This window comes from Telmatherina bonti, assembly GCF_933228915.1.
Source record: "Telmatherina bonti genome assembly, chromosome: 3".
NCBI classification, from domain to species: Eukaryota; Metazoa; Chordata; class Actinopteri; order Atheriniformes; family Telmatherinidae; genus Telmatherina; species Telmatherina bonti.
In genome coordinates this window covers 7,704,029-7,776,117 of record NC_136621.1, presented here as the reverse complement: position 1 = coordinate 7,776,117, position 72,089 = coordinate 7,704,029, and the positions used below count along the sequence as shown (strand labels likewise).

General features: G+C 42.3%; 2 protein-coding genes across 2 annotated transcripts in view; one reads left to right on the top strand and one right to left on the bottom strand.

Moving 5' to 3' along the window:
* Positions 1–17,195: 17,195 nt before the first annotated feature.
* Positions 17,196–45,041, top strand: LOC306774890 (adipose-secreted signaling protein-like; the record flags this gene model as incomplete). Its single annotated transcript, XM_079265077.1, has 5 exons — positions 17,196–17,214; positions 17,612–17,748; positions 29,525–29,678; positions 39,574–39,699; positions 44,941–45,041. 5 exons carry the CDS (start codon positions 17,196–17,198, stop codon positions 45,039–45,041), a joined length of 537 nt encoding a protein of 178 aa, XP_079121203.1.
* Positions 45,042–57,474: 12,433 nt separating this feature from the next.
* The window catches only part of LOC306774889 (E3 ubiquitin-protein ligase TRIM39-like), a gene marked incomplete at both ends in the record, with an annotated part of 23,984 nt that continues 9,369 nt past the window's right edge, over positions 57,475–72,089 (bottom strand). Inside the window, 11 exons of the mRNA XM_079265076.1 lie at positions 57,475–57,837; positions 60,257–60,432; positions 60,508–60,534; positions 60,632–60,676; positions 60,775–60,922; positions 62,034–62,177; positions 62,262–62,351; positions 63,286–63,349; positions 70,653–70,723; positions 70,768–70,917; positions 71,143–71,238. Coding sequence (XP_079121202.1) covers positions 57,475–57,837; positions 60,257–60,432; positions 60,508–60,534; positions 60,632–60,676; positions 60,775–60,922; positions 62,034–62,177; positions 62,262–62,351; positions 63,286–63,349; positions 70,653–70,723; positions 70,768–70,917; positions 71,143–71,238 — 1,374 coding nt within the window. The remainder of the gene's footprint in view (positions 57,838–60,256; positions 60,433–60,507; positions 60,535–60,631; positions 60,677–60,774; positions 60,923–62,033; positions 62,178–62,261; positions 62,352–63,285; positions 63,350–70,652; positions 70,724–70,767; positions 70,918–71,142; positions 71,239–72,089) is intronic.

The following is a 72,089-nucleotide window of genomic DNA, read 5'->3' as shown; positions in this document are numbered from 1 at the left end:
ACGACCAGAGGGAGGAGGAGGAGACTAACAGAGATGATCCATGCATGCTGTGTCATGCTTATTGATGGAGAAGAGAAGACCAGTCACCAAATCTGGTCCTACTACCTGTGTCAGGAGCCAAGGAGGATAACCAGGAGCATTGCTTCAATGACCCTTGGCTGAGTCGGGCTGTCGAGGAAGTATCGAATGGGTGAGAAACCACCCATGTGTTGTGTTACGAGGTCATGGTGAAATCGGAGCACCTGAGCTGCGACAAGGAGGGAAGGTTCCGAATGAGTTAACTTGGTGGGCTGTTACTTCCAGCCGATCACAGTTAAAAGAGTCAGAGACAGAAGTTGTACCTTGCTGCAAGGAGCCTATGAACTAAAAGTGTGCCAAAGCTGGCATGTTGCCAGCCATATCCTCTTTTGCTGCCTGTTGAGAAAAGAGTCTATCTGGGCTGGGGCTTGAAGACAAACACCTGGAAAAGAATACGGTTGTCTCTCAGAGAGAGAGAGACAAAGGGGGAGAAAGACTTAAGGAGCCACAAGGAGCATCACACCTGAAACTATGGTCATAATTGCATGCAGTAATGAGAATTATATGTAAGAAATTGAATTAAATTAAATGAAAAATACTTTATTAATCCCTAAAGGGAAATTCAATATTGTAGTATATAATAATAATTGATTTGAGGAGGTCTTGTTCCGGAGGCTGGTGGCTGCTGGCAGGAATGATCTTCTGTATCTTTCAGTCTTGCATTGGACCTGAAGAAGCCTCTCACTGAACACACTTTGTTGTTTCATCACTGTGTTGTGGAGAGGGTGTGAAGAATCCTCCATCATCTTCATCAGCTTGTGCAGCATTCTTCTTTGGACAATCAGCTCCAGCGGCTCCAGAGTTACTCCAAGCACAGAAGCAACTTTCTTGATCAGTTTGTTTATTCTCTTCAAGTCTCTGGTTCTGATGCTACTACCCCAGCAGATGCTGCAAAGCTGACTGCACTCTCCACAACAGACTTATAGAAGATATGCAACATCTTGGTGCAGACGTTAAACCATCTCAGCTTGATATAAATAATATAATCATCCACAGCACCTGTAGTTCACTTGATATTCTTAATATAAACATCCACAGCACATGTAATGTCCTGCATCCTATACACAAAGGCCCTTTCACAATTGCTCAAGCCTATGTGCATGCACACATTTGTGGACATTTTATTATAACCTGGGCATGAAAACACTAAACTTTGGAACGTGGAATGTACATGGAGCTGGTTCCAGAGAAAAGAGGTTGAAAATCTTTAGTCAATTGAAAGACTTACAGGCTGACATCATTTTATTACAAGAGATTCATATGGCTAAATCTACAATTGATGTACTCAGAACACCTCAATTTCCTCATGTATTTGCAGCTTGTTATAACTCTAGACAGAGAGGTGTTGCAATCCTCTTAAATAGAAAAATTAATTTTACTCTAAACAGCACAGTGGCAGACCCTGAAGGTAGATTTATTATAGTTAACTTGTCTATTCAGAATCTTAAAATATGCATAGCTAATGTTTACAGTTCAAATGTTGATGACTCCTCCTTCTTTCCTTCTTTGCGGCACTCTCAAACCACCTAGATGATATTATCATTGTGGGAGGAGACCTCAACCTCTTGAATTCGGGTATGGACAGGGTCAACGCGACAGGAAATAGATTGATCATTACTTAAAGATATTGACTTCTTTAGATTCATTAAAAAAGAGTGGAATATGTATTTGCAAAATAATGAGCTCCCAGGAACATCAGCATGCATGTTGTGGGAAGCAGGAAAAGCTGTAATGCGAGGACAAATAATCAGTTTTTCATCTTATAATAAAAAGAACGAGAATGCAAGAAAATCACAGTTAGAACTTGAAATTAAAACCCTAGCGGATGCCAATGGTACCTTCCTAAGTGATAACATCTTGAAGAAAATAAGGAAGGCCAAACTAGAGCTAAATGAAATACTAGAGAAGAAAACACAGTTTCTTGCACAAAGACTACGCTTGAAGAACTTTAAACTTGCCAACCGGTCTAAGAAATATTTAGCCAATCAGATGAAAATGAATCGGGAAAAAAATACCAGAGCCTCTATTAAAGACTCAGCAGGGAATATCACCCATGATCATAAGAAATAAATTTAGTATTCAGAGACTTTTACCAAAACTTATACACACCACAAATTGATCCATCAGATGACAATATTAATCAATTTCTCAGAAACATCAACCTTCCTAAATTAAATCATAAACAGGCTAGGGGTTTGGATTCACCTCTCTCAGTAGAAGAACTCCACAAAGCCCTCCAGCACATGCCTAGCAATAAAGCTCCAGGTCCAGATGGTTTTCCTGCTGAATTTTACAGATAGTTTTGGGATGTATTGGCACCTACATTTCATAAAATGACATCAGAAATTAAGGAAAATAATAGATTATCTCTAAATATGAATTCTGCTAAAATTAATCTCTTGCTAAAACCAGATAAAGACCATACACTACCATCCAGTTATCGACCTATATCACTCATAAAAGTTGATCTTAAAATAATTTGCAAAGCCCTTGCTACCCGGCTAGAAAAGGTAACTCCATCTATTATACATCATGACCAAACAGGTTTCATTAAAGGTAGACAATCCTCTATTAATACACGGAGACTTGTCAATATTATAGACCACTCTACCATTAAGAACTTAGAAACAATAATAATTTCTTTAGATGTAAAGAAAGCTTTTGACAGAGTAAACTGGAAATTTTTTCTAGCAACTTTACATAAATTAGGATTTGGACCCTCTTTTATTGACTGGATAAAAATATTATATAACTCACCCAAGGCCTGTGTGAAGACAAATGATCAAATTTCACCAAGGTTCAGTTTACAGAGAGGCACCAGACAAGGCTGTCCACTTTCGTCCTCACTATTTGCTATCTTTATTGAACCCTTAGCAGTCGCTATCAGGCAAAATAAGGACATCAAAGGCATCCAGGGAAAAAACATAGAACACAAAATAAGTCTTTATGTTGATGATATATTACTTTTTCTTCAGAATTCAAAATTATTTCCAGAATATACCCACTATTACATTACAGCCAGGAAATATAAAACACTTGGGTATAAACATTTCTTCCAGGCTTTCAGAGTTAACAAAACTGAATTATGTTCAGCTTTTAAAAACCATACAGGATGATCTCAAACGCTGGAGCTCTCTACCGATTTCTCTCATCGGCGGAGTTGCCCCAATTAAAATGACGGTTTTTACCAAAAATCAACTACCTCTTCTCTATGACACCCTTTAAACCATCCCCTAAGTGATTTAAGTCACTGGACTCTCACATCTCTAAATTTCTTTGGAAGAACAAACCACCATGTATTAGCTTAAAAACTCTACAGAAAATGAGAAGATCTGGGGGTTTGGACCTGCCCAATTTCCATTACTACTTCTCAGTCAACAGGTTACAGTATATCTCAAAATGGTACAAGTCTCACCCATTAGATGAGCCATGGTTAGATGTTGAAGAAGCATTCTGTGAAAATCTAGAAATAAAAAACTTGCCTTTTATTAGCCAAGTTATCAAACATCATAATAGTATAAAAGCAATAATAGCATCAATATTAGTTAATCTCTGACAGCCTGGTGGGAATTCCTTAAAAGAACGAAGTCACCACTCTTCCCATATAAATATACACCCATCTGGAACAATCCTGACATCCTACAAAATAAAAAAAATGCGGAACTTCTCTCAATGGAGCAACCAAAGAATAAAGCACTTGGAGGATATAATTGTAAACAAAACATTTAGATCATTTGACATTTTTGACTTCACAATATGGAATCAGTAGCAACAAATTTCTAGAATATCAACAACTTAGATCTTTAATAAACAAAAAGTATAACCTGAATCTCATAAACTTGCAACTTCCTATCAGTGTAGCAAAGTTCTTTAATCTTAGCAATCTCAAACTAATAGAAAAAATTTACACATTGATGTATGAAATGGATGAGACACTCTCTCCCAACCTTAAAATGGGAATCTGATTTGTCCATTAACCTTAGTCAAACCTTCTGGTCAGAAATGTGCTTAAACACCTTTACAATGATTAAACACCCAAACTTACAACTTATACAATATAAAATTCTTCACAGAACACATTACACAGGAAAAAGAATGTTCCTGATGGGTCTTGCATCATCTAACCTGTGTTCACAGTGCACAGATAACAGACCAGATGACTACATGCATGCTGTATGGTCCTCTTCACCAGTGCAAAACTTTTGGCTTGAGGTGTGCAGAGATTTATCAACATGACTCAAATGTACAATCCCAGCTTCTGCCTCTCTTTGCATACTTGAATATGCAAATAGAAAACTATTCTCATGAATTGGAAGACAAAAAAAGAATTTAAGCATTATTCAGTTTGGAAACCTCCTTTCAGACCACATCAGTAATGAGATGATGTCTGCCTCCTCAAAAGATCAGTTGGACAAATTTTGTTTTCTCTTGTCCCCTGTAATCAGCTTCATCACTTAGTGTGGGGGGGAGAATGTGACCTTGTTTCACTCCAAGGTTGGGATATGGTGGGGGATCTCTGATGTCTGTGGGTCTGTGGTAGCCTCCTGGGTGGGAATCTTGGCTGCCTTGCTGCTGGGGTGGCTGCGTCTCCTGTCCTGGGGGGGCTTGGGTGGATCAGTGGTTGAAGTTGCTTCGCGGCGGTGGGATGAGGTTGCTGACAGGGGGGGATTGGCGGGCCTTGGCTCCGTGGCGGGTTGCCGTGCCGCTGCAGGGTGGACTGGGTGGGGGTCCCGGGCTCCGGTGCCCGGGGCTGTCCCCTCTCTCCCGTGGGGGGGAGGGTCGGCCTGCACCAGGAGGGCTGGGCTGGCCTGGACTTGCTGCTGTTGTGGTGGGTAGGTGTGTGTGTGTGTGTGTGTGGGGGGGGGGGCCTCATCTTCTGGAGGACAAACCCACTTTCCTCTTGACAAAAATCCCCGGTCCCTTCTCCTTCCCCACTCTCCATCACACACAGGTAGGGCGTTGAGAGGTGGGCACGTTGTGCTGGGTGGTGAGAAAGGCCATCAAGGTGGTCTTGATCACTGCACCCAGTATCTGCTCACTTCTCAGTTTTAATCACATTTAGTCACCACAACACAAAACACTGACAACTCATGGTCAAGTTTTGGGGGGCGTGACATGCAGTGTACGGTGGGTGGGGCTGCTTAGGCAGTTCCTCTCCCGACACGGTGCGGTTACCCCCCTCAATTTTAGTTGCAATTAACCGATACTTCACAATCATTCGGGGAGGGAGGCAGGGGCATCGGGGTCCTATCATGCCCCCATTTCCGGGGCCTTGCTGGAGGGTTTCAGGCGGGGGAGAGGGCGCTGCTGGCCCTGAGGGGGTGCTGGTCGGTTGCATCTGTGGGGGATGGGGGGTGCTGGGGGTGGTGGGCGGTGGTCAAGGGGGGCTTTGTCAGGGCCTGCCTGCCCTCTGTCCCCATGGGGCGTTGCACTCAGGGCATGTTGGGAAGGAGAGAGGAGGGTGACTTTGAGTGAACGGGTGAAGTTGTAAATGGAAGGTCAGAGTGTTATGTGTGTATGTTTGTCGGTGGTGGGGGGGAAGCGAAGAAATAAGGCGGAAATAATTCAGTTAAGTGGATGGGCAATGGGACATGGATGAGGATGGCTGGGGTATGGGAAGGGGCATGTTAGGGGGGATACAATGAGATGGATGCGTGTATGATGTAGTGTGCTTTTGTATAAGGAATATGAGGCCGGATGGAAGGGAGGTTAGGGGTTATGTATGTGTGTAGAGTGGAGGATGTGATGGGGTGTGTGTGGGTATATAGAGGTGGAGTGAGGTGAAGGGATGGGGTCGGAGTTGGGCATGTATAGGGGGACAGTGTATAAGGGGAATTGGGGTGTATTGAGTGTAAAGCAGAAGTGTGTGCGGATGGGGACTGAGTAGGGGGTGTGTGATGAGTGTGAGGGTGTGTCGAGGGGAGCGTGTGAGGCGGGATGTTATGGGGTGTGAGTGTGAATAGCGTGGGGGGCAGAGGGGTGGGGGAGTGCGAGATGGGGTGTCTGTCAGCGACAGGATAGATAGTGTGTGTGTGTGTGTGTGTAAGAAGGGAATGTGCGCATGTATGTGTGTGAGTGCGGGTGTGTGTGTGAGTGCGTGAGTGTGCGTGTGTATGAGAGTGTGTGGGAGGGGTGAAAGGGCCTTGGTGCCCAGGGAGCACGGCCGGTGCACTGGGGCATGGCCTGGCTGCCATTCGGTGGCAGTCTAGGTGTCCTGGCTCTCCATTGGCGTGGGCTGTACCTCCTGCCTGTGGAGGTGAGGGGTTGCCTTCGGACTCCTGGGGTCCTGGGGTCCTGGGGCCCGCACTCTGTCTGCCCTGGGTGGCCAGTGCCCAGCGGAGCCGGGCTTTGCTGGTCCGGGCCTGCTGGGGCCTGTTTCCCCTGACCGTGGGGGGCTCTGCTTGGGCCCCCTCTCTGCCATCTCCTGGGTGGATGCATGGCTGGCTCCGGAGCGGGGTGGCTGGGATCTGTGATTGGGAACAGCCGTCAGCTGATCGAGCCTCGGGGTTCTCCAGGCCTTCCTCTTGCCTGCATGTGGGCAGGGCCACATTGGCATAATCACTCTTCTCCGAGCACGTTCCACTCTGTATGTTCTGCATGTGACACAGTCACTGAGTCGCCTGCAGGTTCATTTACTAACAATGGCTGGCTTTCTTCCTGCGTGTCTAATTTAGCTTGTGAGCTCTGGGTTTTCCTGATAGTTGATGGCTTCATCCTCCTGCAGGGGGGACATGACTCCAGTGTATAGGTGTATGGATGTGTGTATATATAGTGGGTGTGTATGTGTGCTTATATACAGGCAAATGTATGTAGGTTGTTCTCTTTTTCAATCTTTTTTTTTTCTTTCTCTCTCTCTTTTTCTCTCTACAAGGTGTTTTCTGTTTTCTCATCTTTTCGATTCTCTTTCTGTCCCTCTTCGGTCCAGCAGTACAAACTTTGTAATACAAACAATTATGCAAAATAAATAGAAAAAATAAATTTAAAATCTAGAATATCAAATCTAGAACATCACATTAGAGTCAGGGATGTGTTCATGCAGCCATGTCTCAGTGAAACACATAATACTGCACTCTCTGTATTCTTTCTGAGACTTTGTTCGCATCTCGAGCTCGTCCGTTTTGTTAGCTAGCGATCTCACATTATCCATGTCGACGGTCGGAAGAAATGGTTTAAATCTCCATTGCTTTCTTCGCTTCCCCCTCTGCATCCTCTTCTCTTTCTTTTCAACTCCATCGGGATTTGATGTGTTGTTTTGCTGATAATCCTGATTTGGGAGAGGTTAAGCAGTTGATCCCGATTGTAAACAAGTCTTTTGTTGCCATGGAGACTCATCATAACAAGCCTTGAAAGAGCAAAAATATGCAGAAAAATCTTCCTTGCAACACACCCTCCGAACCGGCATGAAATCCTCAGAAAAAAATACCTAATTTGAGGTAATATCTATGCGAGAAGACTTTGTACTTAAAAAAAAAATCAAGATAGCAAGTCAGAGCTACTACAATCTGCTGCCAACAGACATCTTGAATGGGTTATAAATGATACAATGATAATCGTTATGCAATGTGAATGTGGAACAGAAATTATCCAAAAGCTTGAGGTCAAATGATTTGGCACTTTTTTTTTTTTTTTTTTACTCTGAAAGGGTTAATAACTGATGATATTACTGCACATACTGTCTGCCAATATGAAATATATATTTATGATCATAACAAACCTTGAATAGATGGGTGTGAGGTCATAACTTTTGTTTTACAGGATTAACAATGGACTAAGAACCAGTTGGAGTGAATGAAGCATGAGGAAAGTGAATTGTTATAAAAAGATAATACTATAGGTTGATTGATTTTTGATGCCGTTTTGGTTGATTTTTTTATGCCATGATATTTTTTACCCACACACTCTTTATCATGTATGCTCATTTTAGTTTACAGTCAGCCCAAACAGAAATGAGTTAATTACAAGAGCTAGGTGTGAGAGCTTAATCAGCTCTCAAAGGGGGAATATGTTGTTATTTAATAATTATAACTCCCATTGGAGTATTTGAGGTCACATAGCATTAGATTACAGTTTGTGATAAACTTTTGGGATAAAACACATTCCAGCAGAGTCCAGAATTGAGTGTGTGCGTTCAGTGCTGAGTTTATATGTGTGTGGGATGGGAAGTACAAGAGAGGAGGACGGAGAGCTGGTCGGGGCTTTTTGTCTGGGTCTGCGCCATCCCATCGGAGTAATGGTAAAATGGTATGTAATATGTAAAATAAATAGTTTTTTCTATATGCAAGAGTTGTGGTCAGTCTGTGCTTTGGTACCTGCGTGAACATGACGGGAAACGAGTCGCTCCAGGTCTGTAAGTGCGGGGTAATTCTTCCACTCTTAAAACCCCTTCTGATGAGAGGAATAATCTATTCTTCTACAATGACAAAAATGTATGTACATGGATACATGTACATACACCTGTTGGTGATCACCTTTATCTGATTGGTTGGGCGATCAGACAGAGATTATTTGAGCATGCGCATCACCTGGTGTTTTTCAGTCTAAGGAAGGGCTGTAGCCCGAAAATTTGGTCCAAAACATCCCATTGTGGAAACCAGGTTGTCTTATGCATTACTCCATCATTCTATTTCTTGGTCAAACATTCCCTACACCAGTGTTTTTCAACCTTTTTTGAGCCAAGGCACACTTTCTTTTTCACTCAAAAATCACAAGGCACACCACAAACCAAAAAAAAATTTTTTAAAGACCATATTATTATTATTATTATAAAGTCCATCCCATCAAAGCCTCATGAATGGAAATCAGATAAACACAAGGAGAAGAAATTTTATTATCGTTTACCGGGGCCTGTTTGGATGAACACAAAGCTGCTTTTTAGACCAATGAGGTGAAATTGGGTCATTTCTCAGGGCACACCTGATAATCTCTCACGGCACACTAGTGGGCAATGGCACAGTGGTTGAAAAACACTACACAGTCTGGAGGTGTGTTTGGGATCATTGCCCTCTTAAAATACAAATGATGGTCCCACTAAGTGCAAACCAGATGGGATGGCATGTTGCTGAAGAATGCTGTGGAAGCCATGCTGGTTAAGTGTTCTTTGAATTTTGACTAATTTATCAAGTGTTTCACTTGCAAAGAACCCCCATACCATACCACGTCTCCTCCGGCGTGCTTCACCGTGGGAACCACACACATAGGAACCATCTGCCCACCTTTACTGCATCTCACAAAAACATGGCGAGTGGAACTAAAAATCTCATATTTGAATTCATCAGACCAGAGCACAGATTTTCACTGTTATGAGATCATTCCTGATGTTTCTTGGCCCAAATTAGCCTCATATTCTTGTTTTCTTTCTCAGCAGTGGCTTCTTTACAGCAATTTGACCATGGAGGCCCAATTTAGGCAGTCTTCTCTGAACAGCTGATGTTGAAATGCATCACTTTCTTAAATTCTGTGAAGCATTTCTGTAGGCTTTTATCTGAGGTGTTGTTTATTTGTGGTTTCTGAGATTGGTGATGCACTGTCTTTTCTCTTCACTTACTTGAGTGGTTCTTGCCATAATATGGATTATAACAGAGATCAAACAGAGTGAAACCACTGCATAGACCTTTGCAGCAACCATGCCTCTACACATTACAACCAATGGTGTCAAACACAGAAGGAAATAAGTCCCAGAAATGAGCTCTTGACAAGGTAATCCTGTTATTGACAAACCATTCCAGCCTTATGAAGCTGATTGAGAAAATGTCATGAGTGTGGCAAGCTGTCGCCAAAGCAAAAGGTGGTTACTTTGAAGAATCTAAAATATAAAACATATTCTGGTTTATTTACCACTTTTATTGTTTACATAATTCCACATATGTTCCTTCATAGTGTGGATGTATTTAGTTGTACTCTGCAATTAAGAAAATGAAAAAATGAAGAAAAAACACTGAGTGAGGAGGTGTGTCCAAACTTTTGGACACACCCAGGAGGTGGCAGAGGGGGCCCCAGCCAGAGCCTTAAATATATATATGTATATATATATATATATATATGTATATATATATATATATATATATATATATATATATATATATGTATATATATATATATATATATAGGCCTGGGCACCCAAAGAACAAGGACATTTCCATGGCCCCCCAGACCAACCCTCCCTTCCACCCACTTGTCTTGACAAACACTCCTTACCTAGCCAGAAACACCCCTGTGCTCACCCAGAATCTACCGCATACCCACTGAATCCTCCACATCCACCCAGAACCGACCTCTACATTCACTCACCTGTATAAACATACACATCCAACCAAAAGTACTGACAGCCCCCATGTGCAATGCAAAGGACCCCCTCAAGGTGAGGGTTTATTGGCAGCACCCCACCCACAACGCCAGGCCAGACACCGACTCCAACCACAAGCACCTCCTAAAATCGGAGGCATAGGAAGACCTCTGTGTGAGTTGTGTGTGCATGAGCTATATTTATACTGCAATTAAAAAGAGGAGCTGCCATGAAGTGCTGCTGCCAGACAGCTGGACCGCTCAGAGCTACCTCAGTTGCGTGTGTGTTATGTGTGAGCACTGTAGTGTAACTGTAAAAGTTCTACACTGTAAAATTATTAAAAGTGAGGCACATATGAAACATGCGCCATGATTATAAAACAAAGGCTTTACAAAAGATTAAAGAGAAGGAATGCAACTAAACAAAATATTGTAGCATGTTGAGCATTGGTGGGTGGAGTTTTCCCAGCATGCCTTGCTGACTTTGTTCAGGTTGCACCGTGAGTAGGTAGGTAGGTAAATGTTAATAAAAGGCACAACTTGTAAGAGAGAAATCTTGTCTGCATTTAACTTCATGTCCTTAACATTGCTACATTGGTGTCGGATGTGGGGTTAAGATGACATCCATTTTGGGAGAAGTTGAAGACCTGATCACACAGCTGCCTTTTCTGGAGGGAACTTATCCCAAGAAAATGGACAGAATGACGATGAAGACTCCCCTGGGAGGACCCTAGGAGGAAGTCCAGCTGAAAGAACCGATGAGTACGTGGAAATAGTGGGTAGTAGACCCTGCAAGTCCACGGAAGAAATGACTGGCAGCAGCTCACCTATCATGCACAGTCCTGCTTCTTCCTTCCAGCTAGCACTGAGCATGACCTCACCCATGGCCTCAGCATGTGGCCACACCCCTTTCAATGCCACTGGACAGAAAACAATGAAGCTGACTCGTTATAATGGAGAGGAGCCCCTGGAAACCTATCTCATCCAAGTGCAGCTGGCAGCACAGTTAAACAACTGGTCTGCAGAAGAGACAGCGGTTCACGTTGCCCTTGCCCTGGAAGGTAAAGCCCTGCAGATTCTTGTTGACCTCCAGCCACAGGAACAGCTCAATTGGCAGGCTGTAGAGAGAGCACTACAACAACGTTTTGGCCGCCAGACTTATGCTGATGATGCCTGGAGTAAGCTGTTTAACCGTCGGAGGAGAGGAGGTGAGAGCCTGGGTGCATTCACTGCAGATCTTCGGCTTCATGCACGACAGGGGTACCCCACCTTTAGTGCTGCTGCTCAAGAAGAGCTGGCCCTCCAAGCTTTTATCCAGGGCCTCCACCCGGACAGGCTCCAAGAGCATATTTGCCTCTGTGCTCCAAAGACTTTGACTGATGCCTTGAGTGAAGCTGAACGTGTTGAACATGTTTTGGGTGCAACTGAGCACACTCCCAATGACAGGCATAGAGTTCGACAAGCGGGTTATGAAGATGGTGATGATGAAGAAATAATTTGTCAAGTTATGCAAACACCTCTGCAGTCATCAAGATGGGGAGCAAGGAGAGGTGGACGGCGGTCCAGAGAGGGGTGTTATCGGTGTGGAGAACTGGGCCACATTGCACGTTACTGCCCAGCACCAGCTCCAAGAAACCTAGTTCCACAGGCCCCTTTAAACTAGACTGGGGTAGTACAGTGGGAGAACTGCTACCCATGACTGCACCCACCTCCCAATCCTTACCATTAAGGCTTGGCCGCGTGGGCCAAGCACATGGACTGTATGTGGACTGCAACATCAATGGTACGCAATGCAAAGCCTTGGTGGACACTGGGTCCACCATCTCATTAATCCGCCCTGGTACTCTGCCTGGAACCACTGGCCCAAAGCCCCAAGGTTGGGGGTACACCAAACTGCGCATCATCACTGTTACTGGGGCATGAGCAAAACTGCTTGCAGAAAGGACCCTCCCAGTGACTGTTGCTGGCCACAGTATTGACCACAAATTCTGGCTGGCCAACATACAAGATCCCTGCATTATTGGGCTGGATTTATTAGTCAGGTTGAGAGCAGTAGCTGATGTACCTGGGGCTATACTCCGTCTCGGTTCAGACATCATTGCCCTATACCCTTCAGGAGAAGATGCACTACGACTCACCTCATTACCTGCTCAGGGCTCCTCCACTCCTTCACTAGCGACTGAGGTGTTCACCACAATGATGCCCCCTGCTGATGAGAATCCCTCACCTTCCCAATCAGTAGACGCCCGGGGTTCTACAGTGCTTCAGTCAACCGAAGGGCCCTCCACGCTGACACATTCTGCCAAAGAGGGTGAGTTCTCTGAACCATTACAACCATCTCAACGCCCTTCTGCTGAAACTAGGCAAGCCATCAATGACCTATACCAACGAAGCTGTGAGGGTCTGGAGACAGATCAGAAATACCAGCTACGAGAGCTGCTGGACCTGTTTTCTGACATCTTTGCAGCAAGAGATGAAGACTGCGTCCACACCAGTTTGGTCCAACATGAAATTGACACGGGTAAGGCCCATCCCATTCGCCTCCACCCCTGTCGTCTGCCATTTGCCAAACGGGCTACAGCAGAGCAGAAAATCAAAGAGATGCTGGAAGCAGGAATTATTGAGCCTTTGACAAGCCCCTGGGCAGCCCCAGTGGTCCTGGTCAGGAAGAAGGACGGAACCTTCCATCTATGGAAAAAAGTTCCTCTTATGCACTGACCATGCTTCTCTCACCTGGCTTCTCAACTTTAAAGAACCTGAAGGGCAGCTGGCTCGGTGGCTGGTGACACTTCAGGATTATGATTTTGAAATCCACCACGGAGCTGGTCACCATCATCTCAATGCAGATGCATTGTCTCGACGACCCTGTGGGCGGAGTGTCGAGACAATGCAGATGCATTGGTGGGTGGAGTTTTCCCAGCATGCCTTGCTGACTTTGTTCAGGTTGCGCGTGAGTGAGACTGTTAATGCCGTTAATGAGACTGTTCAATGGATGTAGGTGGTCCTGTAAATGTTAATAAAGGGCACAGTTCGTAAGAAAGAAATCTTATCTGCATTCAACTTAATTCCCTTAACATTGCTACAATATTCAGCTCAATTACTAACTCAAAGAAGATCTCAACCTGTGCATACTTGTGCTCTCTCTGTGTCTGTGCGCGCGCGTGGGTGTGAACGCATACACTAAAAGAAAAAAACAAATTACATTTCAGGTGAGCTTTGCTTCAGTCTAGGGCTGATTCAGCACCACCAAAAATGGGCTAAAATCGCCTGATCAAGATAATTGTCATCCCTGAACCTGAACAATGAAACCTCATAAACACTTCATTAGGTCCATCTAGGTAGGCTACAGTCAAAACAAATCCTGCTAAAAAGAAAAACCGCACAGACAGGTAGATTATTCAGTTTAATCACATGTAATAAATACATAGGTGAATGCAGATATTTATTTTGTAATTTCCAGTAGCCTATTTATGTTTAGGGGACAGTTCGGACATCTTTTGTTGTGTTGCGGTGTGTTTCTGTATTTACTGAGGTTTTCCTTCATCCAGACCAGCAGTTGTATATCTGAGTTTCTGCAACCTGAACGTCGTTTCTATATCCGTACTGAGACACACAGGTGGAAATTAATCTGCACATCCTGCCTGTACGGAAATCGGCAAATAATATCTGGATCGCAACTCTTTCATAGCGGGAATGTTTTTCTGCATCAGTCCCGCTCCACATTCCACCAAAACTACAGGAAACCAGGCTGCAAGACATCTGGGTCCTGAGTTAAATAAGAACCGGGTAGGACAAGCTGTACCCGGGATGCTGCTGCTGACGCCACGCGCATGCCTGCGTGAACGGGACAGCGCGGCGGCATCTCCTCCTCATCAGGACGGAGAGCTCACAGCGAAGAACGGATCGGACACCCCTGGTCAGGATTCAGCTCTGAGAGGTAGGACTGGTTCCGTTCATCATTGGATCATTCTCGTTTTCTCGTAAACATGCTGGCTTAGAATGCTAACGTGATGGGCGTGTATGCGTGCGCGTGCGCGAGTGTGCTGGCCTCAGAGAGGAAAACAAACAGAACCAGATCCCCCTAACCCGACCTATAAACCCGCAATGTGAAAATCCTGTCCACAACATCACAGGACGAGACAGTAAAACTCATCTGTTCACCACAATGATGTTCATTTAGGTTCCCTAAATCAGAACCACATGGACACACACACCATTAACCCGAATCAGAACCAAGACCAGGAGGCCAAATCTTCATCGGAAGCAGGACCAGGAAGGAAAACCTCCAACACAGCCACCAAGAATTTTAAGTCGGACCCAGCAGCCTCGGCCTGTAACAACAGGACTAAAGGGGTGGATCAGGGCCACAAAACCAGACCCGATGAGAAAAATTTCAGAAAAGAATATTTGAACATGATCTGAGGATAGATGGGAGGTCTGCTTCTTGAAGCCAGACTGGGATATGATTCTGCTTCCTGAAGCCAGACTGGGATATGGTTCTGCTTCCTGAAGCCAGACTGGGAAATGGTTCTGCTTCCTGAAGCCAGACTGAGAAATGGTTCTGCTTCCTGAAGCCAGACTGGGATATGGTTCTGCTTCCTGAAGCCAGACTGGGAAATGGTTCTGCTTCCTGAAGCCAGACTGAGAAATGGTTCTGCTTCCTGAAGCCAGACTGGGATATGGTTCTGCTTCCTGAAGCCAGACTGGGAAATGGTTCTGCTTCCTGAAGCCAGACTGGGATATGGTTCAGCTTTCTGAAGCCAGACTGGGATATGGTTCTGCTTCCTGAAGCCAGACTGGGATATGGTTCAGCTTTCTGAAGCCAGACTGGGAAATGGTTCTGCTTCCTGAAGCCAGACTGGGATATGGTTCTGCTTCCTGAAGCCAGACTGGGATATGGTTCAGCTTTCTGAAGCCAGACTGGGATATGGTTCTGCTTCCTGAAGCCAGACTGGGAAATGGTTCTGCTTCCTGAAGCCAGACTGGGATATGGTTCTGCTTCCTGAAGCCAGACTGGGATATGGTTCAGCTTTCTGAAGCCAGACTGGGATATGGTTCTGCTTCCTGAAGCCAGACTGGGATATGGTTCTGCTTCCTGAAGCCAGACTGGGATATGGTTCTGCTTCTTGAAGCCAGACTGAGAAATGGTTCTGCTTCCTGAAGCCAGACTGGGATATGGTTCTGCTTCCTGAAGCCAGACTGAGAAATGGTTCTGCTTCCTGAAGCCAGACTGGGATATGGTTCTGTTTCCTGAAGCCAGACTGGGAAATGGTTCTGCTTCCTGAAGCCAGACTGGGATATGGTTCTGCTTCTTGAAGCCAGACTGAGAAATGGTTCTGCTTCCTGAAGCCAGACTGGGATATGGTTCTGCTTCCTGAAGCCAGACTGGGAAATGGTTCTGCTTCCTGAAGCCAGACTGGGAAATGGTTCTGCTTCCTGAAGCCAGACTGGGATATGGTTCTGCTTCCTGAAGCCAGACTGAGAAATGGTTCTGCTTCCTGAAGCCAGACTGGGAAATGGTTCTGCTTCCTGAAGCCAGACTGGGATATGGTTCTGCTTCCTGAAGCCAGACTGAGAAATGGTTCTGCTTCCTGAAGCCAGACTGGGATATGGTTCTGCTTCCTGAAGCCAGACTGGGAAATGGTTCTGCTTCCTGAAGCCAGACTGGGATATGGTTCTGCTTCCTGAAGCCAGACTGGGATATGGTTCTGTTTCCTGAAGCCAGACTGGGATATGGTTCAGCTTCCTGAAGCCAGACTGGGAAATGGTTCTGCTTCCTGAAGCCAGACTGGGAAATGGTTCTGCTTCCTGAAGCCAGACTGGGAAATGGTTCTGCTTCCTGAAGCCAGACTGGGATATGGTTCTGCTTCCTGAAGCCAGACTGGGATATGGTTCTGCTTCCTGAAGCCAGACTGGGATATGGTTCTGTTTCCTGAAGCCAGACTGGGATATGGTTCTGCTTCCTGAAGCCAGACTGGGATATGGTTCTGCTTCCTGAAGCCAGACTGGGATATGGTTCTGCTTCCTGAAGCCAGACTGGGATATGGTTCTGCTTCCTGAAGCCAGACTGGGATATGGTTCTGCTTCCTGAAGCCAGACTGGGATATGGTTCTGTTTGCTGAAGCCAGACTGGGATATGGTTCTGCTTCCTGAAGCCAGACTGGGAAATGGTTCTGCTTCCTGAAGCCAGACTGGGAAATGGTTCTGCTTCCTGAAGCCAGACTGGGAAATGGTTCTGCTTCCTGAAGCCAGACTGGGATATGGTTCTGCTTCCTGAAGCCAGACTGGGATATGGTTCTGCTTCCTGAATGCCAGACTGGGATATGGTTCTGCTTCCTGAAGCCAGACTGGGATATGGTTCTGCTTCCTGAAGCCAGACTGGGATATGGTTCTGCTTCCTGAATGCCAGACTGGGATATGGTTCTGCTTCCTGAAGCCAGACTGGGATATGGTTCTGCTTCCTGAAGCCAGACTGGGATATGGTTCTACAGAGTGTGATAACTGAAATTAACTGAAAGTTGAAAAGTTACAAAGTTGAGAACATGAGAAACAATAAAAATGAATTTAAAAAATATTAAATAAATAGTAATTACAACATTAGCAATAACAGTATATTCAACAATATTAATCATGAAATTACATGTTTACATAATAACACCTTGTCAGTGTAGAAACAAATAAAAAAACAATCTGTGTAGACTCTCAAGTAAAGTAATAAATATTAAAGTGGACCTGCTAGAATATCTTAAACCAAGTTGTTTCTCTCTTACCTCAGGTCAGTGTTGACATCAGCAAAGCACTGTCCCAGACTTTCCACCCCCCCTAACTGTATCGCCATGGCAACAGGAAGAAAGGGTAAGTGTGATGCAGTGTGCATGAATCCTACTTCCTGGTTCCTCTGCTTGTACCAGCCTATCCTCTAAAACCAACATGTACTTTGATTTGACTTAAAATACTAGTAAAAGTTTTAGTGTTTAAAAAATCAAAAGACGGTCAGCAAATATCTGATGACAAATAATTTCTCAGTAAGAAGCAACAAATTTAATTGAATTTTAAATAAGTTGAATAGAGAAAACTGGTATAAAAATACCAGTTTTAATGGAGTTTAAAAATTTTAATGAGGTTTTAAAAGGTTTTAATTGTGTTTAAACTTGTTTAATGGAGTTTTAAACGAGTTAAACCGTTTAGCAACCAACATGAAACCATCATGTGATTCTGGAAACCTTTTCTGAATGATGCTCTTCATTATCAGGGTCTACCTCCAAAGCTGGGGGGGTTCGCTTCCCGGATGATGACGAGCCTCCTGGCTCTCCAACACGGAGAGATGACCAGTCCAACCTCTCTTCTCTTATTGCCGTCCAGGAGAAGGATGGCAGTTACCTGGTCAAGGTGCGTCTGAGTTTTCATAAGCAATGACTGTCACATGGTTTCATTCTGTTGGTAGTGGTTGTCTTCTCATTAGTTATCACTAGTAATAATCTTTGGTTATAATTAGTTATAATCAGTTATAAATAATTCTCATTATCTTTTTTTACCCTACTCTTGTTACCTTGTCCTGTCCAGCATCGAAGCATACAGAACAGTGTTCTATGTGTTAAATTGGGCTGGACAGAGTTGGTTTGCCAAGGAAGGCAGGGCTGCCCTTGATAATTTAAATATTTTTTTATTTTTTTTATTTTTTTTTATTCATTGGTTCTGATATAATAACACTGAACCTTATAGGGGGAAGAAGAAAAGAAAAGTAAAACAAAAATGCCATTGCAGATTATGTCATTGCAGAAAAGTGTCTACTTATTTAAGGTGTATTAACACAAGAGCAATTCTCCTACTTTGCACCGACCTTAAGAACTCTGGCTTGAATCTCCCCTCACTAACACCAGCCACCGTCAAGGAAAGGATGAATCAGCCAGAGCCATCTGTTCTCAGTCTACAGTATTCATTTATCAGATATAGTCAAATAGATGGTATAATTCTCAAATAAGCTGATACAGATTCTAGCTTTCAAGAATGTTAGACAAGAACTGATACTTGCAAGTCAGTCTGTGTTTTTTTTAATCTTTCCATGCATCACTGTTCCCTAATTTCTCATTCACACAAACTCACCAGCACACATACTCTATATTACACAATGAATGGAAGTAAATCCCTCTGAGCAATGTTTTTCCCTTTAATTATCAGCTTGTCTCTGCGCTGTTAAACTTTTACTAAATCCTCCCTGCATGAACTTATAATTCCACAAAGGTAAAATGAGAGGGGCTAAGAGACAAAAGCACAGAAAGGAAACATGGAAGGGAAAGTTGACTAGGCTGCCGAAATCACAACTGTTTTATCAAAAACAGAATCAGTTATTGCAATTGACAAAAATACCTTCGGAGAAATGTACAGACAAAAAACATCAGTTTCAACCAGTCTGAAGCAAGTGGAAACAGGAGCACCTTAGTGTGCACACGTGAACGTGTGACCATGCAACTGGGATGAACAATGTGCGTTCAAGTGGACTGTGACCACACCACACCCTGAAACATCAGAGGAAGGTAGGGAGGAACGCTAGATTGAAGGATTTGGCAGGCCCACAGACCCCAGAGCAGTGAGATATACACCCACCCACCCACCCATCCACCCCAGCCCAAAAGTGTGGAGAAAATGTAAGGAGCCGATTGGCTGAAAGCAAATACACCTGGTTAACTGATGAATCTGTCAATCAGAGTTGTCAATTTGATTGACAGATTTTTCAACCAATGGTGACATTCATTAACCTGCGACGTCAGGGGAGTCTCAAAATCCACCGTACAGATTTCTCTCACAAATGCAGAGTTGTTCGAAAATGAGAAGCAGGTTGTAGAAAGCATGTTCAACAATTTGTACTGTCTGTGAATATATATTACAAGTGTACCTCAAAATTATATTTTTGAAACAGAGTGTGTACATTTCTAAATTTATAATAAAAGTGTTCATCAAAATTATATTTGTGAATTAGAGCATGTTCATTTGTGAAACAGAAAGTGTGTTTCTGAGTAATGAGACTGATCTGGCCTCATAGTTTCCATCAAATGGACACGTCTTGAAGATCTTTGCTCTGTGTAATATGTTCTGTGAAGGATTTTGTATTGTATAAGTTGTAGATTTGGGCTGCCAGTCATATTGAAGGCATGTAGAGGACAGTCACACCAGGATAGACCAGGTGACTGTGTGTGATTGGGCGGGGATTTCTAAAAAGTCTCACGCCTTTACATTCACAATTTTAAGTTGGTTTGTGGTCAAACTGCATTTAACTCAAGCTGCCTGGATGTTGCATGGTTAAAAGTGCTTGCTAAGGGGCGAGACTCCCATAAAAACACAGCAAAAGGGGTGTACTTGAAAACCAATCATACACGCGAAAACTGAGCGCATGCACAGAGTGTACATGATACAAGGGAGCAAACTAGCACCCACGAGTGAAACCACACATCATGAGGTGACAAGCAGAGCACTACCCTCACTCAGGCCTGCTCGTTCGACTGCTGAGGTTTTGAGATTCCGGAGGCAGAGACTGTGCCTCATTGGTCAGTTTCCAGCGACAATAGAATTCAATAGTAATTCCCTAATGAAAGGAATTACCTGTAGTTGCCTTACAGACAATAAATTTATCCTGAATGAATTATAAGGCATCCAGAAACAAACTTTTTTATTTGATTTTTTTTATTTGATTTTTTTTTTATTATATGAAGATTCTATTAATAGGCTACAATGCTTAGTACAAGTAAAACAACCATAGAGCATCAAATTTAGAGAGGTACATGCAAACAAAAGAAACTAATATTGAATTGGAGTGAAGAGGGTCTGGTCTGAACACTGATGGAAGGTCAGGGATGAGCAGGATATGATAAGTAGTGTCTGAAGTAGTAGAATACATTAATGTAAAGATAAGACAGATGACAGAAACAAACCAATAAATATGGTGATGCAGATGACGTAAGGTCAAAAACATCTCTATTGTGTTCTGGAGAATTACAGAACTGCCAGATGTGGAACTGTAACGTGAGTCAACTTCCACTGTAACAAGTTGTGTTGCAGACAGGCAGACCATGGGAGAGGAAAAACATACTATAATTTCCGGGCTATAAACTCTCACTTTTTTCACATAAACTACGGCTTAAATAATTTTCTTTTACACAGTGATAGTTTATGGATTTTAAGTTGCTAACTAGTCAGTCTGTGCTTCATGCACACACCCTCACCTTGGAAAACGCATGAACAAATGCATATGATGCAGCCTTCGAGTTAAAAGGCCTGTTGAAGAAGGAAACAGACCTGATGCATACTGCATGAAGGTGCGCTCCGTACCCTGGAAGTTACAGTAGAAAGAGATGGCAGCTACAGGAAAACCTGTAGATGCTAACAAAACATGTGCCCGAAGTACAGTTTGTACATTTTTCAGATTCAAACTAAGCAATATGCGTGAACCGCTGAACCCCGAGGCACCACCATGTAAGCAATGCGACAGTGTGTTTTGAAAAAGAAAGCAACACTTCAAATTTATCCTAACATCTGAAGATATTGTTCACCAGTTCACTGCACTGTTATGTGGAATAAAATAGCAAAAAGCCTCTCCCTAGCCAGCTGTGATACTACTGTAAATCCTTGAGCAAGAGGCAGGGTACACCCTGGACAAGTCGCCAGTCCATTGCAATTAATTATTCTCTGTCCATCTGAAACAATTGTTTTGAGACTTTATTAACTATTTACATGGGTTATAACTGAAATGATCTACGGGATCTTGCCTAAAATAAAGACAAAAACAAAGACGATTCCAAACTGTACTAATCTCCAGCATTACCCTTAGCAATGTGGAATATTGTTAATTGAACATCACATAGTATGTACAATCATATTTAAAAAAGAAAACAACTCATGACATTTATTTGAAATTATGATTGTACATTACCTTGTTTGATGACAATTTCACTTGAGTACAGTTAAAAAATGGCATGTTCATCCCACCTTTTCTCATCCTACTCCTACTACTTCTCCTTCACCTCCTCCCACTACTACAACTAATCTAACAGCAGCCTAATAAGTCTCTAGTTTAATGTAATACCCCTGAGAATATAAGAATATAGGCATGTTATACATTTCCTAAATCTTTCTGCCCCTGGTAATATTCAAAATAACACATGGCTAAAAGATTGTATATAATTCAGGTGAAACTTGTGTAATTGTTGTTTAATGTTTAAAGGGCTATAGTGGCCTTTATACTGGGCAGAGAGATTCACATCTAAGCTTGAAAGAAAATTTTAAAAAAAAGCTCCCCTTTAAAATGATACCAGAGACAACATTGATAAACATTGCCAGTGTTTAACAATTTAACAACAATGTAGTTTTTAAAGGGCAGGCTGTCATGGTTTAGTGTTTTTGTCTGGTCTTTAGTACTGGTTTCCTTTCTTATTTTGTTTGTTGTTTCTTTGTTGTTTTTTCCCTTGTGTATATGGTTTAGCTTCCCCTCCCAGTTACTTTGTTCACCTGGTTTCAGTTAGTTCATGTGATCCACCTGTGTCTTGTTGTGTTGTCCATGTATATTTACTACGTTTTTTCTGTTTTCATTTGCTGGTTCATTGTTTGTTTGTTTGTAGTTATCCCCCCCATTTGTATAATTTATTAAAATATAAGTCTTGGCACTTCCTATACCTTCCTGCCTCTCCATTCTGCAATTGGGTCCACACAGCTCTGTAACAGAGGCAGGTAACTTCATGAGCTGAAAAATATTGTACAGCTCACAGTCGGAAAGGGTTATCATATCCATATAACATATACAGAGATTGATTTTTTCAAAAATCCTAAGTAAGTTTTGTCGCCTTAAATGGTACCAACTTCTAAAATTTTGGGCTGTGGCCCACAGACTACTTACTTTTTTTCACAGGATTTGAATCATGCGACTTAAACGGTGACACAGCTGGATGGACAATGTATGGATTTTTACTGACTAACAAGTCCTTTTTAACTACGGTGCCTTGCAAAAGTATTCACCCCCTTGACATTTTTCGTGTTTCGTTACCTCACAGCCTGGAATCAAAATGGATGGTCGGCTCATCCGGGGCTTTCATCGGTCCCGCTCTGGTGGCTGGCCTGGGGACCGATGAAAGCCCCGGATGAGCCGACCATCCAGGAAAAAGGAACGGGGAACCCAGGAGCGCTCCTCAGGGCCATACCCCGCCCAGTCCACCAGGTACTGCAGACCCCGATGGACAGCCAACAAATGGCAGGATGACCATCAACAACCCGGGGGGGTGGAAGGGGCCTGGAAGGAGGGACCAAGGGACTGAGGGAGACTGGCTTCAGCTGGGAAACATGGATCTTCATAGAAGATGGCAACCGCAGCTTCACCACCATGGGATTGATGACTTCCAAAACCTCAAAGGGTCCGAAAAACCTGTGAGACAGTTTCCGAGATTCAGTCCATAACGGAATGTTTTTAGACTTTCTGACCTGGAGTGTATGTGGGAGCTGGGGTCCTGCGCCGGTCTGCCATGAGCTTGTTTCAGTCGCTTGAACAAGTGCTGCCTTAGCGGATCTCCAGACCCTGCGGCATTGCCTCAGATGATGAAGTATGGAGGGGACAGCAATCTCATTTTTGTGAATGAGGAAAAGTGGCAGTGAATATTCTAGAGAAGCCTCGAATGGAGAGAGACCTGTGGCTGAAGAAAGGTGAGAGTTATGAGCATATTCCATCTATCATAGATTGTTGCTCCAGGTAGAGGGATTCTCAGTTGCAATGCATCGCACGGCTGACTCCAGTTCCTGATTCATCCGCTCAGCCTGGCCGTTGGTCTGTGGGTGGTAACCAGAATTGAGACTGACAGGTGCACCCAAAGCATTGCAGAAAGCCTTCCATACACGTGACATGCATTGAGGACCACGGTCAGAGACAATGTCTGTGGGGATTCCATGGAGACGGAAAACATGCTGAGAAATAAGTTCAGCCGTCTCTAAAGCAGTGGGCAACTTAGGAATAGCGACAAAATGAGCTGCCTTAGAGAACCAGTAGACAATGGTAAGGATTGTTGAGTTACCTTGGGAAGGGGGCAGGCCAGTGACAAAGTCCAATGCAATGTGGGACCAAGGCCTTCCAGGCACAGGGAGTGGACCAAGAAGTCCGGCTGCGATAGATTAGATGCCTGATTAGATGTTTTACTTTGAGCACAGGTGTGACAGGCAGCCACGTATTCTCTTACATCCCTGTCCATAGTGGGCCACCAAAAATTTCTCCGGATGAGTGACATGGTCCATGTTGCACCAGGGTGACAGGCAGTTCGAGAGGCTTGGCCCCACTGGATTACCCGGAAGCGAACATCATCAGGTACATACAATAGATTTGGTGGGCCAGTACCTGGATCCGGGTTGTTTTGAAGGGCATCTCTGACAGCTTCTTCCACCTCCCAGGTCACAGCAGCCACCAGACATGAAGCAGGCAGTATAGAGTCAGGGTCATCAGAAGTGTCATCAGGGCTAAACTGCTGGGACAGGGCATCCGGTTTGATAATCTTGGTACCTGGCCTGAAGGTGATACAGAAGTTAAAACGTCCAAAAAACAGAGACCATCTGGCCTGTCGGGGGTTCAATCTCTTGGCTGACTGAAGATATTCCAGATTCCTATGGTCTGTCTAGACAATGAAAGTTAATTCCGTCCCCTCCAACCAATGTCTCCATTCCTCAAGAGCTAACTTGACTGCCAACAATTCACAGTCATCCACATCATAATTCCTCTCTGCTGGAGAGAGACGACGAGAAAAGAAGGCACATTGATGAAGCTGACCTGACCTTGGTGATCTCTGGCTCCAACATCATTGTCCGAAGCATCCACCTCGACCACAAATTGACGTGAAGGATCTGGTTGTTGGAGCACAGGAGCTGAGGCAAACCGGATCTTGAGTTCCTGAAAGGCCATTTCTGCTTCCACAGTCCACTGAAAAGGAGACTTGGGTGTAGTGAGTTTTGTTAGGGGGTGATACAACTTGACTAAAGTTCAGAATAAATCTACGATAGAAGTTAGCAAATCCAATGAAGCATTGCAACTGCTTCACAGACTCGGGCCTTGGCCAATCCAGGACTGCTCTTATCTTTTCTGGGTCAGTCTTCATCTGCCCACTCCTGAAAATGTATCCCAAAAAGTCGATGGAGCTTGAATGGAATTCGCATTTCTCCGCCTTTACGTAGAGTTTATTCCCCAATAGTCTCTGAAGTACTAGCCAGACATGGAAAATGTGTCCTGCCAGATCTTTTGAGAAAATGAGGATATCATCTAGGTACACGAAGACGAACCAGTTAAGAAAATTTCAGAGAACGTCATTTATCAAGGCTTGGAAAACTGCAGGGGCACTGGTGAGGCCAAAGGGCATCACAAGATATTCAAAGTGACCCAGGGGAGTGTTAAAAACTGTTTTCCACTCATCCCCTTCCTTAACTCGAACCAGGTGGTAAGCATTCCGAAGATCAAGTTTGGTGAAGATGGTAGAACCTGAGAGGGCATCAAGGCGTAATCAATCAGAGGCAGCAGGTATTTATTTTGGACAGTGATTTTATTCAAATCCCGACAATCAATACATGAAGTGTCTTGTCCTTTTTTTGACACAAAGAAGAAACCTGCTCCCAGTGGTGATGAAGACGGTCTTATTATGCCAGAGTAAAGCGAATTATTGATGTATTTCTCCATGGCCTGTCTCTCAGGTCTGGAAATGTTGTACAAACGGCAACTGGGTAAAGGAGTCCCAGGTAAGATGTCAATGGTACAATCATATGGCCTATGTGGAGGCAAAGACAGAGCTTTGGTTTTGCTGAAAACCTCAGCCAAATCATGGTACTCAGCAGGGACAGCGGATAAGTTAAAAAAATCTCACTCTTACTGCATGCAGTCGAGGTAGATGGCACAGCCGCCCTCAAGCAAGACTGGTGACATTTTGAACTCCAGCTGTAAATGGATCCGTTCTCCCAGTTAATGTGTGGGTTGTGCATCAGTCCTTAATAGTCATCATTAATTGTCATTAGTTAGCACTGGTTATAATTAATTCTTGTCATGATGTGACGTTTCATGTGTTTATCTTTGTTCTGGTTTCCTGTTTAAGTTTGTAGTTTTCCTTGTTTAGTTCCCTCATGTCTGGCTTCCGGTTATTAGTTCACCTGGTCTCGTTTAGTTCATTCACTTCACCTGTGTCTCGTTTTGTTCCTGTGTATATTTACACCTTGGTTTCCGTTCTTGATTGCTGGCTCATGTTCAGTTTTTTTTTTGGGATTAAAAAAAAACAAAAAAAAACAGCATTTCTGCATTTCTGGCTCCCATCTCCTGCATTCGGGTCTTCACCTCCACACAGACGAGACAAATTCTTATTAGTTATCATCAGTTATGTGGGCTCACTACCAAGTGGCTGTGGTCAACTGGCTGATGTCTGTGTGTGTATTTTCATGTATAAACAACACTTATATATTATTCCAGCTTCCAGCAGTGTGCTAGTTAGACTGTTTCTGATTGGTCAGATTTCCTCCTGAAATGAAGGATGAAAGCCTCCTCTCCAATCGAAGTGGTGAAAGAGAAACAGGGGAAGCAGGAGAAGCGAAAAAGATGCAAGAGAACCAGGAGGAGAAGAAGCAAGAGAAAGTGGAGACAGGGGGAAGAAGATGAGCATGAGGAGATGCAGGAGGAGCATGTTGACCGGGAGCTTGAGAATGAAAAGGAGCAGAAGGAGAAGAGTTATTAAAGAAGTCATCACCTGGAAATTGCACTTTTTCGAGTTAAAACGTGCGTTTTAGTGTTGGGCGGAAGTGGTAGCCTTTCTTTTGAAGACGGCCGGGTTTTTCTGATCGGGTTCTTTGTTCGTAGCAAAACTGTCTGCAACACTGAACTCTCGCAAACGCAATTTTTTTATTTTCTCCCCGGGATTTCGACATCCTGGGGAGCTATTTGCATTAACCAGCCCCTTTTCCACCCTAAATACACCTGCTGGTCCTGCGTCAGTTGCTATTAGCAACAAGGTGTGTGAAGATGTGCGAGCAGCGATCATGTCCACTGCTCGGTTGTCTGTTACCAAAACCAACATCGGAAGGTTTTTTTCTCTCCCTTCATCAGTGGACCAAACTACCAGGATTGAATTACATTATTTTTTGCTGATAATGCACCTGCATCTCTGCAGGTGCATGTGTCAAACCTTTTGCTAACATTTGGGAAAATACCAAGGGAAGACGGCATCAACCCGGTTGGAAAGAGGGGGAATTGCAACTTTAAGAGGTTTAGCATCAATGCAGGCGGTAAGTGTCACTACGTCTATAAAGTTCTGCTTTGTCGTGATAATGCTAATGCTAATGGCAATGCTAACGGGACGAGCCGGAAGGTTTAACGTCCTGTGGCGTACAAATGAGCCCCAGGTTTTATTTTCTTATATCTATCCTATGCTCTGCCTCGTAAATGTTTGTAAATGACTTCTCTTTTTATCATTTTTCACGCCTGCTACCACACAGTAAGTACAGTATTTATGATGGATGCAGCTTTGCTCACCATGACATGGCAGCTGTAATAATCATAATGATTATTTAACAAGGAGACCATCATGTAGTCTGATATTGGCATCTATTGGATATTGGCAGGGAGGATATTTTATTTCCAATCCTCGTATTTATTCACCCAACCAGAATGCAAACTTTTTATTTCTGACATCTTCACGTCATGTTTGTAAAACGGGAGCTGTGCAGAATTAATATCTGCAGCTGCAGCCTCTGTGGATGTGGAGGTCTGACTCCTGGTATGATGGATCTGAAAGATAGGTTTTATTTTATCTACATGCAGTGAAGACACAGAGGTTAGGGAAAATTGTGTCTGCGTATAACTGTGTGAAATAAAATGAGTGTGTTTTTAATATTCTATGTTAATATTTCAGTGTGTGAAAACCTGATTTATTTAATAAGTTTTTAAAAAAAAAAGTATGCAAAGCACTGTGTTTTTTGGCATAAAAATGCTTTATAAAGTTTGATTTGATCTATTTGTATTACAATATTTGATTACTCTTAAAGTGCAGCTATTTACACCTACAATCTATTTATGTGATGATTTGATATTTTTATAACTTGTATTTGCAGATTTTAGTCCAGCACATCTCATGCCATGCACAGCACCAGCGGTCTACTGATATCTAAAAGTCGGGGTTGGAGCAGACTGACCCTACAATGCAGGCAGCAACTGGAGCACAGCTGTCATCAAGGACTATCCACCCTCTCTTCAGAAATACAGGTTTGTCATTTGTTTGATTAATTTTACATACAGAAAATGATAATAAATCAAACACATATACATTCTTAATGGAAGCTAAGAGGCACTTTTATTGCTTGTTCTGATGTCAGTATCTGGCTCCGTGCAGAAAAGGAACCCAGATGACAGCAGAGAAGGTAACATCTCAGCCAGTCCAGAGGAAGATGATGATGAAGACAGTTCTGTTGAGGCTTGCTCATCCGGCTCCAGAACCACGAGAGTCCACATAAAACCCAGAAAACTCAGCTACTGTGTTAACAGAATCAATAACTAAGAGTGAAAATGATCATTTTATTTTATTACATTGAAAATGAGCATTGATTTTATTTCTGTACACTAATAAAGATATTGTCTTTTAAAAAGCTGTATTTTTTTTACTTCAGCTTCACATTTTACATTCAGAAGTCAGATGCATAAATGTGTATATGGTAAAGTTGTGTATTTACTTTAAATCAATTGCTATCGTCCTGAGTGCAGCAAAGTTAGTATTTGTTATATGTGATATGAAATGGCAAGAACATATATAATCACCTTTTACAGTTATTTGCCATTTGATTAGCTATATTTCTGAATTTTTGGGTATTGAAGAGAAACTTGCCTCTCATTCCCTCCGACAGGTAAATGTACATAATCCTGCTTATGTTTCCTGCATTTTGTAATGAAAAAGCATTGAAGCAGACTGGTTTCACGCCAGGATGTTGGGTCAGACACGGAGGAGTTTGGACCTGCTTTATCCTTCTCAGCACCTAAGGAAATGAAAAAAGAAATTTTATTTTCTAAGCACTGTAATATCTTGCTGTCTATTTCTGTTGGCATGTGCAGCTTAACAGAAACAATTAGACCAACATAATAGATGGTAAGTGATGCTGGAATATATAAAACACGAGTCTACATTAGTCAGCAGGAAGTCTGATCAATGATACAAGATATCTGACTTCATGTTATTTATCTGTACAGTAACACAGCAGCCCACATCAGTGGTTGCATCAACCAGAGATCTGTCACGTTGACATAACATTTTTCACACTCCTGGCTAAAACGGAAAATCTAAATAAGCTAATTAGTTCAGAAAAACACTTGACGGTAAATAAAACCTCAATAAAAAGCGCAGCTCCGTGAAACTCTGTGTGGTTAAAATGTGTGTGTGCTTATCTGGGTGCAGACCGGCCGGAAGCTGAACACTGAACGTACCGACCGGTTCAGTCAACACCCGTTTCATTTTTTACATCTGTAACTTCGGATTGTGTTAAAAAGTACATTTACTGTTTAAAAAACGGTCCAACGCGGAATAAAACTGAGACGTATTAACATGGACGGCATGCCTCGTTGTCAACATGCTATCTGAACAGGCAAGGCGAGCAGACACTAAAATGATGACTTTACCATTCAGAGACAGTTTGTTGTAAACATGCTCCTTCCACCATCTCAGTATCTTCTCTCTCAGGCTCAGAGTCTGGTTCAAACATCAATACTGAATTCAGAAAGTTGCTGCTGTCGGGTTAGCTGCTATCACTATGTTTTTAGCATGGAGACTACTGGCCTCGCCCCCCTTCCGACTCCAGACTTCCAGCAATCAATCAGCAGGCACCTCATTAATCGATATCCAGGTTGGTGAAAATCTCGCGTGAATTCTCGCGAGAAAAGGTTTATTATGAATAAAGTGTCAGAAAAAGCACTTTTGAAATTTTTTTTGTTTAATAAGTTTTTAAACAATTATTTAAAAACCGTTAGAGGACAGTGGGCACATAAAAAAAGACCAGGTCATGACACCTTTAAGTATATTTGCAGATAATGATGTTGTAAAAAACTTAGATCATTATGAATAAAACTAACCCAGTTCTGTTGGTTTTGTCGGTTCATCTGATAACCCGCCCTCCAACCATCTATTTTCTCTTGAAGGCTGGTTTCCTGAAGAGCCATCACTGTTATGAGATTGTCTTTACCGTCCCAGATGTCACTTCACTGGGTAAAGACCTGTCCTGTCTTCCCTCTTGCTCTCCGTCCAGGAAACCCCAGAGCCTTCGGGTGATGCGGATCAGTTCCACGTTGGAGGGTGAGTTCAGGACCAGGCCTGGTCCACACACACAAATATAGCTCGTCTTTTAGGTTTGAGGAAAATAGTTATGTTTTTCTCCACCTTCTAATGGCTAACATGGCTTCAGAGATTTGGAGATTTTCTTAACAGTGTCGTGGATTTTGAGGACAAAAATCTATCTACCATCAGGTAAGATTCAGACTAGTGATGTTAAGCTTGAGCACGTCTTCTCGAGTAAGTGTCGACAATGACACGGAAGTGTTGTGAGCATGGCTCAGATACGTTGATTCAACATGCCACAAGTGAAGTGAGTGATGTTTGAAATTAGTCCACATTTTAATGTAGATTAAATTGCACTACTGACGGTCTTTGACAGGAGAGTTGGGAGTAGCTTTTGAGAATCATACTTTTGCGCGAGAAACCTTTTCCAGGGAAACTAATCAATGAGTTTAGAGTGTGAGCCACAAAGGCTTAGGTACTGATTAGTTTATGGTAAAGCAATGATTAACTACTCATTTTTAATTCTCATTCTACTTGAGTTTGTTTGCTGATCAATAGCAAAAATTATTGTAAAAGGAGTTGTTACAGATTTGGTTCTGTTATTCACTTGGTACATCTGAACCAGTGACCAGAAAAGTGGTAAAATACTGAAGAAACTCAGTGAACATTTAATTATTATTGAAACAGTTGTCTTTAAAAGTGTTTTATAGGTCTCTTATGGCTAACTAAAGACATAGTCATGACTATGACTATTATACTCATTCAGTCATCTATTACTTAATCCGACGTGACGAGAATACAAAGCAGAGGTAATTATAAATGAATCATAAATCCCTGATCAAGGTTTTGTCTTTTTATGATGATTAACTGATCATTATGTAATCAATAGCTAATCAATCTGATTTGATGGGAGTATAAAGTTTAGGAAATAATTAATCATTATTCCTGTACTATTCTGCCCTTTTGTGAGTGGTGAGTAACGAGAGCCACATCGGTCTGTCTTCAAGCTAACTTTTTTTTCTGTCTGGTTTTTTTCATCTTCAACCATGTGGGCAGACTGCCATCTACTGGACATGATAAATTTAAGAGTATGCTACATATCCTTTCCTTAAAAACCAAACAGTAACAACAGCAATAGGAAGAAATGGCTCCACACAGGTGAGGTAGCTGGGCTTCACTGAAACACAAGTAACTCCAGTTGACTATAATGTGCTCACAGGGTTTAGGTAGCACAAAAACATTTGGACTTTATGGAGCATATTCCTTGGATAAGTGCGATGAAAAACTTAATCTGAAAACTTTGCTTGAATGTCAAAAAAGGGCAAAAATACTGTGTGCAGATGAATGAAACTGTTACCAATTGTAAAACCGATGCTGCGAAACTCAATCACAGAGTGAAAAACAATTTTCCATTAGGGCAGCGATCCGCCAACACTCTTTACAATGGTTACAGGTCAAAGAGCTGCCTTGGCTTGACAAAACCTGATCGAGTCGTGTAGCCATGTGATATAATGCATAAGTGTGGAGGCTTCAGAAGATGAGGCTCAAGAGCAGGTGTTGCAGGGCTCCACCAATAGGATGTCCTCTTCCCTTGCAGATAGATAGTTTACTTTATTAGTCTCAACTTGGGAAATTTAGATGTTGCGGCATCCATGTACATTTGTGTTTATAACACAAACTAACAGAATCCTCCTTGCAAGACCAATCATTCTTTCCCAGGCTCCACCATGATGGGAAGCATGTGGTGGATTAAAGGTCCATGTGCAACCTTGATCTGACAGGTAAGTCTTCACAGCTGTGTTGTCAATGTTTGATGGTATCCGCAAGTCATTACATGCACCAACAAAGTTGGTGCCACGATCAGAACGAATGTGCTTGACTGGGCCTCGCACAGCAACGAAACGCCTGAAAGCATTGATAAAGCTGGACTTGTGAAGGGATTCGATAACCTCAATATGAACCGCTCTTACACTTAGACACGTAAAGATTACTGCCCAACGTTTACTGTTTGAAAGGCTTCCTCTGGTCCGCGTGAGGTGATGCTCCAGGGGCCAAATACATCCAAGCCAACATTTGTAAACGGAGGATCTGTGGAAAGACGATCTGCGGGAAGATTAGCCATTTTCTGAGTATTCGATGGAGCTCTCAGCCTTCAGCAAGTTTGGCTTTTCCCATCACAAACCCAACACAACTATTCCCAACCTCATCAATCACTTTTAGGTATGCTACTGCAGCACTTGCTTTTGTTGATGCGTCACAAAAAACATGAAGTTCTCTTCTGGCAGCAGCTGATGGTGACATTTCAGTATAGGCTCTGGAGATTGCAAGAGTTGATAGCTCTGACAAAGAGGCTCTCCATGAAATCCAGGTGTCTTCCATTTCTCGAGGTAATGGAGCATCCCAGTCCCCATTGTCAGTAGCAAGTTCTCTAAGAATGGCTTTGCCTTGAATCGTTACTGGTGCTACAAACCCCAAAGGGTCATAGAGGCTGTTGACTGTGGATAAGACACCACGCTTAGTATAGGGTTTTGTGTCATCTGAGACTTTAAAGAGAAAACAGTCTGACTGGAGATTCCAGTTGAGTCCAAGACTGCGTTGTGTTGGCAGCACATCTGCATCCAGGTCTAGGTCTTTAATGTCACTTGCATGATCCGAGGGTGGAAAGGCTTCCATGACCTTTTTGTTGTTTGCTGCTATCTTGTGCAGCCTCAGATTTGATTTGGAGAGGATTTCCTGTGTCTTTTTCAGCAAATCGACAGCTGCTTCGACTGTAGGCAGAGACTTAAGACCATTATCTACGTAGAAGTCACGCATTACGAAGTCTTTGACCTCAGGGCTGATGTGAAAGTTATTGGTCTGCACAGACTGGTGTAGGCCATAGATAGCCACAGCTGGTGAGGGCCTGTTTCCAAAGACATGAACCCTCATGCGGTAATCCACAATGTTCTTGGAGAGATCATTGTCTCTGAACCACAGAAAGCGCAAGAAGTTCCTGTCTTCCTCTCTGACCAGAAAACAATAGAACATTTGCTCTATGTCTGCAGTAATAGCAATTGCTTCTTTTCTGAAGCGGATCAGTACACCAAGGAGTGAATTGTTCATATCAGGTCCAGTTAGCAACACATCATTTAGTGAAATGCCGTCATATTGAGCACTGAAATCAAACACTACTCGAATTTGCTTAAGTTTCTTCGGATGATACACACCAAACAGAGGCAAGTACCATTGCTTCACATCTTCACAGGAGGGGCTAACTCAGCATGGCCATTTTTCAACATCTTGTCCATGAAGCTAAGGAAATGATCTTTCATTTCTGGTTTTCTGCTGAAGTTTTGTTTGAGAGACATGAGGCGTTTCAGTGCTTGAGGCCTGTTGTTAGGAAGTCGTCGACGTGGACTCTTAAAGGGTAAAGGCGCTACCCAGCTGTTGTGTGAGTCTCTTTGCAGTCCTTCTTTCATTATCCTCAAGAAAGAGGCATCCTGAATTGATGGAGCAACTTGATTGTCCTCTTTGGTCTGTGTAAACACAGCGCATCCCAAGTGATCAGCGTGGCAGTTCAGTTTCTCCTCACAACAAGTTGGAGGGTAAGTAGTTGTGGGGATGTCACTGAATTTCTCCTTTACGCAGAACATGTTTGGGCATGGATCAAAGAGTGTGGGACGTGTCAGTTCTGAGGTCCTGGTATAGAAGGCATTGATTGTTTGAGGCTTGTGGGTGTTCCCTAAACACACATTTCCAACAATAACCCACCCCAGGTCCAGCTTCTGCGCTTAAGGTAGGTTGTGTGGGCCATTTATTTGTTTCCGGACTTTGTGAACCCTGATAAGGTCTCGGCGTAGAAGAAGCATGATCTCTGCTTGTTGGTTGATTTCAGGGATTTCAGGTGTGCAACTGACTTCAGATGTGGATGATGACAGGTCACTTCTGGGGTTGGAATCTCATCTCTGTTATTGGGAATGTCATTACACTCTATTAGACTCGGTAAAGGGATCCGCACATTTCCCTCAAGAGATTCCACTTCATAGCCACTAGCCCTTCTTCCAAAAGCTTCTTTTACTCCTGCACATGTGTATGGAGCACTTGGACTTTGATTCTGAAACATTTCAAAGAACTGAGAACGCACCAGTGATCTGTTACTTTGCTCATCTATGATGGCATACAGTTTTACAGCTTTGTCTCTGTGGCCAGCTGGATATACATTCACAAGACATATCTTAGAGCAGGATCGATTCATCAGCTCTCCGCTACAGACCTCTGTACATTCAGTGGTGACATGTGGCTGAGATTTTTCCTTTTCCTCCCTGCCATGCTCAGGAGAAGGGTCCACCTCCCTTGTCCATGGTGATGGTCCGGGGTGAAGAGCTGAGTGATGTCTTTCACTTTTACATTCAGCACATTGCACCTCCACATTACAGTTTCTGGCAGTGTCCGATGAAGATGAACAGCACTTAAAGCAAACATCATGCTCTTTCAAAAATGCCATACAATCTCTAATGGGTTTTTCACAGAATGCACGGCATTTATGAAGAGGGTGTGTTTTTTTGTGAAGAGGGCAGATCTTGTTGAAGTCGTTGGATTTGACTGGGGTTTCACTAGAGTTGTATCTGGCTATGGGGAGTATCTCTGTTTTGTGAACAGAAATTTCCCTAAATTCTTTTGACTTCCAAGGTGTCTTCTCCATCTTGGGCACCACATCTGTGCGAGTGATGAAGTTAAAGCTTGGGTCACTTGCAATCCTAGCTTCTTGACAGACAAAGTCAACAAAATAGGAAAAGGGGGGGTAGTGGACATGTCTTTCTTGTTTGTAGGATGCAACAACTGATGCCCATCTTTCTTGTAGGCGAAAGGGAAGCTTCTGAACTATTGGATTAACACCTCTTGCAGTGTCGAGGAAGGATAGACTAGGTAAATCACCTTCTGATTTGGCTGACTGAAGCTCCATTAGTAAATCACCTAGCTGAGTTAGTTTGGAAAAGTCTCTGTTATTTTTGGAAAGTTATCAATCCGTTTGAACAGGGCATCCTCAATAGCCTCTGTTGATCCATAAATCTGTTCGAGTCTGTCCCATATCATTTTTAAACCTGCATCTGGGTGGTTGATGTAAATTGCTCTTAACTGTTCTACATGTTGTGCTGACTCTTTCCCAAGCCACTTGAGCAGAAGATCCATTTCTTCACTCGCTGACAGGTTTAGATCACTTGTTGCTGTTAGGAATGAACGTTTTCAGGATCTGTAGTTTTGAGGTTTGTCATTAAACTGCAACAAACCTGTAGACACAAGTTCACGACGGGCAAGGAATCTTACAAAGTCATTCATGTTTGAGCTTCCATGGACGTCGACTGGTGTGTAATTTGATGGAGGAGTGGGGTTTTGACTTTGAAGTCTGGAATATTGACCACTAGTAGCATAATCATTCTCAAACTTGACATGTGGCTCATAATTGTAGGTGTCTGGCTGATGTGAGGTGAGACGAAATGATCGTGACGTAGTGTTTATTTGGCCTGGAAAGAACGACCTGGCTTCTAGTTTGAGATGTGCTGGTGAAGTATTGTAACCAGGGCCTAGCTCTGACTTAGCCGCGTTGTCTTCAGCACATGCCTGTGCTTCTTCCTCTTGTAGTCTGGTTTGTTCCAAGACATACTATTCTGTACGTTGTGTGGCTTCTATGGGGCCAGAATCCAAGATCAAATTGCAGCTCTGTTTCTCAGCATTAACATCCACAGCAGCTTCAAGTACTTCTGCCTCAGCAATCGCTGCAGCCATTTCTTTCTTATAATTAAGCATCGTTATTGATGCTGGGGGGGGGGGGGGGGGGGTGGCCTCTGGTTGTGGTGGTTGGCCTTGGTTTGAGGCAGGCATAAGCAGTTGGTGAAGTTGGCTGAGGAAAAGGATCTTGATCCAGGAGGATGTCTGTAATGGTCTTGACGTGCTGAGGAGGCAAAGAAACACAAAATGAAATCTCTAGCGATGAGCGATGAGGTAAGCACTAGAACTGGCCTGATTACCACGCGGTAAAGAGAGACAATCTGGCGAAGACTGGAGCTCCAGCTTGTCCTTAAATAGCAGGATAAATCAGGAAGATGAGTTCCAGGTGGTTGTAATTGAAGTTCCAGACTCCGCCTTGAGTCCCCATGGCAACCTGCACAGACTCAAACAGCAAACCATGACACTTGCTCTGGCTGCAGCAGACCCTGTAGATGAGGCACTGGATCGTACTGAGGAGCATGAGACACGAGACCGTGTTTTCAATAAAGGTGTTTCCTCTTCCATGTCAGAGGTCTGTTGTGTCTCTGTCTGGATTATGCTCTCATGGTCGTCCATTGGTTGCGTGTGACGACGTTGCTCTGTTCTCTAGCAGCTTGCACCTTGCGATCTCTCCAATTAGAAAGCTGTAGTTTCACTGTGCTACCCTCAATATACGTCAATATATATCTTGGCAGTCAGATAAACACCTTCCCGACATCAAGACTCTGAAGACACTCACTCCTTGTCCACAGGTTTAATGACGTTTCAAGGAAGGGTGAAACTGAAACATACAAAGCACAATCAACTCTGTGCTAACACACAAAATGAAAAATTTACAGTAAGCAGTTAAACATCTTGCCTTTTTTGTCATAGCAAATTACAAACACTCTAACTTCAGGTGTCAATTTAGACTCGTATCTACATTGCATAAATTCCTTTTATCTATTCCTGTTAAACATTCTTATATGAATTGTGAAATATGGAGAAAGAAGATTCAAAACTGTTAAGGTAATTTAGCAAAGTCATCACAAGAAATGTCAGAATTTTTACAAAAACATTATACAATCATCATCAAAAATAAACATCTGTCAATGTAGATACTACGATGCTATCAAAAGGCATGAGATGTATGAGGATGCCAATGGATTGCTTTGCAGAACAGACATTCTTCCATGTGTCAAGCACTTACTTCCTGGTCAATGCAACAACGTCCTGTGTGAACACTTCCTGTTACTGTCAACCGCAGTTCTTAAAGGGGCCATGCAAAAATACAGGAAAGGAACTTAAACAGAATAAAAATGTTGCGCAAACTACTGTAACAAGACAGTTAATATGGCCGGGATTGCACCACTACTCACTCACATAAATTATAATCCCACCTCCCTTCTTCTTACTGCTGTCTGTCAAATCTCTGTCAGCCCGCACAGTCACAAAGCCGGGTGCAGCAAATTCGTAAACTCCACTCACAGAACTCCTTCTGTGCGTTCATCACTGCCACCAGCTCATCCATTTTGTTCGCCAGAAAACGTACATTCCCCATAATGATGGGAGGAACAGATGGTGGAATTCCAGGTAAACAGGTTGGTTTTGATCACCAATGCCATCGTCCTTCTGGTATTGCATGGACACATACTGCAGGCTCTTACTGCCACTTCAATCTGCTTACCCGTGCCGGGCCAAAACGGGAGGTTCAATAGCTCTGTTCTTACTTTTTTCTGCACCCATGTGACTGGAGTGGATGCATCCTGTTTTTCTGAGTTTACAGGGGATAATGATTTTCTTCCCTTTGAACATGATGACATTGATATATGACATCTCATGTTTATGATTCTAGAACTCTTGGATAGTGGATATTGGGATCTTGTCTTGGGCCACCCATCTGGCATGATTTTTCTCAAAGCCTTGAGTTGTGGATCCTGACTTGTTGCATCCCTAATCACTGTCTCCATCTATGCCTCCATCCCTTCGCATAGACTTGCATAACAGTGCATCGGCCACTGGAATGTTCTTTCCAGGCTGGTGGATGATGCTGATGTTGTACCTCTGGAGCTGGCTCTGATTAATCAGATTCTAGGAGCACTGATCATGATCCTGGACATCCAAGGTTAGTTAGTCATGCTTCCTAGTCTACCCTGCCTGTTCATTGTGGCTGTGAATGAATCTGCAAGCTGAGCTGATACAGTTTGTCATTTATTTTTGTAGCAGATGAGCAAATATGGAGACAAACTGTGACAAAGAGGCTTTGTCACACAACGCCACACACACATATACCCACACACACACACCGATACTTACCTGACTGTTGTTCAGAGGTACTGCTTAGCAGCCCCATTCCCAACATTCTACCTGCGGTTAGCACATTATTAGGGGTGCACACCTGATATTAACGCTAAGGCTACTGTGAATGTATCTACTTACCTTGTATCATCCACTTCTGTAATGGTTTGTGAAAACCAAGGCAACGTTTGGGCTGCACTTAAGACGTGGATGTGTGTCGCATTGCGCCAGTGACATCAGAATCTTGTGACGCACTGAAACTGAAAAAGATTAATCTGTTTATTTGTCACTGTATCAAGCTGATTGCTATGATCTTGGGGTTGTTATAGTATTCGTTATGGATTGTTTTGATATGTATATTTGTTATGCAGAACAAATGTCATTCAAGAAAAACCTTATTCTACAGGGGAGGAGCAACAGGTTTAAAAGGAGCTCATTCTGAGCCAGACATTGTGGTAGTAGGTTGGATTGTGTTGCAGAGCTGGCATTTAGAAAATGTATGGTGAGAAACCCATGTTTACATATTGTAAATATTATATATATTGTTTTGGAATACTGTATATATTGCTGCACTTGGGAGGAGTTATAAATAAATCACCTCAACAGAACCACAACATTGCTATCATTTATTGGGAACATCAGAGAAGACACGTAATTTCACTTAAAAAGGCTGAAAATTAATGTTGTGGATAATTCTATTCTATTGATGTTACAGAGATGACACGTCAGCAGCCGATGTTGGTAGGAAGAGACTACATTTATTACAGACTAACAGCATCAGTGGGATCAAGGGGAAGGCTTTCTTCAGGAGAAAGCCAGTCACTTATATAGGGCTCATCCCTAGAGCGATTCTTCTTTACATGGGCAGGCATGTCACAAGTTGCTAATTACACACTGGCAGGCTGACTGGTGATATAGTTATTGTTGTAGTGTAGGACAAACAAGGACCCAAGTGCAGATTGGATGTGGATACTAGGAAGGGTTTATTGTTTAACTGGGCAGAACGGTAGGTGGCCAGGCAGGCAGGTTGACGGGCAGGCAGGCAGGTTGACGGGCAGGCAGGCAAGAATCATGCACTGGTGACAGAACAGACAATTGTTAAACAAGCAGTTTAAATCCTTAGGCAGAGATGCTGCAATGGCCGAGAGCTGTTACCACTGATGAAACAACAATCAGGCGATGACTGGTGAACTGAGCTGGCCTTTTATCTTGCTGCTGCTGATTTCCCAATGAGAACCTGGTGTGGACTTGGTTGCCAGGGAAACAGGCACACCCACTGCAGCACAGGTCAGAGCAGGAACCACAACAGTTATGTTACATCAACAGATATCATTGTTTACCAGGTTCAGAAGTTGACCTTAGATCAAATCTAACTTCCACACTAACAGAAGAGAATATGAGGGAAAAAAACAAATGAATAAATGTATTTATAAAGGCCTCAGGCCCTCAACTTCAGTTGCAAGATTCTGTCTTAGCCAGAATCCTGCAACATGCCAGATGAGACCAAATTTCTGACCCACAGTTCTTTCTGCTTCTTCCTTCTTCTTCTTCTTCATTAACTGTTCTGTGGGTGGACAGGAATTATTCCAAGAACCCAAGTTGTGAAAACATCGGTTCCTCTGCTTAATTTCCCAATCACCGGGTAAATGACCCCTCTGTTGCCCGCCAGTTTGAGAACCTTTTTAAATCCCAGTTTGATCTAATTCTGGACTAAATGGAACCTGTTGGGATGACTAGAGCTGAGTTAAATGGATCTATAGAGATGGAGGCTTAACTGATTTGAAGTGGTTCCTGGTGAATGTCTACTCTGATTCTCTACACCTGCATCTGAACCAAACTTGCTGCTCAGAGGTCATGTTTGTGTGCTGAAACTACTGAATGCTGTCTGCAGGAGCAGCAAAGATCAGCTGTGAGTACCGGACCCACCAGGAGGGGTTGATGCAGGAGGAGATCACTCTGGTGACCAGGGAGAGAAGAAATGTCAGTGTGAAGGTCCGACTCCATGCCAGAGTCATTGGTAGGTGGACTCACAGAAACTGGAGCAGAAATTTAAATATAGTTCCACATAATGATGCTTGGAAAGACTAATATGTTAAAAAAAAGTTTGCACATGTATGTAGCAGATCAACATGTGAAATCATGTTAAAACAAGGGATGCACTGATCCGATATTGATATCGCTATTGGCAGCGATACTGAAGATAATTTTCTCAACAAAATTGATCAAAACTTTTTCACTCGGAGAATGGGAAAAGGGAGCCCCCATGTCCTGACGGAATGCATGTGGCTGGATACGTGATGGACTGAAAGGTCATGTGTCTGTCATTTCTTTCTATGGAGGATGTGGAAAATGTCTACCCAATTGGATTTGTGACAACTGGGTTTCTGCTGTTTGGTGTGTGTGGATTCCTGGTGTATCTCAAATTTTGGCAGATCTTTGATGGACCATACCGAGCAACTGACAGCACTTAAACTCTTGTGGTGAATGAGCTGGGCTGTAAACTGGATGCCAGTCTGGTTCAAACTGACAGGCTGGTTGCGTAGCCGGAGCTCATTCGCAGGGTGGGCAACAACGTGGAGAAGCTGTCAGCTCGGCTGGTGGAGCAAGGACCTTGTTCCTCCCTCCACTCACGGACGGCGAGTTGAATGGACATGCCGGTTGGCTGCGACCTCACTGGGCTGTACCGGGAGATCCCACCCCCGCTCATGTGTTGTCTTATGTTGTGACTGTCTAAGTATGTGCTTTGTTTGTTTAGAGGTGTTTTTTTGTTGCATCTTTATCCTTACCCCTTTTTAAGTGAAATGTAGAGATACTTCTTTTTTTTAAACACCTACCTACCCTTCCTCGCGTAATCTTTTCCTCATTCTGCATAAAAAGCTTTGTGGCTGCTGCCTTAGTCTGTCTGATCCTGTTTATGTCACATGTATGTTGTTTTGTCTGATCCTGGATGGATTGTACTGAAAATTATTTCCTTGTGCCGGACGCTGGCTCAATGACAAATAAAGCTGATTTTGATTCATACACTAATGGTGAGCTAAGCAAAACTAGCATTTTTCAAACATGGAGAGCAAAAGGGTTGACTATCTTGAACTTTGTCAGCCTACTGATTCAATGGCTTCATGTAATATCTGTGCAGTAAATATTCCAAAGGGCAGTAGTAAAGATTCAAGTATAATACAACTAACTTAATCAAGCATTTCCAGAAATCCCCCCCCCCCCCTAAAGAGCATGCCAAGTTTGTTGACAGGAATAACCAAAGAGAAGGTGGGCTAAAGCAGCTAACTTTGAAGGAACTAAAGGAAAGAAGTGAAAAGTTTCCACCTAATAGTTTGCAAGCAGCAAAAATCACAGAATCATACCTAAGCTATATTGTTATGGATGGGCAGCTGCTGTCGGTTATTGTGAACAAGGGATTCAGGCTGTTAATTAATCAACTGGATCAACAGTACGACATGGTAAGCCAAAAGTATCTGTCAGTACTACCTGATCTCCATGGTAAAGTGTGCAAACACATAATAGAGGAAATAAAACGCGCCAAAGTAATTAACTTTATAATGGATATCTGGAGCTGTGACGTTTCTTCTGTGTCACTTTGAAGTATAATGACACAATGACTGGACGAGAGTTGCATTTACCAGCGCAACTGGTAAACTGTGGAAGGAAGTCATGTCACACACCAGAGACGCAATTGCAGCTGGTCTGAAGGAAATGGTTGAGGAGTGGCAAATTCCATTGAGCAAGATCCATGTGATTCTCAGGGACAAAATAAACTGATTTAATGTTAGTAACAGGGGTAGGCAACGCCGGTGCTGCAACACACCTGGCACACATCAGACCTAATTAGCAGACTCGTGCAGAGCTTGAAAGCAAACTGCACAAGTCTGCTAATTAGCCATTAGTTTGAATCAGGTGTGTTGCAGCAGGGAAACTATATATATATATATATTTATATATAACTGTATATATGTATATATATATATCACTAATTAAAATTTTGTGATTTTTATATATATAAAATCACTAAGTATAATCTGTAAATGTATTTACTGGTGTGTTTACCATCTCGTTTCGATTGACTATAATAAATTTAGTCTCTGCTGTTTCCAAAAGTAAAGCTTTGATAAATTATATTGACAGTATAGTAATCAATACACAATATTGGGCAATACTGAGTGAAAATTGATGTATTTGAGCTGCATATCGCCAGAACCCATTGAAATGGATTGACAGCGCTGAGCTGTTTGGAACTACTGAGAGCTACATGAACCACGTGACTGCGTGTCATCAAGTTCAAAGAGTGTCATAACGCTCTTACTAACTGGCACTGTGTATGCCAAATTCAGCTTTGAGTTATGTTTACACCCATGTCTGTTTTATCACTAAGTGTGCAGTTTGCATCAGTTTCTAGATACAAGTCCAGAGTATACTTTTCTGGGGAAGTCTTTTAACTACTCTGTGCTGAAAAGTGAAAGTGGCTGAGTTCATGAAGGTTCAGAAGTAAACAGTTAACTCATCTTTTAATGGTTTGAAGGATGTTTACATTGTTATGGTCAAGCAGCACAGATGAATGCTGATGATTTACAAAAATGACTATTAAACAATAACATTTTAACAGTTTCACAATTCACAATTTTCACAATTTCACTCAGTCTTTGTCAGATAATCAAAAGTAGTTTTAATTTTCAACTCCAAAGAAAGTGTTTGTACATCTCATGGGGCTACAGCTGTGTCACTCCAAATCTCACCAGCCAATCGTAGTAAGCTAATAACTGCAATAAATTCATTTTAAAAACAGATTTACTGATGTCGTCTAGAGTCTGGCTCCTGTTAGCTAACAACAGTTTAAACTACCACTAGCTTGTTAATTACACAACTAATAAACTTAAACTGGCCCAATTAAATAACACAGTTGACTTATTTGGCCCATGAAAGGTTTGTGTCAGAAATGAAACCAAACAATCGTGAGTCAAAACCAAAGGCTGTGAAGCGCAACCAAAAGAGCGAGAGGAGAGAAAGAGGAAGAGGAAACTGCAAACAAAACTACTCAATTTAACCAAATCAAAGCTTAATAGTTTTCATGATGATTGATCATTTTTGATTTTGAAATAATTTATTTTTTACTTAAGTTTGAGAGCGTTTTGGTTTTAATTGTTGTTTTTCAAAATGTTTTGCTTGGAGATTCTGAAACAAATCTGGTTCCATAGAGTTCCCCATAGTACTGATGGCAAACCCGTGGACCTTGCTTGAAAAACAAACGACCTGTCTTGAACCATTTGAGGAGTTCACAAGGAAAGTAAGCTCAGCCATGGCCTCCACAACTGATGTCGTCCCAAGAGTCACCGTACTCAAGAGTCTCCTCACTAAGGAAACCGAGAATAACTCAGGAATTAAAACCATAATAAAAGTTCTCTTAGCAAATGTTGACAAGTGCTTTAGCACTATAGAGGATGAACGTCTGTATGCACTTTCCATGCTGATGAAGACAGGTGAGACTGTAAACATATTGTATTTCATGTTAAAGCTAAAAGAAAATGTAACATTATATTGAATCATTTTGATTTTGCTACATATTTTTATGATAAACATTGTACAGCTTTAATAGGACTTAAAATGAATAAATGGTCAACACATAATTTATTATATACATCAATAACCTGCATTTAAAACCTTTAAGTAGGTTGTTTTGGTTTTTTTTTTTTTTTGTTTTGTTTTTACCAGCGTTTATCCATTTGTCTATTCTATCTTTTTTTCTGTTTGTTTATGTTCAATATAACTCCAACAGTTATTGATGGATTTTCATGAAATCTTCATGAGTTGTTGGAAATGTGAAAAGGAAGAACTGATTTATTTTGGTGGTGATGCACATCACCGTTTGGATCCAGGAACCTTTTAAAAGCCTTGAAGGAGTTTTGCACTTTCCAAGCGCTTTTCCAGTTTGATAAAGTAGTATCCTTTTAATTCTATAACTGAACCCAGCCCAGACTCTGCCAAGTGTGAGAAAGATGCCCTGGCTAAGGACATGGAAGAAGACTTGAGAACCGCCACCGTTGATAAAGCCTTTGATGTTTTATCAGAAAGACTAGAATTCGAGCCACCAGGAAAGACCACCAGGGTAGAAGCAGCAGCATCACCAAGAGGAAGCAAAGACAGCAGCTGTTTTGTGAAAGAATTTGTCAATTCGGGAGGAATTGGAGGAAAATCCCAGTGCAGCAGGGAGCTCTAGCACTGCTGTACAGTTGCATGCCTCCACATAGACTTTACATGTAAACCTGACGCTCTTGATGCTCAAAACGTATCTGGTGTGAACATACCGTAAGACAGGCAGGGCTGGGGGGCCTAAGGACCAGAACTGAGAAACACTGGACTAAGCTGAAAGAGCAGATATTCTTGCTTTCCTGAGCAAGAACCTGCTAGTAATGTTTAAGCCTGAGCTTGAGAAATCTGGAGCAAATGATGTAAAATGGAGAGAAAGTTTGAAATGTTGCAGGCAATTTAATTTTTTTAAATAAGCTGTTGAATCTGTAATTTTATTTATCTGCTTTTGAAATAATTTCTATTTGTACCATAGTAATGTCCCACATTAAAGAGCTGAATATCCACCAAGAAATGTAGTTGACTTAATGTTTTGTGTTCTTTAAAAAGCAACCACAAAAATTAGCTCCTTTATTATTTTTTTACACTGATTTTTAATTTCAAATTGCACAGACTAAGCCATTTCAAAGAGGTTTTTTTTTTAATTTTTCATTGGGTGTTATGCACCGATTGAACCAGATTTTTTTTGGTTATATTTTTTTTTTTACATGTTTTACCAAACCTTTGAGGCTTATTTGATTTAAATGTATGGGTCAGAGTTGTTAAATAAGTGTTTTGGAACATTTATTGTATTTTTTTCCTTAAAAATTAAGAAAGAAATTTGACTTCATTCATAAAAAATTATCCCAATAATATCCAAACAGTGAGACATGACTTGTTGGGTAGTATAGAAATTTTAAATTCTTTTTTAAATATATATAATATATCAGATTGACATGGGCCGATTTCAAAATTTATGTATACATGATGTAAAAAAAAAAGTGGATTGTGCATCCCTAGTGAAAATTATGTGATATCATGTCAAATCGTGGGAAATCATGCTCCTGCAGAATAAGTTTTTTATAAAGATAAAAGGGGAAAAGTCTTCAATAACTGCAGTTGTATGCTGCAGTTATTGTAACCTGAAGACTCATCTGTCTTGTCTTTACATGTCTTCCTGTTTTAGACCCTCATCACGGGACCCCCATGCTGCTGGAAGGGGTGAGGTGCCTGGGGTCTCAGAGAGACCTTCACAGGAGGCCCAGCAGCGACCGGAAGAGGACATGAAGAGAAGAAACAGGAATGTTGTGTCTTCTTATATGTGTATACATGTATCACTGAGTGATGGTGGAGGTGGGACATCTGGAGCGCACCTCTTTATTCATTCATTCATTTTCCTAACCGCTTAATCCAATTCAGGATTGCGGGGAAGCTGGAGTCTATCCCAGCAGTCATTGGGCAAAAGGCAGGGTACACCTTGGACAGTGGCCAGTCCATCGCAGGGCCACCTCTTTATTTGACTCAGAAATATTTCCTCTTACTATATGATGAGTTTCTACAGACTTTAGGCTGAGTCACAATATCTGTTTTTTACTGAGGCTCAGTTAAAAACCCATTTAAATGCTCCCTGTGAACGTCCGTTTGAAATATTGTCATATGTCCCTGTCCTCATGTGTCTTTTCGGTTGACATGGTTGTACAGATCATCCTGTAATGAGCAGTGCTGAGTTCAGAGTTCTGACAGCTGTATTGTACCACTATAAACATGGTTACAAGTGTTCAAAAACACCAGAAGAAAAAAACATTTTTTTTGCTTCTCCAAACTTCTTTTTTCTCCAAACTTCTTCTCTGGTTTGTTCCATTTGTCCAGTTGTGTGTCAGATATAAAACTCAACACTGCCCCTGGTGGTTTCTGGGGGTATCGCTCCATTTTCTGCATCATGTGACGGACAGCTAAGCCCTTTACAAAAGGACAAAATTATTTTGGAAATGGATGAAATGTCTGTTTGTTTGCATGTCTGTCATTTATGTCCAGTAGAAATGGACCTTAAGGTAGCCATAAAGCAGGAATAGACATGTATGAACACACAGACACACACCAAGCCACTGCCAAGAAACTTAAAGTGGAACTATTATGTGCATTTCAGGCTGATTTATTTTTATTTCTGAGACCAGAAGGGCTGGGATTGATCGAGTTATTGTGACAAATCGCTTTATTTACTTCAGACTGACCCTCTCCGTAGGCTGTCAGATCAGCCTGTGGGCAAAACGAGTGGATTGAGACATTAAGCCCTGCCTCCCGCCACTGCACCTGCTTTCGCCATCATTGTAACATCTCATAAACAGAAGAATTAGGCTAATATGAACTAATAAAACAAAATACAATGTCAACACATAGCATACAGCCCTACATGTTGGAACCTGAATAAGACCCTGAAAACGAAGTGGAAAACAGCAACCCACAGCAACAAATACAGCAGGATGTCTCTCTTTGGTAAACTCACCAGCCATCGTTGGAAATAACTTTATCCCACGTTTTCCACCCGCCTGATGTATTTGTACATGCCCTTGTTAACCAGTAGAAGGTAACCAATCACCGAACCTTATCCCCCGGGACGTCACAAGGATTTCCAAGTAGAAAAAACTCTCTAAAACGATGCGTTTTTCGTCGCCATGGCAACCGAATGGAGAGAGTGCTGGAACTCAAACTCAAACTCAAACATGCGTTTAGGTGATAAAAAACAGTGCCGTTCACATGTCTGATGAGGATTCAACACTGCAACACTGTAGAAATCTCAGAAAACTCCAAATACCATAATAGCACCCCTTTAAGTCTTCAATAGGATCGAACCTGCAGGACACTGAGGACACGTCAGACCTCAGAAAAAATGTCCTTCCTGTCCCACCCTGGACGGACAATGTTTGCATGAGCATGACACTGCAGATCTGAGATGTTTGTATTGAACGATGAGAGAGGTGATTTTTAGTCCAGTATTCAAAAGGTCTGGGGGAAACTTCCTGTTGGGATAAACTGTCCATGCCTCACATTTGTCCATTTGGACCAAACACTTGTTTTTGTTTACCTGCAAATAAATCAATAAACCCCCCCAAGAACACTGTCTTCTCATGTCTCATAAAATATTATATTATATTATATTATATTATATTATATTATATTATATTATATTATATTATATTATATTATATTATATTATATTATATTATATTGAAATGAAAAGTACTTTTATTAATCCCCAAAGGGAAATTCAATATTGTAGTATATAATAATTCATTTGAGGAGGTCTGATGGTCCTGGCAGGCATGATCTTCTGTATCTTTCACTGAACACACTTTGTTGTTTCATCACTGTGTTGTGGAGAAGGTGAAGTGAAGAATCCTCCATCATCTTCATCAGCTTGTGCAGCATTCTTCTTTGGACAATCAGCTCCAGCGGCTCCAGAGTTACTCCAAGCACAGAACTAGCTTTTTTGATCAGTTTGTTGATTCTCTTCAAGTCTCTGGTTCTGATGCTACTACCCCAGCAGATGCTGCAATATTATATTATATTATATTATATTATATTATATTATATTATATTATATTATATTATATTATATTATATTATATTATATTATATTATATTATTATTTGCACACTATTTTAAGTACACAGAGACATGTGAGTACTTGCTCCTGTCAACCAGGCACAACACAGAAGACACACCTACCACAGGTTCTCCTTGCCTGAATGTCAGCCTGCAGGTTTTTGTACAAACAGGATCATATCTCAGCTCAGCTAGATGGAGGAACAATATTTATTTCCACTTGCAATAAACTGAAAGGTAGGACAAGTAGAACACAGACTTCTCTGGGTTTTGTAAATACTTAGACTGCAAACTTGACTGCTGATAGGCTCTTGACATGGCTGTACTGTAAAATCAAACATAAAAACTTCATGGAATAAAGCAACCAGCTGCAGAGCAAAGAGTCCAGTCCAACTAAACAGGTATTCAGGTCTATTCATGTGTCTGAGGACAAACAGCTGGAGAAATCTCTGCCTGAGAATGTCTGAGTAATCATCTCTGGTTTAGCCGAAAATTGCTCTACAGCTGGTTTGACTGGAGCTGGAATGTGTTCAGCAGCTGCCAGTAGAGTGATGGTTACATCCTGGACAAGTCATCTGTCCATCACTGGACAGGTGACCTGATGCTCATTCATTACAAAAAGACAAACTGAATTATTTTCCACATCATAAATTTTAGAGGGATGAGTCTTTGGTGCGATTAGAATCCTGCATATGTTAAATATTATTGATTCTGTTTTATTTTTATGGAGAATCAGAAACTCCATCTGAGGACCCTCTGTGAGTTTTTGTAATAAATGAGGCCTTAATATTCTAAGTGGCATTTACAGTATTAAAATCCTAAAAAAAATATTAAATGTTTGATATTTCTTCTGCAAGGTGGTAATTAAATCAATGATTTCTGAAAAAAATACTGGTTATTGATGAGTTTTCAGCACTTTTGTGAGTGGACATTTTTGTCAACCAGAAGGACTTTTAATTCATCAACAGAAAAACACTGGATATAAGATTAAAGCTCCCGTTGCAGTTATTACAGTCATTTGTACTATTTAATCTAGACTTCTCGCAGCACAGTGACGTGGTGGTTTAGTGTTTTTGCTTCATAGCAAGAAGGTTGCTGTTTGGGTCTTGGCCATTCTGTGTGTAGGTTGTGAGTAGTTGTATCTAGGTCTCTGTGATGGGATTAGGACTAGGTGTATCTGTTGGATGTAGTTTTAGCCCTGCACTGGAAAACACATTGATCAATGATATGAAATGAAAAATACTTTATTAACGATAAGGATCCTTAATAAAGTATAAATATAAGGATGTAATAAATACAATATATAAGGATATAATAAATTTAAGGATCAGTATAAGGCAGTTAGGAGTTTACTACACTCAATCATAACCTGAAGTGATGCAGGATGTTTCTCAGACATTTTATTCAGCTGTAACTGAGTGAAACAACTTCCGGTTGGTTGGGATCTTGAGCATAGGAGGTGGCAGAGGGGGGCCCCAGCCACAGTCCCCCACAGTCAGGGGTAACAGGCCCACCCCACTTCCACTCATACACTGCACCCTATACATGCCCACACCACCCATCCCTCCACCTCTATACACCCACACGCCCCATCAGACTTCACACACAAGCACACAAACACACCCGCTCATGCACCATTACACTCCCCCATACGCACATGCCTAGCCCCCGCACACATGCATCCCACCTTCCCCCATGTACACATTCCTACCCCCCACACACATACACCACCGTCCCCTAGACACACACCCCTACCCTCCACCCACATGGACCACCATGCTCTCCCATATGCTCAACCCCACAAACCCCCCACATTCATGATCCCCTACACATCCCTGACACCCCCCCCATACACACACCCATAACTTCCCACACATTCATGACCATTCAACATGCAGATTTGAACCATTTCAATCTGTTTTATGTTCATTTAAACTAAACTTTCTAGCTTTTCCCCCATATTTAAACATCTGTTTGCAGTTCAAGTTTCTTGGTTATTTCATCTTTCTTTAGCATTACAGTTTAAGCGTTTTTGCATGAAAGCCTTCACACTGCTGTTCTGCAAGAACATGTTATATTATTATAGCTGTTATATTATAACTCCTGAAATGTCCAAAGTGCTCACTGTATAAATTTCTCTGTTCATACCACCAAAGATTCTGTCCAGACGCTCTTCACCAAGATGCCATCTAAATTCAGTTTGGAGACCAGGAACCTAGGAAGGTAACAGGACTGGCCCACTTATTTTCCAATAGGTATGTAATCAATTCATCTATTTCAAACATTATTATATATTTCTGTCCTTATAAGTACATTAATCTTTAGGGAGCAGGGCTGAATTTGGCATTAACTTCTATTCCATTCTGACATTAGCTTCAGACAACGTTTAGTAGCATTAATGATGGCTATGAACTAATTTTTACCCACTCAACATGCCCAACATACTCACACCGCAATTCTCTCAATACTCTCTTCATTTTTAATTGTCGTCTTTTTCTTCCCCTCTTTCTGTTGTTATACAACTCAATACAGATCCTGGGGTTTCTGGATGTATTGCTCTGTGGTGGTGTCAGGAAATGATCTACATCAGGGGTACATGCAGAATTGTCTGTCCATCTACACTGAGCAAAAAATTTGCCTTCACACTAGTGGTGGTGGTTTCAGAAGAGAAAAACATTTAAATTAACTTTCAAATCTATAATCCCAGATAGCTAACTAAAATCAAACATACAAGACAAACCAGAAGACACTACAGATCCTGCAGTGGTGAAAGAGGTTTATTTTAGTTCAGAAACATTTTTCAAAAGAGAAGCTGTGATCCATTAACCACCATAAAGTTTACAACTGAAAAGGTTAGTAAAAGACAATAATAATGGCTAATGCTAGCTAACAAATAGGATAAAAAAAAAAAAAAAAACAAATATGCGTATGATAATATTTAGTATGTTAACATGCTAAACATCTTTTCACATAACACTTATGCTAACATTTAGCATGCTATCATGCTAAAAAATTATTTTCCTTGCAAGTTGCAGATAAAAAAACAAAACAAAACATCATTCCTGTCAAGGAAACGTCACATACTGCACTCCTAATAGAGGGAATTGCAAAAGCATTGAGAGAAAACACAATGTTATTGTGTGTTTATGTAATATGGGATTTGTAAACTAATTTGTGTGTAACTTTGGGTACACACACAGATATCACATGCATGTTTTGCATTAGGGACGTTATGATCAAACCTGTTCACTAAATTATTCAAAAACCTTGTGAAAGTTCACGCCAGAAGAGACATGACCTCATGTGTTAAGCTGCTGCTCAAGCATTTAAAGTTGAAGGCTCGAGCAGTGGCAGCTGGTGAGGAAAAGTTTGGGGGATGGCACCCCTCACCGAAAGGTAAATTTTTATACAGAAAGCAAATAAACAAAAATACCCAGTTCTCAATAAATCTTAGCAGATTATATGATGCAACATTGCTAAAATTATAAGGAAGCGGGCTTCCGGGTTGATGCGTTTATGGCGTAGTCGCACGCTTTTACGGCTCCAGTAATCTTTTTTTATTTTTAACATCCAGTCCCCTCTAACGCTGCTCAGGACGGAAAGTATATTTCACTTTTTAATCGTCAAGCCGACCAACTCTAGTCCCAACGCACATAATGTCTTCTAAACACACCAAATCTGCCAAGAAAGAAGACGCTAGCTTGACGCTGGAGGCTATTACCGCACTGCTCGAGCAGCACCGTGAGGCGCTGGCCACAGAATTCAGAACCTCCTTTAACCTGCTGGATTCGAAGCTGGACCAAACACGCCTCATGGTGGAGGACCACGGTCAGCGCGTTTCATCCCTGGAGCTGGCTTCAGAAGACCTTGGTCAGCGGTTAAAGGATCTTGAAGACTCTTGCTCCAGCCTTCGTGAAGCTAATGCTAAGCTAGCCGCTAAAGTCACCGACCTGGAGAGTCGGAGCAGACGCCAGAACATCCGAATACTGGGCCTACCGGAATCGAAGGAAAGCGGAGCTCCCACCAAATTCTTCTCGGATCTGCTGTGTGAGGTGTTCAGAAAAGAGACACTGCCTTCCCCGCCAGAGATAGACCGGGCTCACCGCTCCTTGGCGCCCAAACCTGCTCCCGGACAGCGCCCGCGGCCAGTCATTCTTCGCCTACACCATTACCAGACCAAAGAGCTTCTCATCAGAGAGGCTCGCCGCCGAGGGAAACTCGAATTTCGTGGGAAGCCCATCCGTATCCTGGAGGATTACAGCCCTGAAGTTGTCAACCAGCGGGCGGAGTACCGGAACGTCATGACCGAACTTTATAACCGCGGTCTGAAGCCTGCCCTGCTTTACCCAGCCAGGCTCCGTCTCACCCTGCCCGGCGGCGCCAGAAAACGGATCGGCTCTGTGGATGAAGCGAACCGGTATATCAGCAGTCTTCCACCGATCGCCTGATCAGTTATGATTGACTCCGTTTTTATTACCCAGCAAGCAGATTTAATGCATAATCTGTTAACAGCCTACCTGTCATGGGGAATTGAGTTTGGACTGTAAGTAAATTGTTTTATTTCCGGTGACTGACCGGGCATTAAAGAGTTCTTGCTGCATTGTTAACTGAGCAGATGTGCCTTCACACCACTTGAGCAGTCTTGCTTTGTTACTGTTACACTTGGGGTGCTCAGACCCACTTTTACAGCTACTCTGGAGCTAGAATAAGCTGTTTGGAAGTATAGTGATTGTAGAATGTTGGTTTTGGAGAGCTTGCTGCTTTGTTTTTTAGCAGCTATCTTTATATTGGGGTTTGGGGTAGTTAGGGTCCCTTTCTCGGTCAGTTATGCTGCATTCTTTTTGTATTTTCCCATTAATCACTTCAGCCTGGTGCTTGGCTGCCGTAAGCATTTCCCGCTGCTGTCACTCATCCTGCTCTACATACATAACAGCTCCAGTCCTAAGCCTCCATGGACAGTTCTACTAACTTCCTGAGCTGGAATGTTAAAGGTCTTAACCATCCAATTAAGAGGAAAAGGGTCCTCTCACACCTTAAACAACTTCGAACAGAGATAGCTTTCCTGCAAGAAACTCATCTTCGCTGTTCAGATAGTGAGCGTCTACTAGCCGGTTGGAGGGGACAGCGCTACCACTCTTCTTTTCAGGCCAAGGCCAGGGGAGTCTCGATTCTTATCAGTCCCCATATCTCTTTTGAGCCTCATTTTGTGACCCCTGATAAATATGGCAGATATGTTATCATTGCCGGGAGATTATTCAATACGCTGGTTGTGTTGGTGAACATATACGCCCCCAATTCGGACGACACAGACTTTTTCAAACGGTTGTTTTCTTTATTGCCTGACCTCAACGTTTATAGCCCCATACTTGGTAGGGATTTTAACTGTTGCCTTAACCCGGTCTTGGACCGTTCCTCCAAGAACACCAGCCCATTAAGCAGGTCAGCTTCTCTCATTCAAGCCTTCCTATCAGATTATGGTGTCTGCGATGTGTGGCGCACTCTACATCCAACTGACAGGGATTATTCATTCTTGTCGCACGTACATCACACTTACTCCAGGATTGACTATTTTTTGATAGATAACCAATTTATACCACTTGCCCAGTCCTGTGCCTACCAGAGTATCACGATCTCCGATCACGCCCCCATTACGCTATGCTTATCCCTCCCTGGCATTCCACAGAGTAGCAGACAGTGGGGATTTAATTCAACCCTACTGTCTGATGAAAATTTCATAGAATTCGTGGAAAGAGAAATATCATTCTTCTTTACCACAAACACTTCCCCTGAGATGTCCAATCTGGTTGTCTGGGATGCCCTTAAAGCCTACTTGCGGGGTCAGGTCATTTCATACACTTCGCAGCTGAGACGAAAGTCTGTTCAAGAACGCTTAGACATAGCTAATCAAATTAGGAATATTGACAAACAATATGCTCAAACTCAGAACCCAGATCTTTATACTAAGCGGATAGAACTTCAAACCAAATTTGACCTACTCTCAACTCACTCCGCTGAACGTATGCTCTTGAAAAACAAAACTCGGTTCTATGTTCATGGAGATAAACCTGATAAGCTACTAGCTCATCAGCTCCGAGGCTCTAGAGCGAAGCTGGGCATCCCTGAGATTCGGTTACCTGATGGTCGCACAACCTTCGATCACTCACAAATTAATGACGCGTTCAGAGACTATTACTCCCAACTTTACACCTCAGAGTTCCAAACTGGCCAAGATACAATTATTGAGTTTTTAAACAATTTGGATGTCCCTACACTAGCCCCAGATCTTAGGAAAACACTTGATGATCCCATTTCTACCACAGAAATCACTCTTGCCATATCCTCAATGCAATCAGGAAAATGCCCGGGCCCCGACGGGTTCCCGATAGAATTTTTTAAAAAGTTTTCCCCGCTGCTCTCTCCACACTTATCTCTGGTCCTCTCTGACTCTTTCAGATCAGGATCCCTTCCCAAATCTTTCTTCGAGGCATGTATTACCCTCATCGCTAAGAAAGGGAAAGACCCTCTAGACCGTGCTTCATACAGACCTATTTCCCTCCTAAACTCAGATGCTAAAATCCTAGCAAAGGTCCTAGCTCTTAGGTTGGAGAAGGCTCTCCCTACAATAATCTCACTGGACCAAACAGGTTTCATAAAGAATAGGCACTCGTACTTTAACACTCGTCGGCTGTTTGACATCATTTACACCTCCCCTGAGTCTGTCCCTGAATGCGTTGTTTCACTTGACGCTGAAAAGGCCTTTGACCGTGTTGAGTTTAGCTTTCTCTTTGCTGTTCTTGACAAATTTGGCTTCGGTCCCAACTTCTCCTCATGGATTAAACTAATGTACTCGCACCCTATTGCATCAATTCGGACCAATCGCCAGCAATCGAAACCTTTCAGTCTACATAGAGGAACCCGTCAGGGATGCCCTTTAAGCCCTATGCTCTTTGACCTAACCATTGAACCACTTGCTGCAGCCCTCAGAAGCTGTACAGACATTCCGGGTATCTGGAGAAACGGTACAGAACACAAAGTCTCCCTCTATGCGGACGACCTTCTCCTCTTCATTTCGAACCCTCACACCTCACTGCCTGCCGCACTGTCGTTGCTCAGTCAGTTTGGAAAGCTGTCAGGTTATAAACTAAACCTGGACAAAAGTGAACTTTTCCCCATCAACAACAAAGCTCGCTCAGAGGATTACACAAATCTACCTTTCAGAGTTGTAGAGAATAAATTTACGTACCTGGGGATATCAGTCACAAGAAAACACAGAGACCTATTCAAAGAAAATTATTCTCCTTTATTAAATCAGTGTAAACAAACACTGGCACAGTGGTCACCTTTTATCTTTGTCTTTTGTAGGGCGTATTAACTCCATTAAGATGAACATCTTGCCCAAATTTTTATATCTCTTCCAGGTCCTGCCTACGTTTATTCCCATTTCTTTTTTTAATCAGCTTGACTCAACTCTCTCATCTTTCATTTGCCGTGTCGGCAAAACCCACTTGCAAAAAACTCAGGCTAGTGGTGGTTTTGCCCTCCCAAATTTCTGTCTCTACTACTGGGCCGCAAATTTACGCTGCTTGGCATCTTGGTCTTTTTACGCCAACCGTTCAAACCGTCCTGACTGGGTAGAGATGGAACTACACCAGGACAGATCAACCTCTACTTTTGCCATTCTTTGCTCCCCACTTCCTCTCCCCATCACGTCTATCGTCAACCCAGTGGTTAAACATTCTTTAAGGATATGGGCACAGTTCAGGGCACACTTTAGTCTACATGATTTCTCCCTTTTAAGCCCAGTGGCTTCCAACCACCTCTTCAAGCCCTCCCTCACTGACTCTGGTTTTTTGGAATGGCACAAGAAGGGCATCACTACTTTCAAAGATCTGTTTATAGACAAGACACTGGCCTCATTTGACCAGTTAAGTAACGTTTTTGGACTTCCTAAATCAGATTTTTTTAGATACTTACAAGTTAGGCACTATTTGCACTCTTTTAAGCCTGGCCTTGTCACTCTTCCGGACCCAACCATCATTGAAACAGTTCTCTCTCTAAACCTGTCCCAGAAAAGGCCGATATCAGTCCTCTACAACCTCCTCTCAAATCTAAAACCACCTCCAGACACCCAGATCAGAGCTGCATGGGAGGAGGACCTAGGCATGTCCCTGTCACATAAAACTTGGAATTAAATATTTAAACGGATCAATTCATCCTCTCTCTGCACCCGCCACTGCTTAATTCAGTTTAAGGTAGTCCACAGGGCTCACCTCACTAAATCCAAGCTCTCACGCATTTACCCAAGCATCAGTCCATTCTGTGATAAGTGCAAAACTTCTGAGGCCACACTCATTCATATGTTCTGGTCCTGCCCCAGACTCGGCAAGTTCTGGTCAGAGGTTTTCTCTACTTTATCTCTGTTAATAAAAGTTAGACTACCGCCGAACCCCCTAACGGCTCTGTTCGGCATCACCGGGGAGGTGATGCCTTTATCCTCAATAAATCATCACACACTGTCTTTCGCTTCTCTTGTGGCTAGACGCTGTGTTCTACTCAAATGGCGTGACACTGTCCCTCCAACACATAAGCAATGGCTAGTGGATCTGATGTCCTGTTTGAAGCTTGAAAAGATTAGATGCTCACTACAGCACAAGAGCAGGAAGTTTCAGGAGACGTGGGGACCCTTTTTAAATACTTTCCATAAGACATGGGAGCAGGACTTCTAGTGCAGCTTTAGGCTTATAACATGAAGCATTATTTCACAAGTCATTCATTCACAGGCTCATGCCTCCAAACTGACTCTGACCGAGTAGGGAAACAGGGTTCCGGGTGTTCATTTTCCTCTTTTTTTTTTTTTTTTTAAATTTATTTTATTTTATTATTTTATTTTATTTTTTTTTTTGTGTGCTATTGTTTTGTTAGGTCTCTCTCAATCCTTACCCCTTCATTGCACTGTACCTATGGCTCCTGCATCTGCCTACCTCCTGTGGGCTGGTGTAAATGTTCTGGAGTTTCTCTCTTTTCTTTTTTCTTTGTGTATGTTTGTTAAGAAAGAAAATCTTAATAAAAAAGATCTTGAATATAAAATTATAAGGAAGCTATTGGAATTTCATAGAAATTTGCACCTTTTAAATATTTTTTGTTTAGTTGTGGATGTAGATGTTTTGATGGGGGCGGCGCCCCAGCTCCCAGTAGTAACAATCTGCCTCTGGGCAAACCCGACTAGGGTTCTATCTACCATGAAGGGTGAACTACTCTGTCACAGACAGCATTTTTTCCACTTTGAAATAACTAGAGAAGAATTTCAATGAAAACCCAGATCAACCAGGTTTCTATCCACAGCTAAACATACTGTGTTGGTACAAAGCTGTAAGGCTACCAGAAGCATGACAACCATCTCAAAACTGTGTTAACTAATTGTAAATTAGTTAACACAGTTTACAAACTATGTATCACTTACACACAATATTACTGAGTTGATATTCTGTCCATATAAAAGTGTTATCAGGATACATCAAACTGAGAAAAAAGGCATTATTTCAACTTTACATATACACCTAACACAATGAACAACTCTTTATTAGGATGAGTTTTTAGCCTTAATAGTGTAATAATTCACAAGATTCAGCTATTTAAAGCAGGGAGAACACATTGTGGATGCTGTGAGTTTCATTAAGTTTCCTAAAATACCTTCAACAAGTAAATTATGGAAACAGGATTAAAAGAGAAAACTTGATCCTTCCTGATCCGAGCCCACATAGCTTCATGTTATTCTGCAGGGTTATGTAAGATTATAATCATATTCCATTGTTTTGTGCTATCAATATAAGTTCAGATAGTAGACTCATTCTCATGTCATCTTAATATACCTGTTGTATCACTGCAACAAGTAATTTATAATGCATATATAATTTATCTGTCATTTCCCAGTTACTAGTCCTTAGTTTCACTCATCCTGAGATAATTTCATTCTCCTCATATGGCTTTTTTAAAGATTAAAGGGCCGAAAATAAAACGGAAATATTGGCCACTGCTGGTTCAGATCTAGATATTGTAACAGGATCAAAAACTCTGCCTGCGTTTGGGTTGTGGCCAGTATTTTCTGTCAAAACTCATTTTACTCTGAAACAGAGCAAATCGTTAATGGAGCCTCATTCTGTCCTGATTTGTTAGTACAAGGACTGAAGAATGGATGGATGGTGTCAGGAAAACTATCAGTGAATGAATAAATGAGCATCTTTGCCTCCACGTTGTAGAATGACACCAGTCCTTTATCACAGTCCACAAAGATCCCTATCCGAGAGGGTCTGGGACTGACCGTCAGGCTTGTTGAGGGTTCTGTTCGGAAGGCGTAGTCAATTCCATCTCGCAGACTGAGGAACCAGTAGCCATGGTCAGGGCTTACTGTGATTTTGCCCTTTCGATTAACAAACTGACTTGCAACTCCCAGGTCCCAGTCAGTCTTTTTTCCAACCTCCACCTGGAAGACAATGGTGTAGAGCAAATTACATCTCCTCATTCATTAATCCACAATGAACGGGCAAACAATGTAGGATCACATCACCCTGAACTGTGGATTAAACTTTATTTAGTCTCACAGTGGAGAAATTGACTTGCAGTACAACTGACCAGCGCAATTAAACACAATTAAACAAACAACAAACAAGATCAGGCAATAACTGCAATGTAGTCCACACATTTTGATCCTCATCAGAAAGTAGTCTTTTTTTTTTTTTTTTTTAAATTATTATTTTAGATCAACTAATAAGCTCTTTTTTTCTGGGGCAATAAAAGTTTTCATATAATAAATCCTAATTTTAGCTCCCCAAAGGTCTTGGTGGCTTAGCATTGCCTAACTTCCTGTATTATTATTGGTAGTGTAATATACCATCCATCCAAACATTTTCTCAACCGCTTGGTCAAATTAGGGTCGCAGGAACATGGAGCGTATCCAAGCAGTTATTGGGCAAGAGGCATGGTACATCCTGGACAGGTCACCAGTCCATCACAGGACCAGCACGGACAAACAACCATTCACACACACTCACTCCTCTGCAATATTCAGGAAATCTTATATTAGATATAGCAGATAATGTGTGGCCAGCAAGGGTGGATATGGAGCTCTCATTTCCCAAACTCTCTCTTTATTCTCTGGTTCGTTTTTTGTTCCCTCTCACTGCTTTCAGCTTTACCTCAAATCCAATAGTAGTTAATTTAGTTAAAATCTGGTTTTAAATGCAGAAAAGCTTAGGCTTTCATCGGGTCTCCAACCTCCAGCCTATTGTAAATAATCATCTGTTTCCTGTCTTGTTTCACACCTTCTTGATTTTACTCTTCAGACATGGTTTGACAAGGTATAACTAAACTTCAGGACCTTTACGCTCATGAAACATTCACGTCCTTTGAGAGGTTTCAGGGAAATTTGACCAACATAATTCCAGTGGCCCACCCAGAAATGTTTTTGAACTCTTTGATAGTGTTTGATCCTGAGGGAAAACATATAATCTCTAGTATATATGTTAACACTAACTAATTCTGTGCTATCTTTGCACTGACTGATAATCACTGGAAAAAGTCCTACAGCTGATTCACCCCAACTTCAATGACCAACTTCAAAATTTTCCACAAAGTTAATTATAATAGCCTTAAGCTTTTGGCTTTACCCTCATGTAAAAGGTGTAAACAATTCGCAGCCAATCATTCCTAAAGATCAGATGGGATTTAGATACTCATTTACATTAGATACTGATTTACTGATTCATTACTATTTGTTTATTCATTTTTGTTTTTGTATTTATGTGGACTCCACATTTTTGGGAATATGGGTGGGATAAGACACAGGGGAAAAATAAAATAATGCATGTTGTCTTTGATTTTTCACTGTGATGTGTAACTTGCCAATTGCATCCAATAAAAAAAGTTTACATTTAAAATAAAACTTTGGGAAACATCTGTCTCATCACTGCGTTACAGAAACTCAGGATGCTGGTAGCCAGAATCACACATCATCTTTTACTTTTGCTGCTTTTATTCTAGCTCTAAAACCTCTGCTATAACTCTATCTTTGTTTGATATGAATCACGGAAGTCCTGCTAGTTTCCATAAAGATGAAAGTCCTGCTAGTTTAAATGAAGATAAAAGGGGTTTTATGGAAGTATTCTCTCTTCCTATCATAAACTATCTTGGGATTCACTTATTTCTGGATCGTTATGATATTTCTAAGGAGAAAATAGGGTCTATCCCTGGATTCTAATCATAATAATCTTAAGCTTTCGGCTTTAACCTAATATATCTGACTCGTGTAAAAGGTGTAAACAATTCACAACCAATCAAGGTGTCCATCATCAATATCAGCTGATGGATCCTGTGGTATTTACCTGCTAACACCTCTTTTACACACCGGGAAAAAATTAGATTTTCCCTTCTACTCTATAACAATTGCTAATTCTCTTTCTAGTGACAGTGATGTGGTTTCCTTTCAGGAGGAGATAATATTTACATGTTTTATTTTGTCCAGATTAATTTACAGTTACATCTACTTAACCCTGTGTTAAACCCTAACTGCTGCATGTAAACCAGATTTAACATGGTTGCAGAGACTTGTAGCCTCTAGGTTCTGTAACTTTCTTTCTTGGACTTGTTATTGATGGACTCTGTGGTTGCTTTTACAAGCCAGTTAAAACATATTTTTAAATCAGTTTGTTGTTACTTTCTCTTGTTTTAATGCTACATTAAAACGCTATAAGATGCTTCAGAAATAAAGTTTTACTTCATCACTAAATTGTGCAGAAAAGCTGGACAAAAACAGAGATGTGGTGGAAAATCCACGATCACCAGTGTAGATCATATCATATTTGAATAAATGCAGACAGACAGCGACCACATGGACACCCACCCACCTCCCAGTAATGCCGTCCTGAACTGAAACCCTGCTGGGCCATCACACACACCACTCGGTCAAAGCGCTTGGGATTGTCCAGGACTGTCTGGTGACGCTCACCACACTGCACCTTCTTCCCGTCAGCTGAGATGATGAGACGTGGGTGGGCCGTGCTAGGGTCCAGGCGAATATCAACTGCCGGATTGGACAGAAGTTTAGATGGTTCCGCTTCAGCTAAAAGACTGAAGAAAAACCAAGGTAAACCCTTACCTGCATATTCCTGAACTTTCCGTACCTCTGCAAAGAAAAAAGGGTTTACTTCTTTATTCATCTGTTTATTTTGTTTGACTCACTGACTTTAACAGGATCAGAATGTTTGTTAACCAGATCTCACTTGGGTTGGGTCTGGGTGCAGATGGGACTGATGAGGATTGTCGACCTGTCCAGAAAAACAGAACATGTGTTTTAATAACATGTTGAGCATGTGGTTGTGAAACCTTCAGAACATTTTAACATCACGTCCAAGTTGAAACCTACAGACTTCTGGTAGTTTCTGAAGTTCTTCCTGAAGGTGCTCCATCATCTGGTTGACAGTTTTGGGAACCAGTCCTGATGTCTGCTGAGACATCACAGGGACACTGGCCCAGTCTTTAGTCTGTGGAGGCATTGACAGAACAGGGAACATCTGCAGAGAAAGAAAAAACCATGAAAACCTTTTTATGATCCATCATGTTACTAAACTGACCTGAGCCTGGTTGTCTGGTTGGGGCTACATCTATACATCAGCAATGCTATAGCAGAGCCAGTGTTACGGTGGCACTGGAATCCTGGCTCCGGGAAGGCCCCAGCCTTAATGGCACCTAGTAGAACTAAATGTGAGAAAAACCTCAGCAGAATCACAGCTGTTACTGGTGTTTGATCATCACACAGTAAATGTAACCAATACAATCATTCATTGTTTGTAGTTGGATCTCATTATAGCAGAATGTTTTAACCATACTGGAGCAGAAAATTCTAAAAGATGGTCTGATATAAAAGAATACTTTTGTCTGTGTAGAGTGGAAAAGGGTTTGGAGTTACACTAAACACTGAACTTCAAACACAAAAAAATTCAGCAGACGTTTAGAGTTAATCTGCATAAGTAGTACAAAAGGTACAATTTCCCATAGTGAAATGTCTTAAAGCTGCAAGTGATTTTTTCCGGAAGTCTTATATTAGTGACCTTCAGAGATTCCAAATGGATCTGTGCTGTACCTCAGTCTGCAGCAGAAATAGATTAAACCAGGCCACTGTACCATGAAACCAGGATTAAAACCATTTAAAACCTTTTATGTCTATTACCATTTTTCTTAAAAATTATTTAATGATATATTTGACTCCATGATCCCATATGAATCAAGCTTGGTGGCCCAGCCTGAGTTGTGCCAGTTTATGCTCTGTAAGCTTATGACTTGGGTCAGTTCTGTTCTGGCTCCTTATAAACAGTCTTTTATGCTAAACTCAAAAGGTAAATCAGGTAAAAATCTGGCTAAAAATGTAGAACTGGTCAGAAAACGAGTGTGTAACTGAGGCAAAATGTTTGCTAACAGTAAAATGTAACGACATAACGCTGACATGACTGTTCAGCTGTTTTAAGTCGTCTACATTACATATGTGGCTAAATGCACTTCATAAAGTTTCACTTAGCTCTTAATTAGAAACATCTTTATGATGTGAAATGAATGTCAACGTGCAGCAGACAGACAACATTCCTCATCCAAAGTACAGGTGGTAATGTCTGGTCAAGTTAACTCTACCTTGAGGAAAAGCACATAATCTTCTGTAGAAATCAGCTCCTTGAGGGTCGAACTCTTTTGTTCCAGAGCAGCCATCTCCTCCTCCACTTCTCTCAGTAAATTCTGTGCTCTGAGTTCTGCTCCTCGCACAGTCCTGCTGATCACCTGGTGCAAATGGTTCGTGGGTAAATCCGCACACCTATGTTTAGAGAGTTTTGGTTTCCATACGTAATGTTTGGGGTTCTTTACCTCCAGGACTTCAGCTTGGCAGTGCTCCACGATGGATATCAGCTTGGAGAAAGCACAAACTACTTCATGTGTATCCTGTTCTGCAGCAGCCTGGAGAAAATCAGGAGGGGAAAATTATCTCATACATACATAAATGAGACTTGAGACAATTTATAAGGAAAAAAAAGCCTCCGCTTATTGGTCAGACAAATATTAGTAAAAATGTTCTCTTTCCTGGATGCGCGTCACTGGGTCCCCCCACCGGTGCCAGGTCTGGGGGTGGAGCACGAAAGCAAGCGTCTGTTTGCCGGGCCTTTGCCAGTGTGGACCGGTTGGGCTCAACCCGAAAGGGTTACAGGGGCCCCATCTCCTATGGGCTCACGTTCTGCAGGGGAGCCATAGGGGTCGGTGCAATGTGAGCTGGGTGGCAGCAAGATGTGAGGACCCTGGCAGTCCAATCCTCAGATGCAGAAACTGGCTCTAGGTATTGTAGAACATCACCTCTCTGATGGGGAAGGAGCCTGAGCTTGTGTGTAAGGCTGAGCAGTTCTGGCTGGACACACAGTGGCTTGGAAAGGTATTCATACTCCTTGAACTTTCCAGATTTTGACACATTGCACAAAGTGTCACACAACAATGAAAATTACACATGATTTTATATTTTATTCCACAAATAAAAACTGAAAAGTGCAGTGTGCAAACATTTTCAGACCCCATTTCTCTGAGTCCAACTAATTGTCTTCATAAGTTGCCTGAATGATTGAATGTTGGCGTAATGACAGGAGTACACCTGTTTGCAATCTAATCTCAGTACAAACATAGCTGTTCTGTGATGGCATCAGAGGTTTGTTAAGAGAATTTTGGGGAGCAAACTGACCATGAAGTCAGAAATAAAGTTGTGGAGAAGTTTAAAGCAGGGTTAGGCTATAAAATGATTTCCCACATTTGAACATCTCACAGACCATTGTTTAATCCATTATCTGAAAATGATACGAGTACGCCACAACTGCAAACCCACCAAGACTCAGACGTCCACCTAACTTACAGGCTGAGCAAGGACAGCACTGACACGAGATGCAGCCAAGAGGCCCATGGTATCTTTGGATGAACTGCAGAGATCCACTGGGGATTCTGTCCACAGGACAACTATTGGGCGTGGCCTCCACAAATCTGGCTTTATGGAAGAGGAGCAAGAAGAAAGCCATGGTTAAAAAAACAAAACATAAGAAGTGCAGTTTGCAGTTTGCCTGAAGCCATGTGGGGAACAGAGCAAATGAAGGTGCTTTGGTCAGATGAGACCAAAATTTCTGGCCTAAATGCAAAACGTTATGTGTGGCAGAAACCTAACACTGCACATCACCCTGAATACACTATCCCCACTGTCAAACATGGCAGTGGTAGCATTATGCTCTGGGGGTGCTTCTCTTTAACAAGGACAGGGAAGTTGGTCAAAGTTGATGGAAGATGGATGGAGCCAAATACAGGGCAATCTCGGAAGAAAACCTGTTTGAGTCTGCAAAAGACTTGCGACTGGGGCAGAGGTTCATCTTCCAACAGGACAAAGACTCTAAACAAAAAGCCAGGGCTACAGTGGTATGGTTTACAACAAACATATTTATGTGTTAAAATGGTCCAGACCTAAATCCCCTATCTCAAATATCTCAGTTTCTAGATGTGCAAAGCTGGTAGAGACATACCCCAAAAGATTTGAAGCTGTAATTGCAGCAAAAGGACCCCTTTGGATGAGCTGTCCGGTCCCTGTACGACAGGTGTCAGATCTTGGTCTCTAAGTTGGATTCATTTTCATTTTGGGTATCTGCTTTTTGCAGATGATGTGGTTCTGTTGACTACATCTGGTCGACACCTCCAGTTCTCGCTTGAATGATTTGCAGCTGATTGTGAAGCGGCTGGAATGGGAATCAGCACTTCGAGATCTGAGACCAAGGTCCTCAGTCAGGAAAGGATGGATTGTCCTCTCTAGGGGCCTCATTTATCAAACTGTGCGTAGAAACGCTGACTACAGGTGGCGTTCGTACGGAAAACAGGAAATGCGGCGCAAAAAACTTTATGATTTACAAAGAAATGCGCACGCACATCCCACGCCTGTTTCACTTCATGAATCAGGATCAAGACAAAATTTTGCACACGAGGAAACATCTTGTCATGCCCACATGTTGGCCATAAAAGGTCAGGTGAACACCCCATATAAATATTAATCCATCTCATTTCCATGACTGTTCTGCAGGAAAAAAGCAAAAAAGAAGAATTTTCTGGAAAATTAGGTAGAAATTCTAATAGATAATGTTGTAAAATGTAAAAATATTTTATCTAGTGTGGACGGGACGGACATCACCACCACCAGAAAGACAGAGGAATGTCAGGAGGTTACAGATGCTGTCAGCTTGTCTCATCAGCAACCTGACTTATCCCAAAAGTAAAACTAAAGTGGTCAGACAATAAAATGTAGGGAGAGAGTGCATCTTCGTCCACAGGTGGAGGATGTTCACCAGGGAGGATGGGGGGAGGCTTCTGCCCACTCCCACAGATTAGAAGCTGGCAGGGAAAATTAAGGAGTCCAGAGATACGCTGGAACAAAATGCTCCAGATGAAGCTGAAAGTGGTTCATTCCTTTGTTTCAGATTATAAAATGAATGAACATAAATGAGACGTCTCTGACTCCAGTTTATTTACTGGGAACATACTGGTGTTCCTGTGTGTGCCAGCTGGGTTGCAGCGCTGCAGATGTGGTCAGAGAGGGGGGAGGCCAGTGATTCCACCTTGTGCCCTCGCTGCGGTGTCCTCACAGAGGAACCAATAACTGCCATCAAGGAGGAGGTGCAGGAGATGGAGAGAAATAAACACCACCCTGACAGAAACCCCACTAAAGATAAACTTGTGAATAAATCAGAATTCGCCACCTCTGATGTGTTGCATCACTTCTAGACGTAAAGCAGCAGCGTTTGGTTCCAACGTGAGAGGATGATTGACAACACAATCATTCAGATTGGATGATTGTGCAGGTGAACGCAGGTGAAGCCATGTTATGTAGCGTCTCCACTATCTGCACACATTTTACAGCTGTACAACAGGTTTCCTCCTGTGCTGAGAGGCACCTCCACTTGCCTCCATTTGCCCGATGGCCCCTACACTACAGCATGTCTGGTTGTGGAGAACTGATCTGCGCTCTGGGTTGGGAAAAGGAGTGAGCAGCCCCGACTTGTCAGTCATTTCCCTTTGGAAGGTGCCGGGCTCGACTCCAGAGTCTCCAAGCTCCTCCGCAGGGACAGATAAGCCACTGTGTGCCTTTTATATCCAACCATCACTTCATGTTTTGTACATCTGCAGGTTGGGGAAACACCTTGATCAGCCTAATGATGGGCAACCACGTCATTTTAATGCAATTATTCATTTAGAGTTTTATTAGTACGGTAGCTTCTGTACGACTTCTTAACTGTGTGAAATGGATTCTATAAAACGTAGAACTGCTTCCTTTAAGAACAGATTTTAGTGGTTGATGTTTTACGTGGTGGAGGAACAATATCAAATACACATTTTCTTTTTTTCTATTTTCTTTTTTGGAAAAGGCTGTTAATGTAAAACATTCTGTGTGAAAGTTTGTATTTGATTTGGAACAAATATTTCAAATTTCACACCATTTCTTTGGTTTTATTTTCTGCCTTTGGAGTCGCCGTTTCCCGTTCCTCCATATTTTGTGCATACACCAGGGTCATTGTTGACGTGGAAGTAGGGACGTTTCACCGCTAAGTCGTGTTTTGATAAATCCCAAAAGTTGACTGTAATTGGAGTATGCTGGGTTTTGTGCGTGCCACAGCTTCGTAAATGAGGCCCCTGGTCAGGAGTGAGGTCCTGAGGTCTTGAGGTCCAACTGGAGGAGTTTAAATATCTTGGGGTCTTGTTCACATGTAAAAGAAAGATGGACCGTGAAATCTCGGTTCAGTGCAGTGTCTGCAGTACTGTGGACTCTGCACTGGTCCATCGTGGTGAAGAAGGAGCTGAGCTAGAAGGCAAAGGTCTCGATTTACCAGTTAATCCATGTTCCTACCCTCACCTATGGTCATGAGCTCTGAGTCATGACCGAAAGCAATGGCGTAATTTGCACGGGGTATAGGGGGTTGCAACCCCCGCAAAAATCACATCCAGCCAATACAAACCCCCCCCCAAAAATTAACATAACGATTCTATCGGCGCCAATAGAAAATGACACCCGCTATTCAAACTAGCATAACTCCGCAACCATTTACACTATCAACATAGTTCCAACACATTCTGAAAGCTGGGAAAGGTAGCTTTCTGTTGATATATGACACGTTATGGCTTTCGCAGGGGTACGCACGAGAGGGCGGGGTAAAGTGAGCAGCCGCGGGAAGCAGCAGTGGAGGATGAGCGAACCTCTGCAGCATCGTAACGGTGATTTAGCGAATATTACCTGGTTCTTTGCTGTGTTTTTGTCCAGATACCTCCTGTAAATAATATTTTGTAATCATAAATAATTTGATTAGTATAGATTTTGATAGTTTTTAGGGTGTTTTTTCTGTGTTTTTGTTCTAGTTCATTCTTTTTTCTTCATCATTCCATGTTCTTGCTATCTTTCATCTTTTTGCCATAGATCCTGTTTTTATACAGACCTAATCATTAATAATCACAGTGATATTTTGTAAATAATTTAGTAACTAATGGAAATAATCTGAGGAGATCTGAAAGCGAGAGGAAAGTCTCGATGAAATTTCTGGAGAATGGACAGGAGGAGTCAGGTGCAGCAGCAGCATCTCTACCACATAATACAGTTTGTATGCATTGAATATTCCCAGGTTCATCACAGCAATGTGTCTTCATTTTCTAGTCCATGTTTTTATTGACTTTGTCTGAAATGTCTTCATCTTTACTTGATAAGTTTTTCTCTATTCTGTGTATTCAGAAAGGCCTTCATTTTTCTCTAGAACAGGGGTGTCCAAAGTTGGTCCTCGAGGGCCGCTGTCCTGCAGGTTTCCCATGTATTCCTGTTCCAACACATCTAGCTTCCACTAAATGGATCAAACAGCCAATGACGTGCACAACTGATTAAGCTCGACTACTAATTAATTTGAATCAGGTGTGTCTGAGCAGGGATACATAGAAAACCTGCAGGATTCTGGCTCTCGAGGACCGGAGCTGGACACCTCTGCTCTAGAAGATTTTTCTTTTTCTTTTTTTCCTAAGTCTTTTCTAATGTCACGGTATGTTCATATTTTTTAGATATTACTCTGATGAACGTTCATTCAGTAATGATGACAAAAGGCAGGGACGAAGTCATATCTGTGACCGAGGTCGAAGGAGCAGAGGTAATGCTGCTGCTGGTGATGCCCATCATAGCAGGTCACCACATCATCATCAGGCCTGGAAAACTGAGGCAGACCATGACACTGCCAACCCTTTTAGCCCTAAATGTATCCCCGGTGTCCAACCCCCTCTGACCACTGATATTTTTTCCCTCTTTTTTGACTCTGAGGTCCTCGGGCTGTTGTGTGCAAACTCAAAAGAAAAAATTGGAGAGGGGGAAGAAATTTGTTTGGGCTGACCTAACCCCATGGGAGCTCTAAAATACCTGGGCATGATGCTGTTCATGTCTGTCTGCAACCTCCCAAAAATGTTGGAGGACTAAAACTATTTTTCATTTGGCTTTTCCTGCTTCAGACATCTCAAGAGACAGGTTTCAAGCAATCATCTCTAACTTGCACATAAGTGATCCAGAAAAGGACGCCATTAAGGAACTGAAGAATGGTATAGAGGAATATGACACCCTGCAAAAGGTCAGGCCTCTCATGGAAATGATCAGAAACCAATGATGGTATACCAGAGTGTATACCATCCAAAGCAGCACATCTCGGATGATGAAAGGATGGCTGCCACAAAAGCAAGGCTCAAACTGAAGAAATAGATGAATGACAAACCAAGTTTAAAGTTTTTGTGTTAGCTGATGTAAATGGGTACACAGTTGACTTCAAGTTGGACCTGGGGAAAAATCAGGATGCTTCAGGTAATGGGCCTTCTTTTGGTGTGGTGACAGAGCTGGTGAATAAGGAGTACCTGGGGAGTGGCTACATTGTTTACTGTGACAAGCCCTCTCCTGTTCGGTTATCTCAGCCGGCAGGGGTTTGGGGCTGTGGAACCTACAGGCAGGGCAGAGCTGGAGTGCCAACAACTCAGGAGAATGCCAAGAACAAAAAATCTAAGAGAGGCTCCATCAGATGGATCAGGGACGGAGACCTTCTCTTCATAAAATGGATGGCTACCAGGGAGGTCTCCATCATCTCCACTCTCCATCTTGTCTATATGGGGAAGTGTTGTCGAGACATTTGCTGTATATAGTTTATTGGTGTTAGTATGCAACTGGTTTAACTTAAAAGTTTTTAATTTTTTTTTTTTTTTTTAGTTGACACAAGCACAAAATCAGCTGACTAGAAGCTACCATGGCCTTGCTACCTAGTGCCTAAATACAGTAGGACGTACCAGTCATTACTTTGTCATCGTGGCATAAATGGTCAAGTACACAGCTGCAATAATGTCAAGTAAATCACAGTAAAAGTACCACAATACATTTCTTATACAGACCCACCACATTACCTGAACTGGTTTTGCAAATAATTAAACAAGTGAAAAAAAAGGGAAAGAGTGCAACCTCCCCAATGGTGAACCTAAAGTTATGCCCTTGACCGAAAGAAGGAGGTTGCGCATACAGGCAGCTGAAATGAGTGTCCTCTGCGGGCTGGCGGTCTTTCCCTTAGAAATAGGGTGAGAAGCTTGGTTATCCGGAAGGGGCTCAGAGAAGATCAGTTGCTCATCTGCATGGAGAGGAACAAATTGAGGTGTATTCCCAATCTTGTTCTTTTGGTTGCTACCATAGACTGTTCATAAAAAATGGATGGAGCCTGTAGGTTGGATGGAGGGGTGGATGATTGACATCTATTGAATTCCGACCTGCCTATATCTAAGAGCTAACTGAGTTAACATGTAGCTAACAGGAGCAAACCAAATAACAGAGGTACGGGGACTAAAACTACGTTACAGACTCTTAATTGGCTTAAAACCATGGTTGTGCTATACTTTGCCTTTTTGCAGCGGGATATCAGGTACCTGTCAATCAAAAATGCACGCCTCCATTTATGCCGAATTTTGTGATTAAATTACATCTAAATGGAGGAGTTACAAAAAAAAGTTCACTGTCCCCCCACAGTTGGCATAAAGGTAAACCTGGCCTATTAAATCTTTTTTGGACCAGGCTGTAAACATGTTTATTTCTGCTGTGAAGTTGACCTTTTTAACATGGGAGTCTAAGGAATTTGCTCTGTTTTGGAGACAGCCCATACCGAATGAGGAATGAACTGCCATTTTTGGCATTTCCGCATAGGCTTCTCTTTTAACTGCCAGAGGTTGTCACTTGGTTGCTACTAGCAGCTCATGACCACAGGTAGAAAGATAGATTGACCAGTAAATTGAGAGCTTCACCTTCTGGCTCAGTTCCTTCTTCACAGCGACGTGAAGCATCTGAGCCAGAAGCGAAACTCTCATTTACCATTTGACCTATGTTACTACCCACAGGTCATGACCTGTGGGTAGTAACATAGGTCCAGTGCAGTCTGTATTACTGTGGAGGCCACACCAATCCACCTGTCAATCTCCATCCTTCCCTCACTCTTGAACAAGACCCCAAGATACCTACACTCCTCACCTTGGAGTAGGATATCATGGTTTCTGATTTGGAAGTGCTGATTCTCATCCCAGCCGCTTTATATTCGGCTACAAATCCTTCAAGCGAAAGCTAGAGGTCACAGTCAGATGAAGCCAACAGAGCCACATCATCCGTAAATAGCAGATACCCAATCATTTGGTCACCAAACCGGATCTCCTCAACACCTCAGCTGTGCCTACAAATTCTGTCCATAAAATTAATGAACAGAATCAGTGATAAAGGGCAGCCCTGGTGGAGTCAAGCCCTCAAAGATACAAATCTGGCCATACCACCAAGGAGCTTTTTAACAACCCTTAGCGACCTCCGCCCTATAGATAGGAGAACCCACCCTCTGGTTACCCATCCCTTCTTCCTCATTAGAAGATGTGTTGGTAGGATTGGTAGCTCACAATGTCCTGAGTCCAGGTCAGCAGCTACCCACCCCCAACTAATGCTAAGACCAGTCCTCCCCACCCAGAGGCAGAAGGAAGCTACCCTGTCATTCACAGGGGCAACCCCAACCTACAGCCACCAAACCAGGGGGCAATGAGAACACCCACACCTGGTTGGCACCTGTCACAAGGAGCAACTACAGAGTGGAAAAGGTCAAGCCCTTCTTGAGGATACTGGTTCCTGAGCCCAAGCCATGTGTCAAGGTGACTTCAACTACATCTAACTGGACCCACTGAACCTCATACACCAGCTCAGGCTCCTTCTCCATCAGAAAGGTGATGTTCCATGTTCCAAGAGCCAGTTTCTGCAGCCAAGGATCAGACCACCTTTGGCCACTGTCAAACTCACATTGCACCCGACCCCTTTGGCCCCTCCTGTGGTGGTGAGACTGTGGGAGAAGGGGCCTTTGCAACCTTTTTGGGCTGAGCCAGACCGGCCACCAAATGGCTGCCCTTGTGCAACAACCCCAGGCTGGGATCCCGAGAGGGCCCCGGTGACCTGTGTCCAAGAAAGGGAACCTTTATATCCGTGTTACATAAACTACCCCCTGTTATAACTCTGGGGTTCCACTAAGGGGCGGGGCTACCCAGTTTAGAAGCTACTCCTTTAGGGACTGGTGCTATTGCACTGGAATGTATCTGATTATATCACAATTGCATCTGGAATGTATCTGGTTGTATGTGGACTATATCTGGAATGTATATGGATTGTATTTGGACTGACCTTCATCTCCTGAACATAGAGGTGGATCTCCTCCACTTTTCTCTGTCTCTCACAGATCAGATCTTTCAGCTCCACCTCAGCAATTCTTAAATGAGACTGAAAATAAAACCATGAGTCTTACATGGTAAGCATCATAACATACAGAATGGCAGTCTGTGAGCCATATTTTTCCAGATAGATTTGCTCTTACAAGGGAGACATGTCATACTGTATACAGACATGGACAAAATTGTTGGTACACTTTGGTCAATGAAAGAAAAACTCAAAATGGTCACAGAAATAACTTGAATCTGACTAAAGTAATAATAAATAAAACATCTATAAAATTAATCCAGTGAAAGTCAGACACTGCTTTTCAACCAAGCTTGAGCAGAAATAAACATATATAAAAATTCTCATGAAACAGACCTGGACAAAAATTATGGTACCCCTAAAATAGACCAAAAATAATGTTACCAAGAGGAAACAAAGGAAAGAGTTGTCTCAGGAAATTAGAAAGCAAATTGCAGACATGCATGTAAAAGGTAAAGGCTTTAAGATAATTTCCAGACAGCCTGATGTTCCTGTGACTACAGTTGCACATATTATTCAGAAATATAAGATCCTACCTACCTGGACGTGGATGCAGGAAGAGAAAATGACAACAAATCAAAGAGACGGATTAAACGTATGGTAACAAAAGAACCCAGAAAGACTTTGACAGAAATTAAAGGTGAACTTTAAGTTCAAGGAACAAGGTTGTTTTTGTTATTTCTGTGACCATTTTGAGTTTTTCTGTCATTGACCGAAGGGTATCAACAATTTTGTCCACACCTGTATATGGCTTCCCTTGGTATTCTAAATATAATATTTTTATTGTAATTATCAGTCCTGATATGGCAATGGTGAACCTGACAGGGGAAGAGAAAAAAAACAAAGGTAAGAAAGAATGCAGCAGAGAAAGAGGT